Source organism: Furipterus horrens, unplaced genomic scaffold (assembly GCF_987537825.1).
Source record: "Furipterus horrens unplaced genomic scaffold, mFurHor1.1.pri manual_scaffold_10, whole genome shotgun sequence".
Lineage (NCBI taxonomy): Eukaryota > Metazoa > Chordata > Mammalia > Chiroptera > Furipteridae > Furipterus > Furipterus horrens.
This window is the reverse complement of record NW_028327180.1, coordinates 46254593-46325659: the sequence shown is the minus strand read 5'-3', so window position 1 is coordinate 46325659 and position 71067 is coordinate 46254593. Positions and strand designations below refer to the sequence as shown.

Below are 71067 nucleotides of genomic sequence, written 5' to 3'. Positions count from 1 at the left end.
GGAGTTGTACCTCTCCTGGCCAGTGGAAGGGACTGTGGACAAAAGAAGGGCCACATACTAAACCTGACAAGCTCAGGGGAGGCCTGTATGGCAGCCTTACAAACTCATAGACTGAAAGTAAACACAGAGGATGGTCTGCACATAAAATTCCTAACTAAAAGCAGGTCATGGTTTGTAGTCATGTCCTAGGCCTGCAGCTTCATTGTCAAAGGTCCAGCTTTACCTTAACTGAGCCTGTCTATTGTCTTTTTACATCTACGATAACATACCTTTGGGATGTCAGAGTGATCTCCTTTTTCAGGCTCCTCTGGGCACAACAACCCACCAAAGTGGGAGACCACAGAGCCCCGCGTTGTTAGCTTGTTCCCGAATACCATCTCTACTTACTGTCCGTGTTCATTATTAACTACGCCACACCTACCAATGTGAAAAATGTATGCATCTCTCTGTTTTACTTTTTATCCAGTCCTAGAGATTTCCTGGCTTTGCTTTCTCTTGCCCCCTTATTCTACCACCATTGGATTTCATGTGACCCTCCTTACACCTCCTTTGACTGTAATGCAGAAAATAAGCTGTCTCAATCCATTGAGACTTTGCTTCCCAGCAATTGTCATCATCATAAAAATTTTCCACAGGTTTGTACATTTCTTTTTTTTTTTAAGTATATATTATTGATTATGTTGTTACAGTAGTCCCAATGGTTTTCCCTTTTATCCCCCCAACCCAGTACCCCGCTTCCCTCCAGCAATCCCACCCCCCTTAGTTCATGTCCATGGGTCGTGCATATAAGTTCTTTGGCTTCATCCTTTCCTATATTATTCTTAACTTCCCCCTGTCTATTTTGTACCAACCGATTATGCTTCTTAATTCTTGTACCATTTCCCCATTTCTCTCCCTTCCCCCTCCCAGCTGATAATCCTCCAGATGATCCCCATACTATGATTCTATTTCTGTACTGGTTTGCTTAGTTGTTTTTTTATTTTATTTTTTCAGATTCTGTTGCTGATAGTTCTGAGTTTGTTGTCATTTTAGTGTTCATAGTTTTGATCTTTTTCTTAAATAAGTCCCTTAACATTTCTTATAATAATGGCTTAGTGATGATGAACTCCTTTAGTTTTACCTTGTCTGGGGAGCACTTTAACTGTCCTTCCATTCTAAATGATAGCTTTGCTGGATAGAGTAATCTTGGTTGTAAGTCCTTGCTTATCATCACATTGAATACTTCTTGCCAGTCCCTTCTTGCCTGCAAAGTTTCTTTTGAGAAATCAGCTGATAGGCACCCCTTTGTAGGCAACTCTCTGCTTTCCTCTTGCTGCTTTTAAGATTCTCTCTTTATCTTGAACTTTTGGCATTTTAATCATGATGTGTCTTGGTGTGGTCCTTTTTGGGTCTAGCTTGTTTGGTACTCTCTGTGCTTCCTGGACTTGTATGTCTATTTCCTTCACCAAATTTGGGAAGTTTTCCTTCATTACTTTTTCACATACTTTCTCAATTTCTTTCTCTTCCTCTCTCCTTCTGGCACCCCTTTGATTCGGATGCTGGCACATTTAAAGTTGTCCTAGAGGTTCCTAAGCCTCTTCTCATTTTTTTCAATTCTTGTTTCCTCATTCTGTACTGGTTGACTTTTTTTCTTCCTTATGTTCCAAATAATTGATTTGAACCCTGGTTTCCTTCCCTTCACCACTGGTTTTGTGTGAATTTTTCTTCGTTTCATTTAGCAGAACCTTCATTTCTTCCCTTATGTGTTTGCTGTACTTATGCATATCTGTCAAGTCTGTGTGTATCTTTATCACCAGTGTTTTGAACTCTATGTCTGTAAGGTTGGCTATCTCCTCGTCACTTAGTTCTCCCACTAGAACCTTAAGCTTTTCCCTCTTTTGGGCCTTACTCCTCTGTCTTCTCATCCTGACAGGCTCCTGTGTTTGTTTGCCTCTGTGTTTTAGGTAGAGCTGTCACACCTGTTACGTTGTAAGGAGCGGAGCCTTAGGTATTTGTCAGTACGGATGACCAATTTCACCACGTTGCAGCACTGTATGTGGGGGAGAGGTCCAAGAGGGAACAATGCCACTTGCTCAGCACTCATCCCTTTTCCAGGCACTTCTGCCACTTCTGTGTGGGACTGGCATCCTTCTAGCTGCTGCCCTGGCCGTCGTGCTCTGCCGCTTGTTGTCCTCTCTGAACTTGTCCTCTCTGAGCCTCATGTCCTACTTGGTAAAATAAAGAGGTGAATGTACATCTCCCAGGCTGTCCATACCTCAACAACAAAGTGTACTTGAGCACCTACTCTATACCAGAGGCAGTGCTTGGACCTGAGACCTGGGAGGAATGAGATGGATGTGGCCTCTAGATTGCAGTGCTCATGTCTGATGGGGGAAGCCAGTAGGAAATAAGACCAAGTCAGATGGGGGCAGTAATAAAGAAAATGAACAAACTGAAAAGTGCTAGAAAGTGACCAAGGCGGCTGCTCTGGATGTGGCAATCTAGGAGGCCCTCTCAAAGAGGTAATCTTTTAAAAGAAACCTGAATGACCTGGAGGAGTGAGCAGTGAACAAACATCCTCCCCCACCCCCCACCCAGCCCCACAGCCACACCAGGACTGTAAAGACCCAGCATAGGGTGTGGCAATCGAATGTCCTAAAAAGTGTGTCATTTTTGCTTCCTTCCTCAGACACGCTGAGATAAACAGTTCAGCAGAGACAGTGAGGCAATTTTGGTCAATGGCTGAGGGAAGCAGGAACCAGCTCTTTCAGAGACCCAGGTGGGTGACAAAATCTGACCGGGCCCGGAAATGGTTGCTGTGTTTCACTTACCATGAAAAAGATTGGGCAAAGCCAGCAGCCCCTGAGGGCGTGTCCAGTGAGAGCCAGGTCTGTACACTGGGCTGTGGCTTCCTGGCAGTGGTGCCACGTGGTCAAAGGAACTGCTTTTGGGGAAAATATAATGCAAGGAAAACTTCAGCCAACTCCTGAGAACCCACAATCAGGGGTTCCTCTGGATTGGATTTTTGTGGTGAAATGTAGCCTGACCACCCCACCACTCAGAAGGAGGACCTCAGGAGGGTCAACAGAGACCATCCTCATGGAGGGGGAAAGAGTGTTTCTCCTCCAAAAACCAACAAAGTGGACCCCAATGTAGGGAACTGTTCTGTGTGGTTTCGAGAATTGTAGCCCAAACTGCAAGCCAGGCTCTGGAGAGCCTTGTCAGACTTGACCGGAACATCAGGAAGGTAGAGACAGACATAATTCAAGAGGTTCCCATGGGAATTGGACTTTAAAAATGCATATTATGCTTTAGAGCTTGCTCTGCTTTTCTTATCTCTTAGTTAACTATTAACACTGTGTAGAAAAAATGTATGAAGCCTTGCACCTGATGTCAGTGTGGCATCAAGATGTTTAACTGACCCTGACACAGAATACAGTATGAATACTGTAATCAGTGTTCATAAGTCTTGACCTTTTATCTCCTGAATCCCCTCTGCAATAAAAGGATTCAGGAGAAAGTGTTCAGAGAAAGCGTTCAACACTCTTCTCCACTAGAGAGATTTGCCACCTCTCCTCTCCAGACAAAATACAGTGTCCTGGGTAAATTTGCTCTCTCATCTGTGATCCTGAAACCTCTGCTGGACAGGGAGTTTCCACCGAGCCAGGTCTTGGAGGCGGACAGCCTTACCCCAAGGCTGTTGCTCAAAAGGAGCAAAGGAGACCACAGAAGGAGAGACAGAGTTTTGCTCCCCATTTGGGTATCTGCTTAGCCAGCTTGCAAGGGGACCTCCCCAATACAGAGGGCTGAGTGAATGCCCATCTGGCAGCACATATGCAACTGACATTGACCCAGGTCGAGCTGATGGGCAACATCAGGTGTGCTTGGCCACCTACCTGCAGCTTCTCTGAGTCAGTAAGTGTTTGGTAAGTGGAAGGCCACTGCAGGCAATCAGAGGGGACTAGGGGAATGACATTTGTCCTCTGCCAAAGTCTACCTCCATGTTCATCTACAGCTACTCCCTATGGATTCCAGGAACAGCTTGCTTCTGGGTCCCATCAGCCTGGGGCTAGTGGCAACTCTAAGCTGATGCCACCTCTAGATGCTACACCTTTGTAAATAACCCCTTCTTAAAGCCTCTTTATCCCATCTGAGCTAGCTGCCAAGACCTGACCATTACATTCCCCAAAAGGATGAAAATTCTGAGTGTTAGGGCAGCCCTGCTCTGAGAAATCACCCAGAGACCACTGTGGGATTGGGTAATGGGTTTATTGAGGGAAAAGGGGGATGAGGGGGTGGAAGGGAGAGGCAACTCCCAGACCAACTCGAGAGCCCATAAGAGCAAGGGGAATGGGGAGAAAGGGAACAGGGAATGGGGACTCCCAGTCCTCCTCGTGGGCCCATAGGAGTCCCTCCCGCACTTCGGCAGGTGTGCTTTTTAAACTTGCCAACTGAACGTTTCAGTGAGGGTGAATTTGCTTATTAACATATTCAGTAGGTCGTTTACATGTCATTGCTCCTCTCCCTCCTAGCCCTCCCCACCCCACTCCTGCCTGCCATGTTAGTTAATGTATCCTGCCTGTCTGGACTAAGTCCATTAACATATCCTGTGGGAGCAGACTAGGTTCACTAATATATCCTGTTGCATTTCTGACCAAACTCCAGGTGTACATTCTAGCTGCCTCCGGGTTCTGACACTGAGCAAAGTACTTATGCAGGTATTCCTTGATGTCTATCTAGGCACAGAAATATATCTGAAAGAGTACATCTAGTCCCTGGAATGGGAGGGGGAGAGAAAGGAACAATTTTTTTTTTTCTTTTAACTGTCTACACTTATTGTTTCCTGTAGGTGTAGTCTTGTGGATGTACTCAAGCGACACTGAGGTAATTCCGGCGGACAGAATTATTGGACGAATGGGGGGCTGCCGCACACTCAGGCAGATCAGCCAAGAGCAGCGCAGAAGTCCATCCTTTTATTGAGTTTAACATGATACTAAAAGCAGATTAATGAAAACAGGCTCAAAGTAGAGAATTTTAAAAATTTTACAGAGCATAATCATTATCTAAAAGTTTAGCAAAATAACATATGTTGAGGCTTTAACTTTCTAAAGATTTATAGCTTTGTCTTTAGGTCTGGTTTCAGACAAGAGTTATCTATAAGGCAAGGAGATGGAGTACTCAGCAAGGTCTCTTTGCACGCAGGATACCACGGCTCAGCGGCCTGATACAGCTTTGCAGCTGCAGGCATCAGCAAGGCCAGCTCGCTTATCTGAGACACAGGACACCTGGGCTGAAGGACATGGGAACATATCTTTCCTCAGAGGCCTGATTTCCTCTAACAGTTAACCTTTCTTATAAAAAGCCTGCATAGCATTTTAAATTAATAATTACTAACACGTGCAATTATAAATTATATTTTTGAAAAGAAAAATGTTTAGCACCATGTCTGGCATGTAGTAGAACTGAACATATAAGGCTCGTGAACTCTGGCTGCTGTGGCTCAGTAGACTGAGCACTAGCCTGCAAATCAAAGGGTTGCTGGTTCATTCCTAGTCAGGGCACATGGCTGGGTTGCAGACCAGGCCTCCAGCTGGGGGCGGGGGGGTGGTGCAAAAGGCAACCACACATCGATGTTTCTCCCATTTCTTTCTTCCTTTCTTCCCCTCTCTCTAAAAATAAATAAATAAAATCTTATTTATTGTTTTTCTATTACAGTAGTCCCACTTTTTCCCCCATTGCTCCCCCATCCAGCCCACCTTTCCTCCCACAGTCAATCCCCACCCTGTCGTCCATGTCCATGGGTCATTTATACTAGTTCCTTGACTAGACCCTTCCCCTTCTCCCCCACCCCACCCCAGTCACTGTCAGTCTGTTCCTTCTTTACATGCCTCTGGTATTATTTTGCTCATTTGTTTGTGTTGTTCATTAGTTTCCTGTATTAGGTGATATCATATGGTATTTTTCTTTCTTTGCCTGGCTTATTTCACTAAGCACGATTCTCTCTAGTTCCATCCATGTTGTCGCAAATGGCAGGAGTTCCTTCCTTCCTTCTGTTGCATAATACTCCATTGTGTAAATGTACCACAGTTTTTTGATCCACTCATCTACAGATGGGCACTTAGGCTGTTAAACATCTTTCAATGCATAAGACAGCCCCACAGCAAAAAATTATTTGGTCAAAATGTCAATAGTACCAAGAAACTTCACAAACCACTTTTGACACATTCAATCAGTCACAGCACCTCCATACACTGCATAAATCTTCTTTGTTTCAGTTGTGTTTTTACCTTTCTTGAAATAATAAATCATAACATGCCAAAAATGTTGCATATTTTATTCCATCTTCAATATTAAAATGGCTGCAAAAAATTCACCAATTTTGATAAATTTTATTAAATGCACACTGATATGACAGCTGTCACAATACACTCTAACAAAATTGTTACTAATGAAGTAAAAGACAACTAAGGGCTACTACAGCCTCTGTACAGAAAAAATATAATGGACTTTTTGGCCAACCCAATATAATCCTTTATAAATAGAAAACAATTCTTAGCTTAAAACAGGCCAGACTTAGTTCATAGATCATAGCTGACTGACCCCTGGAATATAGGCATATAATTAATTTTGTATATTGATGGTGTATCCTGAACTCTATAGGCTTATGTCCACTGGAATAAACTTCAGCTGTTATGTCCTCATTCTTAAAAACTCTTCCTTTGACCCCACTTTTCCACCATCTAAGGCACATTTTTTTCCTCCATTATGCAGCAAACCCCTTCATAGAGTGACAACTTGGGATGACAGTTGTCTCCTCTCCCACTACATACAGGCCTTGAGTTCCCACTAAGGGTCTTCATGGTGGATGAATGAGGGGAGAGGGGGACTCACTACACCTGTGTGTGTGATTCTTAAGACACATTTGGGCCTGGGCCTGGGCCTGTCGCTTGCAGCTGTGGGGCCTTCTTCCTCTTCTGAGCAGCATGTCTGAGGCGCCCACTGCTGGAAGGTTCAGAGACAACAGTCTGTAAGGGTCTGGTCTCCATTAGTTCAGTGTGTATGAGTGTGTGACTGAGTGTAAGTATATTTGTGACTGTGTGTGCATTTGTACAACAGTGCACACACGTGTGAGTTTTCATGTGTGTACATGTAATTGTATGCGTGTGTATGAATATGTGTGTGTGTGCACATTTGCGTGCATGTAAGCCTTGTGTGGTTGTATGCACACACATGAGTGTGGCTATATGTGTATGTGACTGTGTGCACCTGTGTGCATGTGTGTGTGCAAAAGGGTGTGAGTGTGTGTGTCTTGAAGTCAATGGATCACTGTAAGTGTCTGTACCAGGCTGTGCTCCTGCTCACCACAGCAGCGGCTGTCAGAGGTCCCCACCCCTGGCCCCAGACCTCAGCCTTGCAGCAGGTAGGACATTCTGGAGAAATAATTTCCCTGCCAGGAGCCTTTACTAGTGACCATGGGTGCTTGTTCTCTGCTCTCTCTCAGAGGTCCCCAGAGGGACTGAGCCCCAGGTGCCCACAGTGGGAACTTCCTTCCTAAAGCTCATTTCTCCTGCTGTCCCCCCTTCCCCATCTCCCCTCCCTACTGCCCTACAGGCATCTCCTGGGATCACCTCCCAAAGAAGCAACTTGCAGTTGAATTCTTGGCTCAGGGTCACCTCTAAATAAAGTATTTGCATTTAAGTCTTTGCATTAGTTTGCTTCTGGGTAACCCAAATTAAGGCACACATGCAGGCTTGCTCTTCCAATCTCCACAGGCCTTTTATTATTTCCTTTTTACTGAAAAGGAACAGGAGTCTTAGAAAGGGCAAATCACTTGCCCAGGGTCACATAACTGAAGAATGGCAAAGATGGGCTTTGACCCTGGGCCATCTGACCCCAAGCCCAGTGCTGGTTCCCCTCCTGGATCCTCCTCATTGCTAAGGGGCAAGGGCACAGGAGAGACGTTCACAGGCAGTTATAAATTTAACGAAATATGTGTAGGATCTCTATGATGAAAACTTCAAGACATGGATGAGAGAAATCCAAGAAGACCTAAATTAATGAAGAAATATACATTAATGGATTAGAAGACTCATTGCTGTTAAGATGTTAAGTCTTGATAAAAAAAAAAAACTGTGGTACATTTACATAATGGAGTACTATGTAGCAGAAAGAAAGAAGGAACTTCTACCATTTGCAACAACATGGATGGAACTAGAGAGAATTATGCTTAGCGAAATAAGCCAGGCAACGAAAGAAAAATACCTTATGCTGTCACCTATTACAGGAAGCTAATAAACAACACAAAAAAATGAGCAAAATTGAACCAGAGGTATGTAAACAAGGAATAGACTAACAGTAACAAGGGGGGAGGCAGGAGGGAAAGAAGGGGGTAAGAAGGGGAAGGGTCTAGTTAAAGAACATGTATAAATGACCCATGGACATGGACAACTGAGTGGGGACTGAATGTGGGGGAAGGGAGGGACAGGGTGCAGGGAAGCAAGAGGGGGAAAAAAGTGGGACAACTGTAACGGAAGAACAAACAAAAAAATTTTTAGTGGGGGAAAAATGAAAATATGTAGAATGGAAATGCCAGATCAGTGAATATTAGAAGGACAAGGATTTTCCTTCACACTGTATATTTTTCTCCCTATCTGATCCCTCCAGAGTTTGGCATTCTAAAGAAGTAAGTAATGACATAAGTTTCTTTGCATAAAACTAACAAGACCAGTTGTTAATAGAGGGTTTTTTTGACCAAGTCTTTGACTGGAATGTCATGCCTAAAGGAGACATGATTGAGCTCTGGTTGTTATCAAAAAGCCCTGAGGAACTGGGAATGACTTTTGAAGGTAATAAAAGCCCACAAGATAAAAGGCCTAGTACCGCGGTTGGTTGTGCGGTCCACAGCAATCTTTCCAGGGAAGGAATGAAGGTTGTTTTCCTGAAAGATGGCTAGAAGAAACCTTAAGGCACAATGGAAAACCAGAAGGACTTGGAAAAGACAGGTGTATACAGGCAAGGCTGAATGCCAGGTATGTGGCTTAGCTTCTGTGCCCTGAAGACCAGCCTGAAGGTCACCCTAAGGTCATCCTTGTGTAAGTTCCAGCAAAGCAGAACTAAAGATCATAAGTGATCTTTTGCTGGTCTTGTTGTGTTTATGCAAATAAACAGGATAAATTAAAAATGAACTTAATGCAGTCCCTTTAATGACAAGGAGGGTTATCTTAGGAAGAAAAATCATTCGTCGTCGACAGCCGTCCGTCTCGAGAGACGATGGTGTAGCTTCTTAAGAGTCTATCTGCACCGCCGAGAATGGCTGTGCAGTCCGACTCGGGAGTGACACGGTATCTGTCTCCTCCCGTGTTGAATCGACATCTTACGATGATGCTGGAGTGTCCTCTCCAGTGAAGCTGAAACTACAGAGCCTGGGCAGGGTGATATGGAGGGTCTGCTGTTGCCCATGCAGCAGACCCCCCCTCTCTTCACAGCTGAAGGGTCCAAGGGAAAGACAGAGTCAATACAGCTTGGTTTCAGGTGCGCCGCAGGAGTTGCCGGTGTTGACTACAACGTCAAACCACCTTAGGGACTCCGGCTCCGGATTTTCTGTCGGGGTTTACTCCCTTAGCCTTTCCCCCGAAGAGGTATGCCACAAGGCAGCGGAGGTTTTTTGAAGGAAGAAAAATCATTATTCAAGGAAAATCACAATGATCAGTGGTAGACTATAAAGTAGTGCAGCTAACTGTCTTTAAAGTTTCTTATCATTTAAAATATGTTTTCACTTGAAAGTTAAACTATGTCTGTGGTATCATCAAAGATATTTAATTTACAGGCAAGAAGAATGTCAAATGCCTTACAACTGGATGTCTTTCCAATAAGACAGTCTTACAGATTTAGAGACTTGTTTGTGGGTTATGTTACATAAATTAATATGTGTTTTCTGTTTTCAAAGGGCATAAGCCTATGATCTCATTACCTGAGTGATTGTCTGTACGTATAGGCCTCACTTAATCCTGTCTGCATCACTGCCTCCTGAGACTCAACTGTTTGGCTGAACTTAGTGGCTGGGTTGGTGAAGAATGGGGTGGTCTGTGGACTTCACTTTAAAACTGGTTTCTCTTTTCTATCCTAATGGCTTGGACCGAAAGGCCGCAGAGGTCTGAGAGGGGGGAAACCTAAAATATTTCCCTCAGCCCAAACTAAGTATAGTGGGCAAAAGGGTTTTGGAAAGGTGAGATGTGCCTGGGACACCTTCCTCCAAAGAAGTCCTTTTTTTTTTCCTTAATGTGGGACATTGAAAAATTAATTCCTGCCTTTTGTCATCTAGTAGTTATGTATTGAATGATGTCTTTTAACCCTTTCGCCAAATCCGTTGCCCCCAGAATACAAGGATGACAGCCTGTTAAACCAAGCACGCCGCTGTCTGGGGACAGCCAACTGACCTGGAGTCTGCACGATCCTTCCCCATGTGGGAAGGCCACCCTCCCCTCCACACCCCCACTCTTATTAGGGATTTCTGGACCCAAGGGTAGGTAGGACGACGATCATGTCCAGCTTGAAGCAGCTAGAGGAGCTTGAGACCTTCACCCATTGTCCTCTATAAGATTATAAAGGGTCTTAATATCTGAGAGGGAGGGATTGTTATTTTTTATTATTAAAATAATTAATTAATCATTTATTTATTTTAAAAAAAGAAGAAGAATATATGAAAGGTTGAAGCGAGAGAGCTTGTATGTACGAACCATGGGCATGGATTTTGGGGGGGATTGCTGGGGTGGTGCTGGGTGGAGGGTAGCAAAGGGGGAAAAATTGGAACTATTGTAACAATATAATCAATAAAATATACTTTAAAAAAAAAAAAGGATGTTAAGTCTCCTGGCTGCTGTGGCTCAGTGGATTGAGCATCGGCCTGCGAGCCAAGTGTCGCTGGTTCGGTTCCCAGTCAGGGCACATGATGAGGTTGCACGTCAGGTCCCCAGTTGGGGGTGCAAGTGAGAGACAACCACACAGTGATGTTTCTCTCCCTCTCTTTCTCCTTTCCCCTCTCCCTGAAAATAAATAAATAAATTTTTTAAAAAAAGATGTTACGTCTCTTCAAATTGATCTATAGGTTTGAGCAAATTATGATCACAATCCTATGAATAGATAAACTAATTATAAAATTTACATGAAAATACAATAGACTTAGAATAGCCAAAAATTTTGAAAAGAACAAAATGTCATTGAAGGAGTCACATGACCCTTTCAAGTCATACTGAGACAAACTTTTCCTAAAAATATGCTTTATTGTTTATGCTATTACAGTTGTCCCAATTTCTTTTCCCTTTGTTCCCCTCTACCCAGTGACCCCTCTGCCTCAAGTTGTTCCCCCCCCCCTTAGTCCTTGTCTATTGGTTGTGTATATAGTTCCTCTCAACATCTTCCTGTCTATGCCACTCCCTCCTACTATGCTTCTTAATTCCTGTACCATCTCCCTCCCTTTCCCTCTTCCACCTCCCCACTGACCTCCCCGCCAAATGTTCCCCATACCTATAATTCTTTTCCCACTCTCGTTGCCTACTTAGTCTGCCTTTGTTTCGATTCCGTGGCTTCTGTTGTGGATTGTTGTGATACAGCTTTCATTTTAATGTTCATAGTTTTGATCCTCCTCCTAAACAAGTCCCTTTAACATTTCATAGAACAGCAGTTTGGAGCTGATGAACTCCTTCAGTTTTACTTTGTCCTGGAAGCACTTTCTCTGCCCTTCTATTCTGAATGGCAGCTTCGCTGGATAGGGTAATTGTGGTTGTAGGTTTTTGCTTTTCATTACTTTGACTGTTTCTTGCCAGTCCCTTCTTGCCTGCAGAGTTTCTCTTGAGAAATCAGCTGAGAGTCTTATTGGGATCCCTTTGTTCGTAATTCTCTTCTTCTCTCTTGCTGCTTTTAAGATTCTCTCTTTATCCTTAATTTTTGACATTTTGATTATAATGTGTCTTGGTGTGACTCTCCCTGGGTCCAGTTTTTTTGGAACTCTCTGTGCTTCCTGGACCTGTAAGTCTATTTCCTTCCCCAAGTTAGGGAAGGTCTGCTTCATTATTTTTTCACATAATTTTTTCATTTCTAGTTCTTCTTCTTCACCTTCTGGCAGCCCTATGATTCAGATGTTGGCCCGCTTATAGCTGTCCAATACGTTTTTGAGCCTCTCCTCATTTTCCTCACTTCTCGTTTCCTCTTTCTACACTGGTTGACTGTTTGTTCCTTCCCTATGTTCCGATTTGTTGATTTGATCCCTGGTTTTCTTGCCCTCACCACTAGTTTTGTATGTGTTTTTGTTCATTTCAGCAGGACTAGCCTTCATTCCTTCCCCATCTTGTTTAAGATCTGCTGTTAGGTCTGTAAGTATTCGTATAACCAAAGCTCTGAACTATGCCTCAGAAAGATTTCCTATCTGCTGCTTCGTTAGATTAGATATTTGCTGTCTGATCAGCTGCGTCACCCGGATCTCTATCATGATCTGTGCCATCCTGACAGTTTTGTGTTTACCTTTGCTTCCTGGGCAGGGTTGTCACACCTCCTATGCTATAGGGGGCAGAGCCCCATGCACTCGTCACAGCTGGGCGACCCATCTCACCACACTGTGGCGTTTTCTGCGGGGGTGGGGGTCCAAGATGGTTTCCTGCCATTCACTCTCCGCTGACAGACCGGGAGCCTTCTCCTCCGTCTCCACTCTCTCCGGGCCTGACAGTCCAAGGCAATGGAGGTCTGCCTTCCCCGGCTTTGGAATCGCAAGCTGATGGGTCTGGTCTGCAACCAGGGGTGCTACCCAGGTGCTTCTCACCTCCCCCTAAATATGGGTGTCTGTGCTTACTGCTGTCTTGCCTCCATCACTGCTGCTGCCATGGACAGCTCAACTTGAACTCTTCTCCCCCGCTTCGCCCCTCCTACCTGTCTGGATGAGTATTTCTTCTTTATATCTTTGTTTGCTGAACTTCCATGCAGTTTGATGTCCTGGAACTTCTGGTTGTTTCTAGTTTTGAGGTAGTTGTATTCCTTCTTAGTTGTGGATGGAAATGGAGCATGTCGGTCTAGGCCTCCATCTTGGCCGGAAGTCCTGAGACAAACTTTTTAATTATTTTCTAACAGTAGTCATGACAGTGTGATATTGGACAAAGATTAGATATATAAATCAATGGAGCAGAAGAGTCCTGAAATAGACCCACTCAAATTTGGTCAATTGATTTTTTAAAAAAACATGCAAGGCAAGTCAATGCACAAAGTATAGTCCTTTCAATGCATGGGACTGGAACAATTGGACAACCATATGCCAGAAAAGAGTCAACTTATAACTCAAGTTGTTTCTTAGGTGGTGATCCCAAATTTAATTCAATATGGATCATAAAACTAAATAATGTAAAATCTGAAACTAAAAACTTTTAGAAGAAAAATTAGGGGAGAACCTTTGTGATTTTGGGTTGAAAAAACAGTTCTTATATTCAACACCATAAGCATAATCCATAAAAATAAAATATTTATAAACTGTATTTTATGTATTTTTAAAAATTTAATCTGTGAAAGATTTAAGATAATATAAAGATCAGCCATGGACTAGGAAATAAAGACTTCAAATCACACATCTGACAAGCAGTTTGTATTAAAAAATATAAAGAACTCTCTAAATCCTATGATAAGAAGACAAGCAATGCAAGAAAATTAATGTGCAAAGATTTGAACAGGCATTTCACTGAAGAAGACACATAGATGGCAAATAGAAACATGAATAAATGGCCAACATCTTTCATCATTTGTGACACAAAATACAATTGCAGTGGTATATCATTGCACACTCACAAGAATGGCGTATTAGTTGTAGTTGTGGAGCATTACTGATTGGAATTCAAAATGGCACAAATACTTTGATAACAGTTTGGTCATTGCTTCTTCTTCTTCTTCTTCTTCTTTTTTTTTTTTTTTTTGTATGTTTTGATTATGCTGCTACAAGTGTCCCAATTTTGTTTCCCTTTGCTCCCCTCTGCCCAGCACTCCATCTACCTCCAGTAGTCTCACCCCCCTTAGTTCACATCCATGAGTTGTACATATATGTTCTTTGGCTTCACCCTTTTCTGGGCTCTTCTTAATATCCCCCTGTATATTCTGCACCTTCCTACTATGTTTCTTAACCCCTGCACCATTTCCCTCCTTCTCTCCTCTTCCCCCTCCCAGCTGACACCCCTCCACAAGCTCCCCATACCTATGATTCTGTTCCCACTCTGGTTGTCTGATGAACTTTGGTTTTGTTTTTATTTTTTAGATTCTGTCGTTGATAGTTGTGTTTGTTGTCATTTTAATGTTCATAGTTTTGATCTTTTTCTTAAATAAGTCCCTTTAACATTTAACATTTCATATAATAATGGCTTGATGATGATGTACTCCTTCAGGTTTACCCTGTCTGGGCAGCGCTTTATCTGCCCTTCCATTCTAAATGATAGCTTTATTGGATACAGTAATCATGGTTGTAAGTCCTTGCTTTTCATCACATTGAATACTTCTTGCTAATCCCTTCTTACCTGCAAAGTTTCTTTTGAGAAGTCAGCTGACAGTCTTATAGGTACCCCTTTGTAGGTAATTCTCTTCTTTTCTCTTACTGCTTTTAAGATTCTCTCTTTATCCTTAACCTTTAGGATTTTAATTATGATGTGTCTTGGCGTGGTCTTCCTTGGGCCTAGTTTGTTTGGTACTCTGTGATCCCTGGACTTATACGTCTATTTCTTTTATCAAATTTGGGATGTTTTTCTTCATTATTTTTTCACATAATTTTTCAATTTCTTGCTCTTCCTCTTCTCCTTCTGGCACCCTTATGACTCAGATGTTGGCACATTTAAAGTTATCTCTGAGGTTCCTAAGCCTCTCCTCATTTTTTTCAATTCTTGTTCCCTCCTTCTGTACTGGTTGACTGTTTATTTCTTCCCTACATTCCAATTTGTTGATCTGAACCCTGGTTTCCTTTCCTTTATGACTAGTTTTGTGTGAATTTTCCTTCAGTTCACTTAGTATAGCCTTTATTTCTTCCCTGTCATGCTTAATCTTTTCTGTCAAGTCTATGAACATCACTATCACCAGTGCTTTGAACTCTGTGTCTGTTAGGTTGGCTATCTCCTTGTCATTTAGTTCTCCCACTGGAACCTTAATCCTCCCCCCTTTCGGGCTATACTTCTCTGTCTCCTCCTATTGACAGCTTTCTGTGTTTGCCTCTCTGTCTTAGGTAGAGCTGTCTCACCTGTTATGTAGTAAAGGGCCAAGCCTTAGGTATCTGTCAGTGCTGGTGACCTGTTTCACCACGTTGTGGTGCTTTGTGTGGGGGAGGGGTCTGAAAGGAAACAGTGCCGCTTGTCCCACACTCACCCCTTTTCCAGGCACTTTTCCTCCTTCCGGTACTAAACAAGCTGCCTCAGTTGAGAGACCGACAGTTTCTTCCACCACCGCAGTCCCCCATTGGTTTTCACAGTCAGAAGCAATATGGCCCTATTTTCCCCAGTGCTGGAACCGTGAGCTACACAGTCTGGCCTAGGGTTGGGATCACTTTCCAGGTTTAAAATGCGTGACTTCACTTTTCACCATGGCTACAGCCCCTGTGCCACTGCCGCTGCTGCCAGCTGCTGCTGTCACTAGCCCTGCCACCAAGCGCTTCCCCTGCAGCTGCTGCCACAACACCACACCTCATTCTCTTCATCCTGGTTCCGCCCCTCTTACCTGTCTGGCTGAATATTTCTTCTTTATTTCTTTGTTTGTTGAACCTCCATGTAGTTAGATTTTCTGGATCTTCTGGGATTTTTTAGTTTCGAAGTGGCTGTAAATTCCTTCTTAGTTGTGAGGAAGATATAGTATATCTACCTATGCCTCCATCTTGGCTGGAAATCTGGTCATTGCTTCTAATGTTAAACATACACATACAATATAATCCAGCTCTCCCACTCCAAGAACAATGAACACTTGTACACAATCATTCAGAGCAATTTGGTTTTGTTTTTTGTTGTTGTTTTTTTTCATGATAACCCCAAACTGAAAAAAATCCTCATGTCCTCCAACTGGTGAAAAATTAATGTCTCATTCATGTGCTGGAATATTACTTAGCAATAAAAAGAAACAAAGTATTGAGACATACAACATAGATGAATCTCAAATGCATTGTTTTAAGTGAAAGGAAGACAGACTATAGGATGAAGAATAGATCAGTGCTTACCAGGGGTTGAGGGTGACTACAGTAATGGGGGTTGCACAACTCTAAGCACTTGTCAAAACTCAGAATTATACACCCAAAAGAGCAAATTTTACTTTTTGTAAATTATATATGATTTTAAGATGAGGCAAAGGGTAGCAGAACACATTATTTGCATACATATACTACAAAATGATATACAAAAAAAGGACAGGTATCTACTTAAGGAAGAAGAAACTGGGCAAACAAAGGACATCTAGAATACCAATAATTTTCACTGTGCATTTTACATTTTTCATGACTGCATGTATACCCTGTCAAAAATATTACATTTTAAAACATAAGCATTACTTGACTATCTTAGGTAGTGAGCCTGGAGTTGTTCCTCAGGTGAGCTAATGTGCCTAGGACTGAAACATGCCTTGAAAATCACATCCTTTGTAGGTTAAGATATACAACATCTCTGAAGCCAAGCTGTCCAAACTCACCCCACTCTACCAATCACTAACTGAATCATCTTGAGCAAGTGAGTTAATCTCTCAGGTCCATATGATTGGTGTGAGGATAAAATCAGTGTTTATGTCCTGATCAGTGTGGCTCAGTTGGTTGGGCATTGTCCTGCAAAGCAAAAGGTTGCCAGTTCGATTCCCAGTCAGGGTACATGCCTGTGTTACAGGTTCGGTCTCAGGTCAGGGTTTTCAGGAGTTGCCAGGCCATTTGTGTTCTATGAAAGGTTTGTAACTACATCCATATCTTACATGAATGTATGTGTATCTATTGCTGTAAAAATGTTACTTCATTAAGAATAACTCAATGTATCTGGAGAGAATTCTTGCAAAGTGAGACAAACTTTTAAATTATTTTCTAACATAATACCATTTTGGGGGGGGGGATGAAGAGTGGCTTGAATACTTAACACTTAAGAATTGAGAATTTTATGTCATGGAAAGATGATTTAATGTTATAGAAAGATATTCACAATATATTACTATATGAAGAGCCCAGATTAACAAAGATGCAGGGTACAACAGCTTTTTTTGTTTGAGGTAAAATGCACATAACATAAAATTTACCATTTTAACTATTATAAAATGTACAATTTTGTACATTTAGTGCATTCACAATGTTGTGCAATTACCCCCGCTATCTAGTACTGAGACATTTCCATCCCTGGGAAAGGAAACCCCGTCTCTGTTAGCTCTCACTTCCCATTACCCTGCCTGGCCCCTGATGGCCGAGAACCTACTTTCCGTCTCTCTGGATTTGCCTGTTCTGAACATTTCATGTACGTAGAATCACACAATATGTAACCTTTTGTGTCTGGCCTCTTTCATTTAATGTTTTCAAAGTTCATTCACGTTATGTAAAGTGTGTCAGTGCCTCATTCCTTTTTATGAACTAGTCATATTTTATGAACCAGTTCTGGATTGGCCACCTTCTGTTTATCCATTTGTGTGTTCATGGATATTTGGATTGTTTCCCAAATATCCAGTTTCTGGTGAATGTGAGTGGTGTCACTATGAACATTCGTGTATAAGTTTTTGTCTCAAGACCCATTTTGAATTCTTTTGTGTATAAACCTGGGGATGGGATTGGTGGGTCATATGGTAATTTTTAGTTTCATTTATTTAGAAGCCACCAAACTGCTTTCTACAGTGACTGCATACATTTCTGCTGGCAATATATGAGGGTTTTAATTACTCCACATCCTCACCAACACTTACTATTTTCCTTTTTTTAGACTCTTGCCCTCCTAGTGGGTGTAAAATGGTATCACATTGTGGTTTTGATTTGCATTTCCTTATGACAAATGATGTTGAGCATCTTTTGTGTTTTTGTTAGCCAGTGAAGTAGAATTTTAAAACAGAAGGTTACATGTAAATGTAATGCATTTAGATGTAAGTTAAAGTTTTTTTCTTGTGAAAGGATTACATATGTGTATATGTAATAAGTATATGTCAGAGAATGTTAACAGTGATTATTTTGACATGTTTGGATTATTGCTATCGATGTAATTTTTATTTCTTACTTTTTCTATTTGTATTTTCTTCTATGAAGATGTATCATTATGGGAATAAGAACTCTAAAGGCAAAGAAAAATGTGATTTTTCAGCTTTGGCTATATCAAATATTTGCTCATTCCATGTTGCAGTGCTTTTTAAATTTTTTTTCTGTAGCCAGTAAGCCTGCCAGCTTGCAATCTGTAGGTCCCTGAAATGCTCTGACACTTGTACCCCAGAACAGTCCAGTGTCCCCCTGCCCCATGCCAGAGAGGAGCAAATCCTGGGGCGGCCGCTGTCCCAGGTGCTGAAGGAAGCGCAACCCCGCTCCCCTTCCGTTTTTGTCTCTACTATTGCAGACTCACGGGACCTCCATTTCCGGGAACATCTAGGCAAAACAAAAGTCCAGGTCATGCATTTCTAGGGGAAAAAAAGAAGAGTGTCTTTTTCCCGGTTTCTAGTTTCAGGTCAGCATCGCAGCAAAGACCCTTGTAATTTCTCAGATGTAAACATGGATATTTTAAATTTACTAAATCTTCTAAAGATAGTTTTTATTTTTTAGCATTTGTTCTTTTTTTCTTAAGCTTTTATTTTTGATAGTTTTCTTTAACATCAGGTTACCACATTTCCCAAAACTTAACATTAACTTTTATGATTTTTTAAAAATTCAAAATTTGGAATGTCATGCAAAAAAGAAGGGAAAAGGGAGGAAATTAATCCTCACTAAGGGCTGAAGCCTACCAGATAATGGCTCTGTACTGTCATCTGTGCTTACTTATTCCGTCTCCACAACAGGATGATGTGGTGGCTACTATTGAACAGTAAAGGAACTAAGGCTGAGAGAGAGAAACGACGTCCCGCAAGCCAAACAACTAGTAAGTAGCAGACTGGGGTTGTGATCTTGGGAGCAGGACACCAGGGTGTGGTAGATTCGGCTCATCTGACCCCCAGCCGTTCCACCTTAAAGTAGTCTTATCCTCATGACTCAAGGTGGATCATGAGGCTTGTTATCTTTAAGGAGACATTGTAACATAGTAACCATGGAAACATTGTGAAGGATTCTGAGGTGAGAAAAGACTGGGTATATTAGGAGATCAGAAATGATGTCAGGGTGGCCAGACTGTAGTGTCACTGTGGGTTCTCCTGTGTGACTCACAGCCTCAAATGTTCCCTTTAAGCCAGTCCTTAAATCTGCTTCCTCTCCCGCTCAAACACTTGCCAAGGTTCCCCATCACCCGCACTATAAAGTCCTTACTTGGGTCCTAGAAGAACCCGTGATTAGTGTGGGGCCCTGTGGTGGGCTGGATAGGCAGTCAGGGTCAAGGGCTCAGAGACACCCGGGTCCCCTCCACCCACTCACGCCCACGCCCTGGGACCCCAAAGGGAAGCTGGGGCAGAAGTGACAGCACAGTTTTTTCCTGGGACCCTGCACGGAGAGGCATGTAGGGTCAGCGTGGACCCAGGCCAGGCCGTGGAGGGTCACGGACTGCCCGCGTTCAGTGGCTGTACTTGCAGCCAAAGGCCGCCCTCTGTTCGCAGGATCAGCTCGGGCTTCCTGCGCGGCTCCACCTTGTCTAGCAGGACGCGGAAGCGCAGCAGCGTGAGCGCCAGCACCACCTTCATCTCGGCCATGGCGAAGGCCTGCCCGATGCAGTTCCTGGGGTTGGGAGAGAGTTGGGGCTCAGACTTCGCGGGGGCCCCAGTCTCAGCCTTCGGGCTAACCGTGCCTGGGAACCCCATGGGGGCTGGCAATACCCCTGAGCCCCACCACCCACACTCCATCCCCAACTCAGACACCTGCGGGCCTCACCTGGGCCCCACTGAGAAGGGAATAAATGCCAGAGGTGACCTCTTCTGGGGTGTTTCTGGGTCGAAGCGGAAGGGGTTGTATACCTGGGGGCGAAGAGAGACAGGCCTGCTGAATGGGGTTTCTCAAAACACACAGACACCCCCAGGAAAGACATGTGGATACAATGGAGGGGGAGAACCCAATTTCCTGGGTCCCGCCGCATCATCGGGTCCCAGAATGGAAAGGGGAGAGGGGCGGCACCTCAGGGTCCGGCCAGACTGATGGGTTGTGATGAACCCCAAAGATGCTGATGACACAGATGTTTCCTATGGGGGAGGAAGGGGCAGTCAGGATGAGGTTCCAGCTGATGGGACTACCATGCTCCTCCCCCTGCCATCATGGGCACCTTTGGGGATGACCCGGCCATTGGGGAGCATAATGTCCTGGGTACAGCAGCGGGAGATGACGGTGACTGGGGGGTGCAAGCGCAGACTCTCCTTGATGCACATGGTCAGGAAGGGCAACTGGGCCAGGTCATCCCTAAGGAACACCCCCAACAGTTATCCAGGGAGCAAAAGCAGAGACACACACAGACACTCAGTCCTCTTGCCCCAGGAGATCCTCTTTCTGCCTTGTTCTGACCTTCACTCCTATAACAAAATAAATTCTCGATGAACCAAAAACTCAAGCCTTAGAAGGTCAAGATTGCAGAAGTTGCTAGAAGAAAATGTAGGCTGGTATTTTTAGAACCATTTTTGAGCAAAACACAACAGTAACAGGGCAATCTTAAAAGCATTAATACCATTGCATAAAAAGCTTTTTAAACTTTATAATTACATATATATATATATATATCGTCGGCGGCAGCCGTTCGTCTCGAGAGACGATGGTGTAGCTTCTTAAGAGTCTATCTGCACCGCTGAGAATGGCTGTGCAGTCCAACTCGGGAGTGACACGGTATCTGTCTCCTCCCGTGTTGAATCGACATCTTGCGATGACGCTGGAGTGTCCTCTCCAGTGAAGCTGAAGCTACAGAGCCTGGGCAGGGTGATATGGAGGGTCTGCTGTTGCCCATGCAGCAGACCCCCCCTCTCTTCGCAGCTGAAGGGTCCAAGGGAAAGACGGAGTCAATACAGCTTGGCTTCAGGTGCGCCGCAGGAGTTGCCGGTGTTGACTACAACGTCAAACCGCCTTAGGGACTCCGGCTCCGGATTTTCTGTCGGGGTTTACTCCCTTAGCCTTTCCCCTGAAGAGGTATGCCGCAAGGCAGCGGAGGTTTTTTGGAATCAGAGTTTTCCTTCTCTGATGTGCCCTGACTGGAAGATCGAACCAGTGACACTTAGCTCGCAGGCCGACGCTCAATCCACTGAGCCAAACCAGCCAGGGTAGCAACCTCCATGGTAGAGATATATATCTTTATAAATATATATCTATATATATATAAAGATATATATCTTTATAATGAACTTAGAAGGTTACTTGAATAAATAAGATCCACTCCATACTCTAAGTTGGGATGACCTAATGTAAAAGTGCCAATTCTGTCTAAATTAGTCAATATATTTACACAATCTAATAAAAATCTGTGTGTGTGTGTGTGTGTGTGTGTGTGTGTGTTTGAAACTTGGTTATGTTATCCAATCTGAAAGAATTAAAAGTTCATTAAGAGCTAGGTCAATTTAAAAATAAAAGATCAAAGAAAGAGAACTCAATCTACCAAATATTAAGATCCATCACAAAAGAGCAGTAATTAAAAAAAAAAAACAAAACAGTTTGGTATTGTTGCAAGAACAGGAAAACAGACACATGGAACAGAATAGAGAGTTTGGAGACCCCATGCAAATAAGTGAAATTTGAGCTTCTGGTAAAGGAAGCCCAACAACCCCTGGGCGATGGAGAGATAGTCTGGTAGAAGGTGCTCAGACAACTGATGGTCTGGAAACGAGAAGAACTAGACCCCCATCTACTCCCTGTGCAAGGCGATGAGCGTGTTAACTAACTTCATTGTACTCATTGCACAATATACGCGTATATCAAATCATCACAACGTGCACCTTAAACCTACACAGTATTATATGTCCATTATAGTTCAGTAAAACTGGGAGAGAAAAAAAACAATGAAGGCTTATAGTCATTGTAAACCATTTTGCATTGTACTACTTGAATTTTTACCAAATGCATAATTTTTTGAAGTTGGGAGAAAAACATTTCTCCACCACACAGGATGGCTGTGCTGAGCAAAGCCTTCAGGTGGAGGACACTAACTACCTGTAAAGTGTTTGTCCAGTTCAACACCTCCTTCCCATTCTTCAGAACTTAGCCCAGCATCTGGCCCCCGCACCCCAGCTCACCCCCTCTACTTTGCCCATGTAGTTGCAGGGAGATATTTATAACTCCCATATCTGACCTGTCTCTCCCCTGCTCAAACATCTCCCATGGCTCCCCATTGCCCTATGGTACTTGTGGCTCTCTCTTCAAGGAAGAGTCTGCTCCACAGCTGCAAGGAGAAAAATTGGCTGAGAGCCTCCAGCTATAGGGCCTGTGGACGCTGCTGCAGCATTTATGCCAGGGCCACACTTACCTGGGCAGCCCCCGGCCAATGACTGAGCACATGGCCACCTCTGCCTGATTATTTCTGCTCAATGTGAGACCCTACTGGCAGCATCCCTGCCCACTTTTACATTTTATCCAACATCAACTTCCCAAAGGAATTGAAGTGACACCCTTAGAAACTCCTAACATGGTTTCCAAAGCATTCAGGGTGGGGGGGACTTCCATTACCAAAGCATTTGGGTGGGGGGGACTCCATTACCAGTTCAGCCTCATTGGGAGTCCCTCTGGTTCTTCACATTGTAAATGTCACAAGGATCTAGACACCTTTACTTCCTCCCGAACATGCCAGGCTCTCTCCTGCATGCTTCTATCCTGGCCATTGCACAAGCTACCCCTTGGTCAGGAGCACTGTTCACTCAATGCGGCGAATCATATTTGCTGTTTCACTACCCAGTCTCACCTCCTTGCCTCTCACCCCCAGCTTTGCCCAGCTAGGACTCAGATGTGACTGGATGCTGAGTTGGGAAAGGGCAGGCAGCATGGCCGTGTTTGCTGAACAAAAAGATGGGTGGTATTTGACCCCCCCCCCACGATTCTTGGGAATCCCTATAATAGACTATTTAGGTGGGAGTTAGAGAAAAGAGTAAAAATTAAGAGGAGTGGGGGTCTTTGGGGAAAAATTGCAACATCAGGCAGAAATGCAAGGAAGGGGAGGAGAAGTTACTGAACACAGGCCAGGTAGTCTCTGTTCTATACACATCACAATTTTCCAGGCAGCCCTGTGGGCATGAGATTCATACACACACACACACACACACACACACACACACACACAGAGTTTACAGAGGGTAAAAGTGGCATTTAGAAAAGGAAATTTATTTTATTAAAGTCACATAGTTAGTAGGGCAATAAAATGGGGACACTCAAATCTTTCTGTCCCCAAAGCTGGCAGACTTTCCCCTGCTATCCAGGCTGGATGCCAGACCCTGCTTCTGGGCTCTGCTTCTATTCCCACTAAGTGGGATGACAGAACGATAGAGTCAACAACAACTCTTCCCCACTTCCAGAGCAGAGCCAATGAGGGGGGCTCAGGAAGAGCCATGAGAACCTGCACTCACCACTCAATCTCTTTAGGCTCCCGGTCCCCCAAGAGCTGTTGCACCTCCTGACGGCAGCGCTCCTGGTACTCTGGGTGCCTTGCGAGGTTGTACAGGGCCCAGGAGAGGCCGCTGGCTGTGGTGTCGTGGCCTGAGAGGCAGTCAGACAGGCTCGGGTCTCTGGGCTGCTTCAGCACCAGAGGGTGGGCAGTACCCTTCTGTTAAGGCTCTCAAGGAAGGTGGGGAGGACAGAGCAGAATAGGGTGGTCCAGGGACACCTGCCAAGTCCCTGGGATGGAGAGACCCTCCCCCTCTGTGGTCCCACACTGGGAACTCTTACCCTCAAACATGAAGGTATCAGCCTCTGCTCGGATGTCCTCATCTGATAATTTCTTCCCATCTTCATCCTGGAGAAAGGACAAGATGCCTCAGATCATATCGGTTCTGAGAGTGTCTGTGTCTAACCTGAGACAGTCCCTAAAGCTTCATCATCCAAGCAGGCTTCTTCCCGCCTCAGTTCCAGAGCTCACCCCACACACTTCCTCCCTGGTCTCCTGCTGCCTGTTTACTCCTTCCAGACAACCTTCTACACAGGCATGTCTGTGGCTTATCTCAGACCCATTCCTCCCTTTCTCAAGCACCCTCCATGGCTCCTCGGTGCCCTCTTCTTCAAGTCCTAGTTCTTCAATCCAACATTTGAGATCAATGTCCATTCTACCTTTTGATTTCAGATCTCGGAGAAGCCCACCTTGGTCAGCAGGAGCACATCAATGAAGTCCAAAGTCTTGGTCTTAGCCTTGGCTTTGAGGAATTCATGGAAACCCTTACTGATGAGGGTGCGACGCCGCTCCTGGATGATGGCGTCTGTGAAGCTGTGCACCAGGTCACAAGCCCTGCGGAAGCGCCTCCCATCCGGGGTGAGGTAGTACAGGAAGTCCATGTGTAAAAATATCTGCTGGGCCCGTTTTGTCACAAGAGCACTGAGCTCCAAGATGGCAGCAATATATTCACTGGGATTCCTGCAGGAAAGGCCAGAAAAAGCAGCTCCTTAACACACATGAAATCCTGGGAGGCCCTCCCAGCCAGAGCCCAATCCAGACCACTTTCAATCCAGAGGAGGATGCTCTCCAAATATGCTTCCATCTCTCTGAGCTGCCTCATGTCCTAGGGCCTAGGACAAAGCTTAGGGATCATGCTCATCTCCTCTCTCCCCTATGCAATACCTGGTCCTGCCCATTCTTCCTTGTTTTCTCTCAAATATGCCCGATTTTCTCCACCAAGCTCAACCCTCCTCTTCACAGTCTCCTTGCATCCTGCGTCTACACAACAGCCAATCATCTCTAGACTGTAGACTCTAGACTCTAAGCTCAACTTTGGCCACAGCCCTCATCTGCCATGGCTCCCTGAAAACCTCAGGATAAATTTTATACCCCTTTGCCTGACTTTTAAATGTCAGTAAGATCCAGCTCTGCCAAGTCCTCCAACCTCATTTCCAAGATGCCTCCTCATGGGTACACATACTCTGCTTATCCTAGCCTCCTGGCCCTTATCAAACATTTCTGCCTACCTGAAAGGATCACTCTTCTCTTGCCTCGTCCTCATCCTTCAATGTCCAGCTCTGACCCATCTCTTCCAGGAAAGCCCTTATGATTGCCCTGGTCAGTCCTCCCTCCACCTACTCCCTTAGACCTATGGCTCATGTTTCCAGGCTCTGGGCAGAGACTCACTCTTGGCAATTGCTGTCAAAACTGAAGACACATTTCTGCAGACTGTCCAGCGTCATGAGGCTGATGTGTTCAAACATGTCCAGACGGGTGCTGCCCTCTGAGGCCAGACGCTGCCACTTGGCCTGGTCAGAGAGGGGACAGAGCTGGGGCTTCCCTGAGCCCTTTCCCCAGCCCAACCACTTGGATGATGGACTCCCCCAGATCCTGCCTCTTGGTCCTGTGCCCCCGGACCCATCACCAGGGAGGACCAGGCTTGAGTGGGAGGGGAATCTGTTACTCTTAGGACATGAAGACTCCATGGCTGGGAGTCAGGAGACCTGGGTTCAAGGACACAGCCCTCCTCTGGCCTCCACTTGTCAAGCTTTCAGTAAAATTAAGATAGCCAGTTTAGGTGTCAGACAAACCAGGTTAAAATTCCTGATCCACCACTCATAGCTCACTTACTAGTTATGTGAACTGAGGCAAACTCCCTAACATGACCTTCTGTTCCTTCATCTGTAAAGTGGCAATAATAATCACCTCTACCTTGTAGGTTGTTAAAATTAAATTACACAACATATGCCATAGAATTGGCACATCATTTTTTAGTATACAGTAAGTGCTAAGTAACTCTTAGCTATCATCATCATCTTCATCACTATCATCGTGGTAGATAACTGCAAAGAAGTTTCCTCTTTTTTTGCCCTTCCATATATCCTCATCCTTTGCAATGAGACACTGCAGTTCTTCCATTAGGACTTAGAGCCTCTTTATCCATCTCTTGAATCTGAGCTGGATGTGGGACGTGCTTCAGCCAATAGAAGATGAAAATGATGGTGTGCTAATTCTGAAACTGGGCTTCAAGAGGTACTCTGTTTCTGCTCGCTCTCTTGGAATGTAGTCTGCACCATGCAAGAGAGCCCAGGCTAGCCTACTAGAAAACGAAAGGCAAATGCAGGTGTCCAGTTGTATGACCAAGGCCATCCTAGACAAGCCAACAGCTGGTCAAGGCTCAAACATGTGACAGAGCTGAACCTGGATCAGCAGAGCTGTCTACCAAACCCCAACATGACGCCAGACATTGTGTGATCCCAGCCAAGACGAGAACTACTCTTCTAACGCATCATCTCATGAGCAATAACAAATACTAATTTTTTCAAGTCCATGAGCTTTAAGGTGGTATGTTATGCAGAAAAGGCTACTATTCAATATTTATCATTATCATCTTGAATTCAGAGGGCTTCAGAGAGCAGACTAGAAACAAGACTTCTGAGCACTAGTACCAGGAACATGATTCCATTCCATCATCTTGACTACCCTTTAAAAGGATTATTATCTCGGTTTTATAGATGAGGAAGCCGAGGCTTAGAAAGGAAACACAATAGCCCCAAAGCCATCCAACAGAGCCAGGGCTCTAGACCATATGTGTCTGAGGCCACTCCCCCTTTCCCAAGGCTCCAGCTGGGACCCTGAGTTCAAGATACTTACGTGCATAATGTCTGCACTCTTGTTGAAAATCTTCATGTAAGGCTTCAAGATTTCAAAGTGGAAGGCGGGTGTCAGCATTCGACGATGGCTGCTCCACTTGTCACCAGCACTCAGCAGAAGCCCATCCCCTAGTAGAGGCAGCCACAGGGAGTAGGCAAGGGCAGCGCCTTCCCTTGGACCCCCAAAGGTGTCCTAATCCCCTTCACCCCCAGTTACTCACCCAGCCAAGGCTTCATGAAGTTGTAGAAAAACATATCCTTGGGCGCAATGGTGGCTGCCATGAATGAGGACCATCAGAGACGATGCAGAGGGTGAGGAGAGGGACTTTTGGAGGGGGAAGGAGGAGCCCCACCAGGGGTCTGCATTTCCCCTCCAAGCCCAGCATGGCAGAATGGGACAAGGGCAAAGGAAACAGTGAGGAAGGGGGAGGCAAGGGAAGAACAGACCAGGCCACAACACAGAGCAGAGCAAAGGCAGAGCCCAAAGACATACCCCTATAGGCTTATATGCACTCCAACATGGCATGACATGCCCAGTGTGCCTTGACATGGCTCCTACATGATCCAACATGTTCTACACATCTAAACACAGCCCAGTGCTCTACAAAATGCCTTTACAGGGACCTCAGACACCCCATCTGCCCCAGCACTCTCTGTCATCTCCTGGGACATTAAACATGCCCCAAGAGGTGTTAGCATGCCATGACATGGCTCCAACATGCATGCCATGCCCTGACATAACAAAGCATGCTCTGACACGGACCCAAAGACAATCTGACATGACCTCAGTGTGTCCCACAAAAAGGACTTAAATATAATCCCATTAATGTCCCAGACATGACTCAAGTTTGACCCAGACTTTCTCAATATTCTCCTCCACAGTATTCTCACTCAGCATTAAGTGCTTAGCTCAGGGGCTCCTCTGTCCTTAAGGAGACCCGGGGATGCTGCCCCTCCCAGATACTGAGCTTCACTCACTATGAAGAGCTGCCACTGTTCCTTCTAGACCAGCCCCTCAAGGCCAGCCAGACACGTTAACCAACCTGGGGTTTGGTGCATCTTCCCCCACAAGGGTTTGGCCATCCATCTTCCCATCCCACCTGATCTTTTAGGGTAGGGTACCTCGCAACAGGGGCAGCTAGGAGGGCAGTTGAGATCAGACAGAGCTAAGAGAGAAGCCTCTGCATGCTCTGTGGCCTTGAGAAGTCACTATGCCTGAGCCTATTTTCTCACCCAGGAAATGTCCACCTAGCAAGGGTGCTGGTGGGTGGACACCTGGGATCGGCCTGTGCAGCACCCATCCCCTTCTCCTGGAACAGCACCCCACCCCTCCTCTACTCTCAGTCCAAGTTAGGCCATGCCAACCATCCTCTACTCCAGAGCTCAGCCATCAAGTCATAATGACTAGGTGAGGAACTGGTCCCTATAACCTTGGCCAGGCCAATTTAAGGAATCCTGCCATTTTTCCTGGGTCTGTGGGGAATGAGCTCCCTTTTCCAGGGCAATTGAGCTCTGAGACTCACTTCCACCAGCGTGAGAGTGAAGCTGGCACAGAGGAACACAGAGCTCTGCGATGAAGACCCATTTCCAATGGCATTCTTTGAAGACCTGGATCCAGGCTCGCCTGTGGACAGTCCTGCCTGAACTTTTCAGTCAATAGATCCCCTTTCGGTACTTAGACCAACAGTGCTGAGGCTCTGCCACTTACAACTGAAAGAGACTGTGGCAACTGGGGAGAGCCAGGGACTTTCTCAGAGTCACCCAGCAGGTTAAAGTCCCAGCTGTGGTCTCTGTCAGGTTGCCCATACCCCTGCTCAACCTGGTATGTCTAGTTGGGGGAAGCGCTGGGAGCAGAAGCAAGGGAGAGTCTTGGGTGGGGATACCTGGGAGAGATACCTGGGGCCTGGAGCAGAGGGGCAACGAACTTAGGGTGGACGAGCCGCAGGATGGGGTAGAAGGGCCCCATCCACCAGAGGTGGACGTCGCGGAAGTGGTGGCCCAGTTCCTGTATCAGCTGCAAGCCCTCCTCATTGGTCTTCACCTGGGAATGTGTGGGGATGAGGCAAGCCCTGGCAGGGGCCTGCAGCTGCCCGCTGTGCCTCCTGCCCACCGCACCCCACTGCCTCCTTAACTCTTTCTGTCTGGATTATGGGTCTCCACCTGTCTCCACCTCACTATGTCAGCTCCTCTCTGTTGGTCTCTGTTTTTCTTTTCTTGTGTCTGTCCGTGTGCCTCTCTGTCCACGCACTCTTTTTATCTCTCTGTTTCTTTAGGAGACAGGTAGATAATGGACAGATAGATGGAGAGATTACTCACAGGCCTGGAGGTGAGAGATCCAGCACCTGAATGTGAGCAGCAGGACGTTCAGTGCAGCTGGAGGGAAAAGGGTGAGCAGCAGAGAAAGGCGGAGAGGAGAGCAGATCACGCAGGGAAGCAATAGTGGGCAGAGCCACGGAGGGTACAAAGATGAAGAGACACAGATTGGGGAGATGGAGAGATGGACAGAGAAATGAGGGCAGGGAAAGAGAGAAACAGAGAAATAGTGAGGGAGAGACAGAGGAGAACACCCAGAGAGACAAGTAAACAGAGAGAATAAAGGGAATAAGTACATACCCAGGGCACATTCATCTGTCTCTTGCTTGTATGTATGTATGTATCTATCTATCATCTACTTATCTATCATTACCAATCTATCAACCATCCATATATATCATCTCTCTATATCTATAAATCCATCAATTAGTCTATTCATCTGTCATCTATCATCTCTCCATCCATCACCTATCTATCCATAATCTGTCTGTTTATCTATTCATCCACCTGTCATTTATCCATCCACCATCTAGTCATCTATATATCTTCTATCATCATCTTTTTTCTATTATGTATCTATATATCATTTATCCATCCATCATCTCTCATAATACATCCTGTCTATCTCTCCTGAAGCTATGGACATGCTCATTAATTGTTCCATTTACAAAGAAACTGAAGCCATGTCCCCAAAAAGGGGAAGGAGGATGAATCACCTCCCAGTGAGGTGTCCTCTCCAGTCCCTCAGGATGCCCCGTCAGAGCCTGACAAATACTCCTGGTGCTCTAGGCAGGTGAACATAAGTTGTTTTCACTTTGTGACCTGCTCCCTGCTCTCCAAGGACCCTGAGGCACTTGATGAGGTCGGTCCAGAGAGGAACAGTGACTCAACTGAGGTCACACAGCAAGAGGGACTGGAGGAGGGAAAGATGCCCAAGGCCATGGTCTACATCCAAGCCCTTTGAGGGAGAGTTAGAGAACTTCAGTCACTTTCTAACACTCCCTCTGCCTCCAGGGCTAGCTGAGATCATTCCAAGACCCAGAATCTCAACCAGCCTTCAGGATGAGCCTGGAACCTACTGTTCTGTGATAAACTGGCCAGGGGCCGGGGCTGGGGAGAAGGAAGGAGCTGGTCGCTCATCACTTTGGACTTGGAAGACCAAGTGAGGGGATTACAAGTTCTCCCAGACCTAGAAAATGGTCGCCACCATGACAACATCAAACATTTATTAAGTGCCTATTGTATATTAGCTCTTGGCATGGACACTATAGATATTGTGTCTACACCCCAGTGTCACCATCTAATGGGAGAGATGAATAATAAACAAACAGTTGGACAATCAACTGTTTAAGTTTGAGCAAGGCCAAGTCAGAGATCAAGGTCTAGGAGTCAAGAACAATTTCTAGAAAGAAGTTATATTTGAGCTGAAAATGGGAGGATAAGGAGGAACCCACTAGGAATTGACAGGAAGAAAAGTGCTCCAGTTAAAAGAGCAGTATGAGCAAAGGCCCTGGGGTAGGGAGGGCTTGGCTCATTGAGGAGCTAAGGTAGGAGCTTGAAGTCTCCAGGGTGTAGATGGGGTTGATGAGAGCAGGCAACATTTAGTCTTTATCTTCAGAGTGATGGGTAGTCATCAAACAGTTTTTAACCAAGAAGAGGCATGATCTCAACTAAATTTCAGAAAAATCTCTCCGAAGCTAAAGAGAGAGGGGATAATAGGAAACAAGAGCCGAAATGAGGAGACCAGAGAGGGAGCTGGGAGAAGCTTCCAGTGAAAGATGATGGTGGATGGGGCCAGGGATGGCAGGAGGATGCAGAGAGGGAATAGATTGAGGAGATTGTGGAGGCTGCACAGCCAGATGTGATGAAGGACCAGATGTGCAAGTGAGGGGCCAGAAGACCCCTAAAGTATGGGATGTGAGCAACTGGAAGAATGAGCTAGACCGAGGGCAGAAGCAAGACTGGGACTGGAGCCATGGTTTCATATTTCTTCTTGGTGAATGAGGTATTTATGAGATTCCTCGTGAAAGGAGGGGAGACAGGGGCTGGACACACAGCCTCAGGCCCAAGGGAAATGTGCACTTGTCATTCATTTATGCAGGGAACTGATGGCCTACTCGGGAGTTGGAGCACTGGGTAAGGAGGTGGCCTTGGGAGAGAGAGAGATGGGGTCAGGACTCTGGGGGATCCCCACATGGAAAGGTGGGGTAACGGAGGAGCCAGGACTGGAGACTGAGAAGTCAGTCACAGGGCAGTAGAGAGAGACTAGGGCAGGGACTTGTACTGGAACCAAGGAAACAAGGAGTTTCCGAGACAGAAGAGCGGTCAGCAAGGTCAGAGTTGCTTGGAGGTGGGCGAGATGGGATTCCGGGCCCTGGAATTCACATTCTTCTCACAGGGGCAGGACGGGGGTGGGACATGAGTGCAGGCGAGGATCAAGCGGGGAAATGGAGGCAACGAGGGAAGACAAGTCTATGTCCACGAGGAGAGAGCAGAGCAGGCAGACGGGGGTTCTGTGCAGTCTGGGGTGCACTGGAGGTGGGCGGGAAGTGGTAGCTGTCACCTTCTCTAGCATCATCATGGAGAACAGATCAGAAGATGTGGTGATCGAGTTCAGACAGGCAAAGGTTTTCCAAAGGGCCTTGAAGGAAAGCCCGAGTGGCAAGAGACTTCACCCCACGTGCAAAGAATGGAATCCAAGCTAAATGTATCCAAGGAAGCGGGGTCAGAAGGAAGCTGTTGGGTTGGGACGGGGAAGGGACCAGACACTCTGGCAGGGTCAAAGATGGGAGAAGACGAAGAAAGAAGCTGGAAGGAAGAGGGGCTTCTGGTCAGAGGATGCACCACTCAGATCAATGGCTTTGGAGGTAGTGCCTTCACAGGTGACCACAAAGTCCAAAGTGTGATTGTGGCAATAGGGAGAGGATGCAGAATGGACAAAGGGCTTCTGGGGATAAGGCCAGGAATGCGGGGGGGGGGGGGCAGGCAGGAGCTCCCCCCCGCCCCGCCCCAGGAAATTTGGCCATGAGGGCAGAGGCCAGAGTGATTCCTTCTGAAAGGCGAAGTGGTCAACTTCAATCTAAGCTGGACAATGGGGTCCACTGATAAATCCAGGGGGTGGAAGGCAAGAGAAAAGAAGTGGCTGAGGAAGGGGAGGAGTAGAGACTGCCCACACCTCAGCCGGCCCAGCTGTGCCCCCACAGGAGAAGGGATGGCAGAGGTCACAGCTAATTATTCTAGGGAAGCAGAGGCCCAGACAGGGACAGATACTGGCCTGAGGCTAACAGAGATGGGCCAGGCAGAGAGCGGACCTCAAGGAGGCCTCCAGGCCAGCGGTGGGGACTACGGGGACACCAGGGGGCCTGGCTCTGTGCAGCCCACCCTGAGAGCCCCTCAGAGATGCACTGATGAGGAAAGACAGGCAGGAATAGTGGTCAGCACAGGCTTGGGGTGAGGAAAGGTAAAAACAAGAAAGGTCTGGAGGCATGGGGTGCCCTAGACTCTGGCCCAAACCCTGGGCCCATTCCAAACCCCCCAGGGAGGCCATCCACCCTGACACCTAAAATTCATTTTGCTGCCCACACTCACCAGGCCCAGGTGACCCCAAAACCAGTTCCGCCTTGGGGGCTGCGGAAAGCATCGGAGGCGGCGAGAGTTGTCATAGAAGGTGTAGGTCCAGGCCAGGACGCGGGCCAGGAGCCAGGAAGCCCCCAGCAGCAGCAGGAGTAGCCACGGAGAGGCCACCAGTGGCCCCAGTCCCAGCCAGGACAGGCTCAGCTGCAGCATCCTGCAGGGCAGACAGAGGGGGAGCTCCTCAGGCCAAGGGCAGGGGCTCACACACGGGGAGAGTCAAGGGTGTGAGGGCCATGGACACACGGAGGGTCAGGCAGGTGCTGGGGACAGGGCAGGGAGGGCTCAGAGATGGGCGCATGGGGCTCAGGAAGGAAGGGAGACCCAGGGAAGTACAGAGGGAGGAGAGGAAGAGAGACAGACAGAGACACAGAGAGGGAAGGAAAAGGGAGAAAGAAATAGACTACTGAAGAACCTCGGAAATGAATGAGCCAGTGGAAGATGGCCAGGGGCTCCTGTTACAAGGAAAGCACCTTCCCCAGGGCCAGCTTGCTCCCTGGAGCCACCACTGCCTCATCAACTCCCCTCCCCACCCTGGCCCAAGGACCTTATGCTGGCAGCCCTGGCACCTTCTGCCTGGAGCACCTCTTCCTACACAATCTCCTTGCCTTCCTCCTAGGAAGTCTTTGTCCCTGGTTGACCTCTGAGCTCTCAGGGAGGCTGGGCTTGGCTGAGTCAGCCAATCCCTGCACTCCAGGCTGCTTCCTCCCAGATGGCAGTCACCCAAAACTTGAAGCCAGAGCCAGCTGGGTCCAGAGAAGAGCCAGCTCAGTGTCACAGGGTGTGGGTGCTGGATCCTCAGGACTCAGCGACTCCCACGTGCAGTGGAGGAGCAGGTTGGGGGGTAGGCAAAGGTGCCTCTGGGCACCGGGTTTAGTACCCCTCCCCTTCCAAGGCTAGGGTTCAGCAGTCAAAAGCTTGAATTTGATCATAGAGTTTTGTCCCAAAGATCTCTCCGAAACATCCAAGGCACACGGTCCTGCCTCCGGGCAGTTCAAGGCCTGAGCTAATACCTGCCCGCTGCGAACAGGAATAAAGAAACCAACCTAGTCAGGGACTTGTCCATCAGATTGAGGGGTGGAAGGGCCCAGTGGGAAGAGGGCACCTGGAGGCGAGTGGGGTGGGCCTGTGGGACATGAGAAAAGGGTGCGTGCGGGGGCAGGGAGGGCAGAGCAGGGAGACCCTGAGTGAGTTCTGCCTGGCCCTCACTCTGACTGCCGGCTGTGTGCACCCCTTCTGAGCTTAGTCTTCCCATCTGGGATGAGACCCCCAGCGGTGTCCCCTGTTGTCCAGGAAGTCTCAGCCCCTATGAGGTCTTCTCAGGCTCTAAAATGAGCATGAATTTGAAGAATGAAGCTAAGTGGAAAAATTGGGGCAGACTTTCCTCCTACAACTGATAGAATATTAGGGACACATGGAAACTCGTCCCTCACCACCTCATTCTTTCTAGTCCCATGTGATCCAGTTGCAGGTGGCCATTCCTGGAGCCCTTAGCAGGTCGGGGCACACTGCCTTAGATCCTCCTCCTCCTCTGCTGCACTGGGTCCACCAGGGCAGGGGCAGGATGAATGAGAGGCAACAGGGGTGGCCAAGGAGGCCTGGGAAAGCAGCAGGAGGAAAGAAGAAACCGAGGTCCAAAGAGGTGCAGGAGCTTGTGCCAGCCACACAGCAGTCATTCAACATGACAGCACAGGAGAAAGTGAATCCTGGCACATAGTAGGGGTTCATTAACCATTTAGGGAAGAAAGGCACTTAGAAGCCATGAGCTGAAGAACTGTCCACTCTAAATGTGTCCCTCAGACCAGCAGCCTGAATAACACATGCAGCATCTCAGAAATGCAGAATCTCGGGCTCTGGCCCAGACCCATCAAGGTGATAATTGCAGAATTTTTGCTATTTTCCCCAATAAGAGGAGTTTATTTTCCTTCTCCTTGAATTGGGACTGGCTTGGGATGCTTCATCAATAGTATGTGGTGCCAATGATGGCCTCGAAGACAGCTGGCAGCTTACACTTACACTTGTTCACAGGACACAGCCCATGCTGTAAGGAAGCCCAGGCCACGTGGGAAGTCTTCACATGTGTAAAACTCTGAGCCTCAGCCCCTGCTGATCTCCCTGCTAACAGCCAGTTATCAACTGCCAGCCATGTGAAAGAGCCATTTGGACAGTCCAGCCCAGTTGAGCCTCCAAACGATCAGTTGATGTGCAGAACCATGAGAGAAAATAAAATGGTCATTGTTTTAAGCCACTGTTTCGGGGGCTCTTTGTTATGCAAGGATAACTCATTGATACACCTACTGCATCTCTCTCTCAACCTCTCTCTCTCTGTTTACTGGGTGATGGCTGTTCACAAAAACTAGCCTGAGCACCACCAAGTCCACAGAGGGGAGACTTGGGAAGTTTGGTGTGTCATAAAAAGAAGTCATTTGTCCATCTCCTTCCCAAGTAGTATATTATATATATATATATATATATATATATTTATATATATATACACACACACACAATCTTGAGAAAAATATATACCTTAAGGTAAGAATATATAAATCTTAAAATATAAATGTATATATAAAATTTATTTCACATATAAATCTTAAGATAAATATTTGTATATATAGATGACTGATAAATGATAGATATAGATAAATGATAGTTAGACAGATAATATAGATAATAGGTAGGTGATGAATACGTAATGGATGAATGGACAGATAAAGAGATGATTGATAGATAGATGCTATTAGTTTTGTTTCTCTGGAGAACACTGACTGATTCAGAGGTGAATCTAATTCCTCTCTTCTTAAACCTGAGCTGTCCTCAGTGTCTTCCAGGACTTGGAGTCTGGATCGTGAGAAGACTTGCAGCTTCCTTCCAAGCCCCTTGAAATACACCCTCTTGTTCACAGCTGCCATGCGAAGAAGCCCAAGCAACCCCACAGAGGCCCTGCGTTGGCAGGAACTGAGGACCTCGGCCAACCGCCAGAACCAAATTGCCAGCCACAAGAGTGAGTTCTTTTGGGAGTGGATCCTCCAGCTTCAGACAATCTTCCCAGCTGATGCCATGTAGAGTAGAGAAAGAAAGCCGACCCCACTGAGCCCTGCCAAACTGCAAATTGATGAACAAACTAAAGTTTGTCAATTGAAGCTACTAAACTTGCTGACAGTTCATTGTACAGTAATTTATAACTGGAACAGATTATATTTTTCTATAAGTTTGGAATCCTCAAAAAAATGTTTGTGTGTGGGAGTATTTGAGATCTTGCTCACTGGCATATGTCGCCAGTTTGGCTCAAATAAATTCTTATAAAAAATTCTCTTGCCCTGACTAGTGTGGCTCAGTTTGTTGGGCATCATCCCACAAAGCAAAGGGTCACCAATTCCATTCCCAGTCAAGGCACATGCCTGGGTTCTGGGTTCAGTCCCCGGACAGGTTGTGTATGAGAAGCAACTGATCAATATTTCTCTCCCTCTCTTTCTCCTACCTTCCCCTTGCTCTAAAAATAAGTAAAATCTTTAAAAATTCTCTTTAAAAAGTGGTTATGTGTCATAATTGTATGTATATATGAAAGTGTTCATATATGCAATTTTCAAAAACTGAAAAAAAAAAATCAAACCAAACTGCTGAGCTGGGGGTGGAGAGCAGAAATAGAATTTCCCTTTAAAAATTTTACATTTGCAAATTTTTAACATCAAGCCCATGCAATACTTGGAGAGAGGAGATAAATGAATAAAGTGCTTGTAACAACTTCCCCTTGACACACAGTCAGCACCAAGCATGTGTTTGCCATTATTTCTCTTATTGCATGACAGAATGAAGACACAGAAACCAGCCATAAATGACTCTTAGGTCCTCTGGTACACACATCATGGACGTTACTAAATATGAAGGACCCCATTCCCTCGGCCCTTTGCAAGGAAGAGGCTTCCAGGAGAGGAGCAAGCAGTGACTTGGAGTCAGATGGCCCAGAGTCAAAGCACAGCTTTGCCACTCTCCAGCTTGTCCTCTCTGATCCTCACATTCCTCCTCAATAAAAAAGGCATAATAACAGGCCCATGGGGATTGGTGATAGGGCATAACAGTCCTACGTGTGTATGTCAGTTTGGGTTCCGTGAAAGTAGACTGTGATACAAGGATTTAAGAGCAAATACTTTATTCTGAAGCAAAAATCCAACTGCAAGTTGTTCCTTTGGGAGGTGATCCCAGTAGGGCAGTGGGGAAGTGAGACGGGGAAGGGAAGGCAGCAGGGAAAAAGGGCTTTAGAAAGGAAGTTCTCACTGTGGCACCTGGGGCTCACTCCCTCTGGGGACCTCTGGGAGACAGCAGAGAACATGCACCCAACTGTCATTTAGTCAGGGCTGCTTGTAAGCACATTATTGCTCCTGCATGTCCTGCTTACTGCAAAGCAGGGGGTGGGGGGGATGGGGGGGTTCTGAACAGGGGCTCCTGCCTTAAGCAGGAGCACAGCCTGATGTGGACGGTTACAGTAGTTCAATGAGTGGGGTTCTCCCTCCTCTCTCCCCAAAACACCCATTCTCTCGCTCGGTCGCGCTCGCTCTCGCTCTCTCTCACGCAACACACGCTAAATGGAGACCGGACTCCTTAGAGCCTGTCGCCCCACAACCGTCCAGCAGAGGGAACCTCCGACACGCTCTGGAGGGAAACGGGGCCCCACAGCCGTCTAAGAATCACGCGCAGATGGAGCCGAGCCCTGGGCCCCAGGGACCCCAAGCTTCATCTCCTGCCTCATTCATTTACCAAGACCCTAAGCAGAAAGTCAACGTGCATTACAAACATGATGATCCTGTAAAATACACAGGAGAACCGAGGTGCAGAGAGAGGCAGCCACTTGCCGAGGCCATCACAAGGAAGAGCAGAGCCTGGGTTTGAATTCATATATGTTGCCTTCCATCAAGATATTTTTGCGGGTGGATGACGGGTTTGCACCGAGGTGTTGGTCAGGGGCAGGGGGTGGGGTTGAGGGAGACTGGTGCAATGTTTGGGGAAAGATGAGCACTTGGAGAACCTCAGTTGGGACGGGACTGTTTGAGAGGCAGCGTCAGCAAGAGCAGGTGGTTCCTGCAGGGCCTGGGACCGCATGTCTTCCACTCAGTCTTAGCAGTAGACTCAAACAGGGCATTCCTACCGACGATCCCAGCACACGCCACCCTAGGGCGCCCAGGATGACAGCCCAGCTTTGACTCATCTTCAAGTTCCCCAGCCCACGCCATATCTGCTGATGCTCCTTCTAAGCAAAGAGGGTCTAGGGACCCAAAGCAGGACCAGGAAGCCCAAGAGATGGGGTAGAAAAGGACTCAGGGACCCCTCTGAAATCACAGTGATATCGTTGGGTGTTGGGTAAGTCATTTCACACTGGGGGATTCAATTTCCACCAGTTAAATGAGATAATAGCAGTACCTGTGAGAATTAAATGAGAATATTAAATGGGAAGGACACATGGGAAGCACTCAATTTTAAATCTCTTTATTGTATATTAACTTTACAGACCCCAGGACTTGATTCTTAAATCCCTCCTTCATGAAAACACACACACACACACACACACACACACACACACCCTGGTATCTCACCTGGTCTTCGGGCTTTGAATACCATCCAAATGATGAGACTTCCCAAACGCATATCCTAGCCCAGAACTCTTCCAAATTTGAGACCAATCTATCCAAATGCCAGATTGACGGTCCAACTCCTCCTGGCCCAAACTGACATGCTAATCTCAACCGCCAAAACAACTTACTTCATTAAGCATTCTCCATCTCGGTTGACAGCACTTCCATCTTTCCAGGTGCTCAAACCTGGGATCATACCCTTTTCATGAATCCCACATTCCATCCATTGGCAAACCTGCCACGACTATCTTCATAAAACAATCATTCCTCATCAGCATCCAATCACCCCTCTTCACCTTTATAGCCCCTAGTTTGGTTGGAGCCACTGTCATCTCTCACCTGGACTAACGTAGTCACCCCACCCCATCTTCCTAGTCCTATCCTTGCCTTCCACAGTCTCTATTCGACACAGCAGTCAAAGAATATATGATAAATCTTGTCCCTCCTCTGCTGAGGACGCTTCATGGCTCCCTATTTCTCTTACAACAAAACCAGTGATTTCTAAGGCCCTGTGTAAATTTACTTATTTGTTCATTAATCATTTGTTATCTACTCCCCTTTCTAGAATGTCAATCGTGCAAGAGCTCAAACACTGCCTGATTCATGGCTGATGTTCAGTTTGATGCATTAATATGATTACTGTAGACACTGTCATTGCCCCACCTTCTATGTCACCATGTGCTCTGCCATCTAGTTCCTTCAGCCAAAGACATGGGAATCTCCCTAACCTCTTCTCTCCCCTCAGCCCCCACGCTTCCTGCCCCACCTGAACCTCAGCCTCCTTTCCTAGGTTTCCAGCCTCCCATGCTCCCTTCCAAGCCACCTCCCTGTCAGCCCAGATTTGATCATTACATGCCCTGTCCCTACTCACACACCACCTATAGCTCCCTATTGCCCTCACCATAAGACCTGAACTGTGACATGGCCCACAGTTCTATATGCTTGGGCCCTGCCCACCCTTCCTCCATTCTGCCCCGTTCTCCAGATTCAGCCACCTTGGCCCCTTGTGAGCTCTTCGAGCTCCTCCTCATCTCAAGACATTTGCAGATGCTGTTCCTTCTGCCAGGAATGCTCTTCTCTCCCTTGTCACCAAATTCTACTCCCACTTTTGTATCAGAGAAGTTCTCTCTGAGCCACTCCCACCAACTGCTAAGCGCAGGCAGTACCAATGACCTCTCTCTTGAAGCACTTGTCACAGGTTTAAGTAAATATTTACATGTAGAATTATTTGCTCAACATTTGTTTCCCCTATCCTCTTGAGGGCAGGAATCAAACCCAGTGCCAGGAGACAATTAATATGCAGTCTGTTGATAAAATAAATGAATACACAAACTATCCCAAAAAGTCTGAGTTTATGTCCGAAGACAAATGGCTTTCCAGCCTCCTAGCTCACAGCTTCCCCCAACTGTTCAAGGCCCCTCATTTCCTTGCTGGGCTCTGAGTGTCAGGGTCTGGTCAGGCTTGGACAGTGGTGGATGTCTGTGTCACTTGCTTTTATTCTACAAAAATCAGAACACTTAGCAAAGGGCCTTTGAGTTAGGGGGGAAGAAAGGGGCTGGGAGGGAGGCAGGGTCTGAATTTTAAAAACAACAAAAGCAAACAGCCATGGGATGTAGCCTGATGCCTGAGAGGTTCACCCATCTAAGTTGGGAGCCTCAGGAAGGTGATGTCCAAGTTCAAGGCTCTGACCTCGGGCTCCAGCTCCCAAGTCCTCCATTTAGAAGCCTTCCAGAATCCACTTGGGGCCGGGCTTGAACCCAGGATGCCTTAGAAGGCTCGGTGCGCCTGGCATGAAGACCTAAATCCGCGGAATGCTGGGGCGGGGTCTAGGCCCGAGGGGTGTGGCCTAGCCTGGTCCTCAAACAATAGGACAGGAACCAGCACTCAGGGGGTGGGACCTGGACCTCAGTGAGCGTGGCCTGCACGTGCAGGCTGCTCAAAGGAGAACCCTAACCCTCCAGAAGCGGAGCCTGAACTTTGAGGGGCATGGCCTATGCCCACAGGGTTTTGGGGGCGGGTCCTGGCCCCCTCAAGGGCGGGGCTTCAACCTCTGGGCGGGGCTTGGGTCTAGGCTCCTCAGGGGCGCACTGCACTCAGGCCCGCGGAGGTAGAGGCTCCACGTTGAGCCAGATGCCACTCTCCGTGCGCAGTATGAGCTCCGGCTTCCGCCGCACCTTGTGCGTTCGGTCCACGCTCAGACGGAAGCGCAGCAACGTCAACGCCACGACCACACGCATCTCGGCCATGGCGAAGCTCTGTCCGATGCAGTTCCTGGAGGAAGGACGACTGTGTGAGCGGAGTCTCTCAGACTGGGTAAGTGACCTCCCCATCTGAGCCTCAGTCCCCTCATCTGCAAAATGGGATGATGCAAGAGCCTTTGGGAGCCTATGAGCCCAGAACTCAGGGCCCAGCAGACAGTAGGTGCACTTAATACTCAGGGGGTGCGGCCCTGGCTGCACTGGCTCAGTGGATAGAGCGTATGTCTTTGAGCCAAGTGTTGCTGGTTGGATTCCCAGTCTGAGCACATGACTTGGTTGCATGTCAGGTCCCCAGTTGGGGGCGCAAGTGAAAGGCAACCACACAGTGATGTTTCTCTCCCTCTCTTTCTCCTTTCCACTCTCTCTAAAAATAAATAAATAAACAAAACAAGCAAATAAATTATTTTTAAAAAAATACCCAGGGGTGCTATCGCAGGTCTAATTTGGGGGTTGATGGGTGCATTGAGGATAGGAAGAGGGTGCCAGGTTAGTGGAAAGGACACCTGGTTGGGATGTGGTCTCTGTCCCTGATAGGAACATCCCTGACTTTCCACGTCCAAGTGTTCCTGCTACACTTGGGTTGGACTGGGGAAAACAGACAAGTTACCTGGGTCCTGCAGAGAAGGGCACGAAGGCCAGTGGCGAGCGCTGCTGTGGGTTTTCCGGGTCAAAGCGATAGGGGTTGTACACCTAAGCGGGAGCAGCCTGGGTGAGTCTGAGGACTGGCGCGCCCTTATCAGCTTGGCCCCCTCCCTCAGCCTCTGGGGAGCAGCCCAGCTAGACAGAGAGAACCACGCTACAATTCAGCCACACCATCTCCTTTTGCTGTTCAGGCATGCCAGGCTCATTCCCACCCCAGGACCTTTGCCCTGCTGTTAATGCTGCCTGGAACATGCTTCTCCATCCTCTTCACACTTTTCAGATCTCAGCTCAAATATCTCTTCTTCCATAAGATCTTTCCTCACCGTGTAAGCTAAAGTGCTCCCCTATTCCCCACCCCACTCCTTTGTACATTTACCAATATCCAAAATCATCTTATTTTTGCTCTTCTTTCTTTGCACTTCACTGTTGAGCTCCGTGAGGGTAAAGGCAATATCTCTCTCTGTCCTCAGTGCTCAGCACAGGGTCTGGCACACAGTAGGAGCTCAAAAAATATTTGTGGACCTAATGAATTCACAATGGTTGAATAAACAGAGGGAAGGGATCTCAAATCCTGCATCCAGCCCTGATGTCTGGCTCCCTAGGAAGCAGGGCAGGGGAGGCCCCTCTGCCCCAGGACTGCCCCTTCTGAGGAGGAAGCTGGGGAAGAGAAGGAGCTCACCTTGGAATCAGGCCACACTGTAGGGTTGTAGTGGATTCCGTAGATACTCACTAGGCAGATGATTCCTGTAGGGAGGGGTGGGGTCAGCTGGGCAGAGGGAAATCAGGGCCTCCTCTGGAGACCTACCCCGCCCCCCCCACCACCACCCGCTTCCTCTGGAGCATGGTGTTCCATGAGCCATCTGCCATCTGCCACCTTTCCTGCCCATCCTTTCCTGAAAAATTCTGCTGCATGCCTTCTTAAGAGTTCCCCATCACATTTCTGGCTGCTCTGCTGGCCATACAGGGATCTTTCTCACTTAGATGTCTGGCATTTCTCCTTCTCAGCTCAAACACCTCCCAAGGATCCCTGCTACCCTGGGGATCAAGTTCAAATGCCTCAATCTGGCATTGAAAGCTTTTTACTATCTATACTCTGAGGTTCTCACTCTTTTACTTCCAACGTCAAGGCTCACCTCCCACATTTCCTCTTCCAGGCAGCTCTCCCTGCATTCTTCCCCAGGTAGCCATAGCTCCTTCTCTGGGGCTGTGCCAGCCCCTGTTCCCCACTTTGGTCCATCTCTGACCCCATGTGGCTAGGAATGTCTGTGCCCTGCCTTATTCCCAAGCCTGGTCCTGAGGATGAGGCCTCTCTAGATCCTTAGCATCAACCAGGACAGGGCTGGGTCTCCAGGGGGATATCTTTCAACTAAATGAAACTAACCCTCCCCTACCTGTACCTACACAGGGCCCACCCTGCCACACCTGCTGCTTCCTTTCCACCTGGACTCAGGCACCTCTATCTCCCCTCTACACAACAGCCACGCACAGAGCTGCCCTGTCTACAGGAGTGGTGCACCTGGGGCAAGCATGACCAGGTCCCCACAAACAACAGAGCAGCCAGGCAGCAGAGCGCACACATCACGCACCTTTGGGGATGATGCGCCCATCTGGGAGCTTGATGTCCTCTGTGCAGCGGCGGGAGACCAGGGTCACAGGTGGAAACTGGCGTAGGCTCTCCTTGATGCACATAGTGGTGAAGGGCAGCTGGGTCAGGTCATCCCTGGGGAGTATGGAACAGGGGTGGGGGTGACTGGAGGCCAGGCCACACACACACATACTCAGCAGCTGGGTCAGGTCATCCCTGGGGAGTATGGAACAGGGGCAGGGGTGACTGAAGGCCAGGCCACACACACACATACTCAGAGCAACCACACAGGAAATTAGTCCAGGATCTCAGACTTGGCCCAACTTCTGGTATTTGCAGTTGTGCCCTGCACACACCACTGACTGTCAGCATCTGACTCCCAGCAAATCAGACCAATGCTAGCTGGCTCCTGAGGGCCCGGCACTAACTTTTTCACTGATGAATTATGTGGAAGTCAGGGGCACTGGAGGAGGTGCCAGGAAAGCCAAGGGGTCTGGGAAGCAGCAATTTGTCAGCTTGCATGGATCGCTTTCAGTGTTTAAAAAACCATATATCCTCTCCCTCAAAGCCCAGAATTGGATTAATTATAACTCTCGGTTCATGATGTAGGTCATTTTCTTTACACAAACAGGTTTTCTTTCTTTTTTAAAGATTTTATTTATTTATTTTTAGAGAGGGTGGAAGGGAGAGAGAAAGAGAGGTAGAGAAACATCAATGTGCAAGAGAAACATTGATGAAACGTCAATGGTTTGCCTCTCGCACACTCCCAACCAGGTACCCCCACAAGGGATCCTCCGAACCAGGAACCCAGTCCACAACCCAGGTATGTACCCTGACTGGGAATCAAACCAGCAACCTTTTGGTTCACAGGCCTGCACTCAATCCACTGAGCCACCCCAGCCAGGGCAACAGGTTCTCTTTCAAAGAAAACATTATGCTGCTACTTTAAAGGGCAAATGGCATGCCTAGCATAAAAGTGCCATAAACATAAGCCCCACTGGGAAACCAGGAGAGAGTTATTAAGTTCTGGCTAGATACCAGCTCCTGTGCAGTTCTCAGAATCTCGGGCATTTTCTGCCTTTGTTAAAAAGGCAGTTAGCATGCTGGCTGGTGTGGCTTAGTAGACTGAGTGTTGACCTGCAAACTAAAAGGTCGCTGGTTCCATTCTAGTCCGGGTACATGCCTGGGTTGTGGGCTGGGTCCCCGGTTGGGGTCCCTGGTTGGGGTTACCAGTTGGGGGCTTGCAAGAAGCAACCAACTGATGTTTCTCACCCTATTTCTCCCTCCCTGACCCTCTCTCTGAAAATAAAAAAAATATTTTTTAAACGCATTTAGCAAGGTGTTGAAGACTCAGTAGCACTCAGCTGACAGTTACTCCCTGAAGTTCATAATCTGATAGGTTGACATTGAACCACTTTCTCACCGTTCAATGCTATTTAATGGTGTGTTTTCTTTGCATCACCCAGAAGCAGCTCTATAGGACACACATCCAAAGTCAATTGGATTATTGTTCCTGATTCTTCACTTCCTCTTGTATTCGGATTATACACCTGTGCCCTGTGATTCTGCAGTGTGTTCCACTTAGGTGGGCAGAGTATATGTCCCACCCCATTCATGTTGACCTTGCCACATGACTTGCTTTAAGTAGTGGAATCTTATCATGTAAGCAGAGGTTTTAAGTTTTGTGGGTCTCAGTGGTGATGGAAGGAGACTTGGCTTGGTGTGGGGAACACACAATACAGTATACAGATCATGTATTATAGAGTGGTACCCCTAAAACCTATATAATTTTATTAACCAATGTCACCCCAATATTTTTTTTTAATTTGCATGGCTCTTTGTGCTTCTGGAGTCTACCTTAGGTGAACATGCCCAGACTAGTTGTTGGTTCAAGGAGAATGAAGAGATATCTGGAGCCAACCTTACCCCAAACCTCAGTTTGAAAGCAACCTTGGTCAACTCAGTATCGCCCAGCAGTAACAAGAGTAATATGTAGACAAGAACAAGAAATATGTGCAGACAAGCGCAAGAAACAAAATAAATTCTTACCGTAAACCCTGAGTTTAGAGGCTGTTTGTTACACAGCATTATTGTAAGCATTGCTAACTAAAACACTCCTAAGAATGCCTGCATTATGACGTAGGCAGATGCATTATTGTCATCCTGTTTTACAGTTAAAGAAATTGAAATTCAGGAATCTTAAGTGATTTGTTTGAGGTCAGAAAGTCAATAAGTGGTAGAGCAGAGAGATTCACACCCAAGGCACAACCTGCCCCACCAGCCCATGACCACAGACTGACCACTCCAGCTCCTCCAGCTCTCGGCCTTTCATGACTTCCTGGATCTCTTCCCGGCACTTCTCCTGGTACTCTGGGTACTTGGCCAAGTTAAAAAGCACCCATGAGAGCCCACTGGATGTTGTGTCATGACCTGCAGGCAGATGAGGAGCTAGAATGGAAGCTTCCTGGAGATAGCACAGATGCTATCTTCAGAGAATGGGTGCCCTCCACCCCCCACCCAGCCCTGCCTCATATCTTCACCTTCAAACATGAAGGTGTCCGCCTCAGCTCGGATGTCCTCGTCTGTCAGTTCCTTTCCATCTTCATCCTGGAATGGGCAGTAGACAATGCTCAGCCCACTTCATTCCACCCTCCACATGCTAGAGGCTCCTCCAAAGTCAAAGATGGCCCCCCTTAAACCAAGCTGCACAAGATTTCTAGGAAGATGGCAGTATGCAACTTATCTAAGATGGAAAGAGAATCGAAGAGGAGGGGAAGAGAGGAGTTGATGTCCTTTGAGCAGCTAGCTCCTAGAACCAAAAATTGTGTGATCAGGTCATATGATCATCATGTTGTAAATAGGGAAACTGAGGCTCAGAGGGAAAAGTCAGGTGACTGAGGTCAAGCATCCATGAAGCATCAAAGTATCAGAACTGGAGTCTAGGACTGTTGGAATCCAGAACCCAGGTGCTGCTCAGAAATCCCACATAAGTACCACAAATGGGTGACCATCTTTCTCTGTAAATGTCACCTGTCTTCAGGGTCATATATTTCATCTTTGTAAGTATTATGGGCAAAATTGTGTCTCTCTTCTAATTCTAGAACTCATATGTTGAAGTCCTAATCTCCAGGACCTCAGAATGTGAGTGTATTTGGAGACAGGGCCTTTGCAGAAGTAATTAATTTATAATGGGGTCATTAAAGTAGGCTGTAATCTATATTACAGGAGTCCTTATAAGAAGAGGAGGTTAGGACACATACATGCAGAGGGAGGACCATGTGAACATATGGGAGAAGACGGCCATCTGTAAGCCCAGGAGAGAGACCTCAGAAGAAACTAAACCTCCTGACACCTTGATCTCAGACTTCGAACCTCCAAAACTGAAAAGATGAATTCCTGTTTAAGCTACCTAATGCACGGCACTTGGTTACAGCAGCCTTAAGTCTTGTTTGTTTTGCCTCTGCCTACATCCTATGTCTAAGCTGGTTTGGATGTTTATGATTTTAGGCAGTTCGTGCAACTCATGAGGAGGCCATCCTAGGTGGGGCCAACCCTCCAGCCCAGCCTCACCCTGGCCAGGAGCAGCACATCAATGAAGTCCAAGGTCTTGCCCTGCTTGGACTTAAGCCAGGCCTCAGCCCCCTGCTGGCGGAGCGCCCACCGCCGCTGCTGGATGACCTCCGTGGTGAAGCGGTGCACGGTGTCACAGGCCTGACGGAAGCGCTGCCCATCTGCTGTGCGGTAGTAGATGAAGTTGATGTAGTGATGCAGGCGGTACTGGCGTCGGACCACCAGCGCACTCAGCTCAATGATGGCCGAGATGTAATCGCTCATCTTCCTGCCAGGGAGAAGGGCCATGAGTGTAGACCCATCCCCTGAGACAATCTTCTTATCCCAGTGGGTAGGTAACAAAGAGAGGCCCTGGGTCAACTCTATTTTATTTTCTTATGTTCTGGATGCTCTACCATCGGGACTTCGCTGACACTGCTCCTCCCAGGACTAGCCTATTTCTAGAGACTCACTCAGGAGTATGTCTTTCTTCTGCAAACTAAACAATCCATAGCCCCTGCTCCAAACTTTGTCCAGCTAAGTCCCTAACCCCCTGCCTTAATCACCCCAGAGCCAGGTACTGGATACCAGCGGCACCCCTGTGCCCCAGAGCTTGCTGAAATTATCTGAACTAGCCAATCCTGTATACCCTGCATTTCCCATTTCTTCCTAGAACCACCCCCCCGAAAAGGATTTTCCCATGCTTTCTCCTGGCGCTTCCCCACATGGCCTGTGTGGTGGGGCATTCCCCCTCCTCTGGGGAATGGTGAGTAGTGAACTGCCTTTTCAGTGGGAATCATCTTCGATCTGGTGGCCTCACCATTACTTAAATAACACCAAAACTTGGGTGCATTTTAACACAGGCCCAAAGCGGCATGAGGACTTCCAAACTGAGGTAACATCACTGAAACTAAATTGCTACAACCCACAGACTGTGAGAAATATTTGCAGATCATGTATCTGATGAGGAACTTGTATCTAAACTATATAAAGACCTCTTGCCCTGGCCAGGTGGCACAGTTGGTTGAAGCATCAACCAAAAGGTTGTGGGTTCAATCCCCAATCAGGAGGCAATCAATCAATGTTTCACTCTCACATCAATGTCTGTCTGTCTATCTCTTTCTCTCTCCCTTCTTGTCTATCTAAAACCAATAAAAACATATCTTTGGGTGAGGATTTTAAAGAAAAAAATCTTAAAACTCAATAATAAAAGACAAATACCCCAACTGTAAAATGGGCAAAGGATATGAATAGACATTTCTTCAGAGAGGGTATAAAAATGGCAACAAGCACATGAAAAAATTATCAACATCATTAGCCATTAAGGAAATGCAAATCAAAATCACAATGAGATACCACTTCACCCTGACTAGGATGGCTATAATAAAAGACAGATAATTACAAATATTGGTGAGGGTGTGGAGAAATTGGAGCCCTTACATACTACTGGTGGGATCATAAAATGGTATAACCACTTTAAGAAAAAGTCTGGCACTTCCTCATATAGTAAACATAAGAGAATTATCGCATAACCAGCAAATCCACCCCTAGGTATATACCCAAGAAAATTAAAAATGTATATTCAAAAACTTGTGCCCAAAAGGAGCAGCATTACTCCTAATAGCCACAAAGTGGATGCCACCCAAATGTCCATCAACAGACAACAGAATAAACAAAATATGGGATTATGCAGTTAATAGAATATTATTCAGCAATTTAAAAATGAATTATTGATACATACTATGACATGGATAAATCTGAAAAGATTATGGTAAGTAAAAGAAACCAGACACAAAAGTCTGTATAATCCCATCTATGAAATTTCCCTAATAGACTAATCTATAGATACAGAAACCAGATTAGTAATTGCCTAGACCTGGAGGAGAAGTGGGTACTGGGGCGGGGGAGGGGGGTTGCTAAAATGTACAGGGGCAGTTTGAATCACAGTGTGACCATGGAGGCAGTGGATCTCACTGGGTGTCTGACTAGTTCTTTCTCTGCCTTGATTGTTTGAGCTTCAGGAGAATTTGAAATGACTGGTGGTAAGACTGGGAAGGACTCCGGAAAGGCCAAGACAAAGGCAGTTTATTGCTCGCAGAGAAATGAATTATAGTTTCTGGTGGGCCCTGAAATCTAGGGTGTATAACGGATGTATGGGCATGACTGCTGCCTGTGTGCAGTGCAGTCAGCCTGGAGCACCTCACTGCAGAAGTACCTGAACTGGCAGGAAATGCCTCAAAAGACTTAAAGGTAAAACATAATCACTCCTCCTCATTTGCAACTTGCTATTCATGGGGATGAAGAATTGGACTCTCTCATCAAGGCTACAATTGCTGCTGGTGGTCTCTTTCCACCCATCCACAAATCTCTGGTTGGCAAGAAAGGACTGCAGAAGACTGTCTAAAGGATGCTTGGATTTCTCATCTCAAGACTCTTAACAGCTGCCCAGTGTTGGTGATTCCAGTGGACTATACCTCTATGAAAAACACAATTTTGCCTTTCTGTAATTCTATTTGAGCAAGTTGGAAGTTTAGTTAGCTTTCCAACCAACAAAATTTCTGCATTTGCATCTTAACCACATTTAACTGTTACTGGCTTCAAAAAAGCTATTAATTCTGACATAATGAGTTTTGATTGACTGTTTTCAAAAAAACTAGATTTTAATTATGATGCAAAAGTTATAATAACAAACATTTGGTTTTGTTCAGACATTTTTTGTAGTCTGTTGGGTAAGCTCAGTAAATGTCATATCCCTAAAAAGAAAAGAAAAGAATATAAAATAAAATGTAAGGGTTTCTTTTCAGTGAAAATATTCTAAAATTAATTATGGTGGTTGAACAACTCTATAAATATACTAGAAATGATTGGATTGTATACTTTCAATGGATGAATTGTATGGTATGTGAATTACATCTCAGTAAAACTATTATTAAAGTTATAACAATTAAGTCCCTGAACAAGGGTTTCAAGGATCTGTCCTTGGTCCTGAAGTGCGATTGTTGTTTTCATGCACTTATCATTGTCTGTCAATTCTTTATTTGTTCATGGTTACTACCTTTCTTCCCACCAACATATAGTTCTAGGAGAGCAACACACTGTCTGTTTTATTGACCACTGTATTCACGGTGCCTAGTCCAGAACTAGCACATAGTAGGCACTCAGCAAATATTTCTTGAATTGATTAATTAATTAATTACTAAGACCATCTCCACCTTACCCAACTGAAACATACCCCTACAAGGCTCAGAGCAACAAAGTCAGAAGCTTGTTATTGAGAACCCATTATGTACTACAAACTTAATATTCATTATGTCCCTTATTCCTTATATCCCCACCTAGACTATAAGCTCCAAGAAACTGAAATTTCATCTATTTCCCTACCATAGTCCAGGGCAATGGTTATGTTACTAATTCATTCAGCACATACCCACTGAGTACCTACTGTGTACCAGAGCAGTGCTATATCATTTTATCCTTAAGACATCTCTCAGACAGTCAACGATTGTCATCAAACAACAAAACAGAGGCTCAGAAAGTGGGCAGCTGCTTTCCAGACCACATAGTCTTCATTGAGAAATGAGAGAAACTAGCATTTACTGAACAGGCTCAGAGAGATGATGTGAGTTTCCTGGAACCACACAGCCTGTCTGGCAGAGCGCCAGCAGCCCCAAGGTGCCTAACACTGCCTTTCTCCTCCCACCACCTTGTCCCTAAAGCTGGTTCTGTCTTCCCCAGGTAGATCACACTCACTCCTGGCAGTTGCTATTGTAGCTGAAGACACACTTCTGAAGACTGTCCAGGGTCATGAGGCTGACATGCTCAAACATGTCAAGGGAAACCACTGGACCCTCCGCCAAGCGCCGCCATTTAGCCTGGAAGAGAGAGACAGCAAATGGGCACAGAGACTGCAGACTTAAAGCCTGGCTGACAATGACATAGTTGCATGCTCACCACAAGCCCAATATAGATAAAGGAAGTGAGGCTTTGTGACATCACATGGGTCACCCACGAGTTGGAGCCTGGACCAGTCTCACTACCAGGACATCCTCTTCCCATGAAACCTTGGGACTCACATGCATGATGTTGCTGCACTGGTTGAATATCTTCATGTAGGGCTTCAGGATGTCAAAGTGGAAGGCAGGTGTCAGCAGGCGGCGGTGTCGGCTCCACTTGTCACCTTTGCTAAGCAGCAGCCCATCCCCTGGGCCCAAAAACTGAGGTTAGGGGTGTCTCCTATTACTCTGAAACACTCTAATAAACCTCATGCTCTGTCCCCTCTTCCCTGAAACCCCCACCTACCCAGTCCTGCACTCACCCAGCCAAGGTTTCAGGAAGCCATAGAAAAGGTCATCCTTGGGGGCAACGGCAGCTGTGGGGACAGATGAGGTGATGTGGACTCAAAACAGAATTCTGACTCTTGACCTTTGCTTCTGATCTCTTTGGGGCTCCTCTCTGGGCTCCAACCTCCCACCTCATCCCTCCAATCCATCCTAACACCTACCCCAGAAAGATCCTTATAACATGCTGACTTGAACATGAGGCTCCCCTGCTCAAACACCTTCCATGGCTCCCTATCACCCTGGTAGCATCAAAATCCATGTCCCACCTTGACCCTGTGTGCCTTTCCCACTTCATCCTTCAACATACACTCAGTGACCCCACATGCTCTCTCACTTCCAAACCTGGCCTTCTGTAACTTAACACATCCCAACTTTTCTGCCAGCTTGGGCTCCCAGCCTGCACCCTTGCCCTTGCCAGTCTATCCTGAACCCTGGCCCCATGGGGATCTTGTCTGATTCTTGATCTAACCATGTCCCTTCCTGCACCAGTAGCTCAGCCCATTTTCAAAGCCCTGAATGATCTACCCCAGTCCAGACCTCTCTCAAACACCTCTATCCCCACCCCACCCCAAACACACACTCAATGTTATAACATCACAAAACTGTTCTCAGCTCTGTTCTCAGTGCTCTAAGTCTTTCCACCAGATGCCCTCTGCTTCAAACACTCTTTTCTCATCTTTCTAGCCTCTCCTTGCATGCCGTACCCCTCCCCCACCAATCACTCTGGATTGTGTCTGTCCACATACAAGCCCCTTAAGGAGAGAGACCATGTCGATCGCTGATATATTGGTGCTAAATAAATTTTTATTGTATGAATGAATGAACCAATCAAAGAATGAGTGAATGAATTAATGAATGGATGGATGGGTGAGTGAGTAAGTGAGCAAATTTCCTTTCTTTTTTTATTTTAAAGATTTTGTTTATTTTTAGAGAGAGGGGAAGGGAGGGAGAAAGCAAGGGAGAGAAACGTTGATGCTCAAGAGGAATACTGATTGGTTACCTTTTGCACGCCCCCAACTGGGGACTTGGCCTGCAACCCAGGCATGTGCCCTGACTGGGAATCAAACTGGCAACCTTTTGGTTTGTGGAATGATGCGCAACCCACTGAGCCACACCAGTTGGGGCAGTTTCCTTTATATGCACTAAACAAATTTGGGACAGAATGAGCAGGGGCCCAGGAAGGAAGTACCTGAAACTCAAGTGATGTCATTTTCTGCCTGAGCTGTGACTCAGCCACTTACACAAACGCTCCCCAGGAATTGGCCAATCATGCACACAGTCATCTGTCCACTCATTCTCCCATTTAACATACACCTCTTCTGCTGCCTTCCTGTGCCCAACCCATGCTGGCTAACGCTGGAGACCCAGAGATGACTCGGCTCCACACCCTGCCTGGAGGAGCTCAGGGTGGGGTGGGAAAGGGAAGCAGAGGCGTGCTGTGCAATTATCAAGAAGGTAGGAAGTGTGCCAGGAGAGAAGAGAGACACAGAGAAAAGGCTGCTGGAAGTCAAGGCAAGCTTCCCGGAAGAAGAAATATTGGAGAGAAAAGCAAGAGTCTAGTTGTTCCTCTCCTCTCTGGACTTGACTGCAGGCTAGGCCCCGAGAAGTCTTTCTGACTCCCAGACCTGTACAATGGTTGTCCTTCTCAAACACCTCCCATGGCTCCCTATCACCTCCAGGGTAAAACACAAGCTCATTCACTTTGCACAGAGGTACTCTGAGTCCAGTTCCTGTCTCATTTTTAACTTCTCCACCTACATCACCTTCACTCCAGACACACAAGTCACCTGAATTCCCCTGGCACTTCCATACATGTGCACCTTTGCACTGGTAGGATCCCCCGCCCGAAATTACTCACCTGGCAAACTCTTATGCATCCTTCAATGCCCAGCTTCACTAATGCCTCCAGCAGAAAGCCTTCTCCAAACCCTCTCCCCTACTGAACCCTTGCTTTCCTATCCTTGGGTCCCTCTTCCACTCCAACCCTAACCACTCAATGCCAGAAGTTTGTGTCCAGGCTGCCTTTTCTACAAATTTTCCCACTGGTAAAAAAAGGAATGGTAAAGTCTACCCTGGAGGAGGTCATAGAAGAAAGGCCCCCACACAGTGCCCAGTAGGAAGTAGTTTATCACTGTGGTTGAGAGCTTGACCTCTGGGCTGGCAAAGTCTGGGTTCAAATCCCAGCCCTACCACTAACTAGCGTAAACTTAGCCATGTTGCTACTGTGTCCCTCCATGTCCTCACCTGTTAAAGGGGAAATAGAAGAACCCTGCCTGCCTCATGGTGCCCCTACAAAAACTCAGTGAATGGGCTAATATGTTCCTGGCATACAATAGTTGCTCATTAAATATTTGTGCATGTGGATGAATAACAAACCAACTGTTGGCAATTTTTATTACTACGATTATAATTCTTGGTCATTGGTGTCAAGAACTCATGAGATGAATATCTGGGCCCCCAGCTCACAGCAGGCCTCTATCAGTAAAAAGTGGGTGCATAGCTGCTGTGGAAATAGTTTGGAGGTTCCTTAAATATTAAACATAGAATTATCATATGACCTCACAATTTTTTTTTTTTTGGTCGATGCCCCTAGGTATCTACCCAAGAGAAATAAAAATATATGTCCACACCAAACCTTGTGCACACGTGTTATTATCAGCATTATTTATAACAGCCAAAATGTAGAAACAACACAAATGTTCATTAACAGATGAATAGGTAAACAAATTGTGGTATAGCCACAATCTGGACTATTACTCAGCCTTAAGAAGGGCATGAAGTTCTGATAATTCTTACAGCATGGATGAACCCCAGAAACATTATGCTGAGTGAAAGAATTCAGTCGCAAAAAACCACATCTTGTATTTTCTTTCCTATGCTATATCCAGAATAGGAAAAGCCATAGGGACAGAAAGTAGATCAGTATTTACCAGGAGATGAGAAGAGGGAATGACAAGTGATTACTTAATGGGTGTAGGGTGTTTTACGGGGCCATGAAAAAGTTTAAAACTAGAGAGAGCCGATGGTTGCACGACACTGAGCATGTTAATTATCTTACACTCTAAAATTGTACACTTTAAAATGGTTAATTATGTTATATGAATTTTATCTCTATAAAAAATGAATGTATAAAACAAAGCTATAATTATTTGCCTATATATCATGTCTGTCCTCTGTAAAGCACCTTCACCTATTTTTTCCCACTAATGTTGTCTATCCCAAATGCCCACTAGGAGGTTTATAAAAAACGAACCAGAGGTTCCAAGCAAGAGCCCATGTTTTTCTCTGGGCTTATTAGCTGTGCTGGTTTAAGCTCAGAGCAGCAAGACCCCCAAAGGATGGTTTCCCAAGAAGACCCCAGGGGGAGATGAAGTCTGAGGTGTAGGCCAGGCCTGTCCCATCTCAGGTGGGCAGACATGGAGGGGTAGGAGCACCCTGACTCACAGCCCCACCCTCCCCAACCTGAAGTCCCCCATTCTATCCTTCTAGTGGGGGAGGCAGTGGGTATCCTGTCTGTCCTCATGGAGGGGAGGGAAGAAGAAGAGGCTTGGGCATCTGCTAAGTGCCAAGCCCATGCCAGGGGCTCTACTTCCTGATCTACTTGGAGTCTTAAATTGTGTAGGATGATACTCAGGAAATTGATGCTCTGGGAGTGGGGGAGGGGAGTGAGAAGGAGAAAAGGAAGAGCCAAGGAGAGAAAGAAAAGAGCATCTTAAGAAGGCAGAAGAGAAAAAACCTTTATTAGCACCTACCTACATTATATTTTTGAGTCTTCACAAGGGCCCCATTTTACAGATCAGAAACTGAGGCCCTGAGAGGCTGGATGAATTTCTGGGTCACAAGGCAGGTATGTGCTCGAGTCAGGATTCTAGCCCAGCCCACCCAAGTCCTGGCCCCACGGCTCTCCCCAAACTCAGTGCTCATCCCTTCGAAGAGTCACCTCTCCCAAAATCTGTTCCCCCTTTTATGCAATGGGGGTGGTCACCCCCTCACAAATGCAATAGTGAGGATGTAGCAGCAAGAGGGGACATCACTGGGGGAGGGAAGGATGGCAGCCCCTAACTCTTCCATGGCCCCCCTTGGCAGCTTTGAAGGTGGTCTGCAGATGTGTGTTTGTAGAGGCCCAAGCTGAGGCAAGAGATCCTGAAATTCCTGGGGTTCTTTCTTTCCCATCCCTGCTCTCTCAAATGACCACTGATGTTTCTGGAGGTGACCACTAGCTACATGCAAGGTTACACTGAGGATCCAGAGCCTCACTTATGAAAAAGATAGAGCCAGACACAGACACTATGAGCCCTAAACTGTCAGGACTGAGAATGAATGGGAAAGTCCAGGGAGAGGGCTATGGTCCACTGAGGGACTGGGGAAGCCTTCCTGGAGAAGGATGTCATTGGAGCTGGGTGTTGAAGGCTGAGCAAGACCTTGCCAAGCACACTTGGGAGTCCTACACCATGGGGTAGGTATGGGTTGAGGAAGGAAAAAACAATCCTACATCTCTCTCTGTCAGTCAAGGTCCGCCCAGGTGAAGAGAGCAGGGTATAGTTTGGGATAGTTAGAGTGGGAGTATCAGAACCCAGCTGATGGGAGTGTCATTACAATTAAGCAATTAATTGTGACAATTAACAATTACAACAACCAGTTAACAAAAATCTTGGGCAAACAACTACTTATCCGAACACGTTTCGTTCTGACCTCCCAGTAGGTGAGCATCCTCTCAAAGTTCCTGGGACTCTTTTCGTCACACCTTTCCTCGTGCTGTTCCCACTCTCTGTATTGTCATTTCTGCTTTGGTGAACTCCTATTCATTCTTCAAAGCCTTCCTAAAATAACTCTTCTTCTGGATAGCCCACCTGCCTAGAAGCCCTGGTGGGCTCTGGGAGCTGAGGATTTACCCATCACTCAGAGGCCCTCCCCACCTACCTGAGGCGCCCACCACAGGTTTGATGTAGTCAGGGTGCACCAGAACCAACAGTGGCAGGACAGGTCCAATCCACACCAGGACCACATGGTGCATGTTGTCCAGCACCTTCTTCTCATCCTGGAGGCCGGTCTCATTCGGGAGATACTGCGGGGGATGATAGGGAATGATAGTGATGAGGTGCCCAGCCCTGGCTTCCCCCGTCCTTCCCTCCTGCCACCTCTCCTGCCCTCAAAACAAGCCAAGAAGGGCTATGTGGCTGCGGCAGTTGGCTGTACCTCACTGAGCCTCCACTTCCTCATCTGAAGAGTGGGAAAAAAATCAGCTCTCTGTCTGAGGACAGTTGAGAGGATTCATGAAATAACAAAACATGAGAACCCCAACACTGGGCCTGACACCCAGCTGATGTTCAAGAAATGAAAACAGGAACAGTAAACACAACAGAGATAATGGTTGGTATTTATTGAGTTCTTGCTCTGTCAGTAACAAAATACTACTAATATGGTCATATTTAACATATACGTGTACTTGCAATGCTGCATGCAGCTTAGGGCATTTTCATAGATTTATATGTTCAACCCACACAAGAACTCCATGACAGAGTTGCTACTATTTCCTTATTTTACTTCATCTGAAGTTACAGGTAAGTGACTGTCCTGGTTTGGTCTCCCCAGAAACAAGGGTTCTGGGTCCTGAGACAAGGGTCCTAGGGCAGGTAGCTTTTGTGATCTCAGAAAACATGGGTAAGGAAGTGGGAAGGTGACAGAGTGAGGGAAGGCACACATCAAAGAGTGAGTTGTCAAGAAATTACTACTTGTCCTGGCTGATGCGGCTCCAGATTGAGCGCCAGCCTGTGAACCAAAGGGTCGCCAGTTCAATTCTCAGTCAGGGAACATGCCTGGATTGTGGGCCAGGTCCCTGGTTGGGGGCACACAAGAGGCAACCACACATTGATGTTTCTCTCCCTCTCTTTCTCTCTCTCTTTTCCTCTCTCTAAATAAATATATTTTAAAAAAATTTTTAAAGTTACCACCATGGGCAACCCAGGGGACCCCTGGGGGACATGTATCTCAGAGTCAACCCGCCCAAAGGTGGAGGGGGCTGGCGTGTTTATACACCAACTCACATAGTCCCATAGTCACTGGCTGAGGGCCACTCTCAAGCTCACAGTACACACAGCAGAGTGGAAACCAGCTGCTAGAAAAAGCCCTAGAACACAGGTGCTGGCAGCCAGAAGTCAGGCCATTGCACCCAGAAATAGGCCCAGAGGATATGGACAGGCACTAGCACCATCTGTCACTGTGGCAGAGCCAGGCTTTGAACACAGGCCACCCAGCTCCAAATGCATGCTCTTAACCAACATGCTCTATGAAGCAGAAGCACTTCAGGCTCCATGTCAGATGGATCTGAACTAAAATCCACCCTCAGCCACTGAGTGACCTTGGGCAAGTCACTTAACTTCTCTTAGCCCCAAAGATCAAATCCATAATATAGGGCAAATCCATCCCTAACTCACAGGCTATAGGGCCCAGCAGTTATCGAATGAATAAATGAACAAATGACTCCTCTTTGGCTCCTATGTCTTCTCTATCAGGAGCAGCCTTGAGACTGTTCACATCCAAGGGACATCATGACCTCACCCAGGTCTTGCGGCCCGGGGAGGTGGACTGGGTCCATGAGGTCAAAGCTGGACTTCAGAACAAGTTCTGGTCAATTGCCTGGGGATGCCAGGGCCTAGCTATTACCTCTAGGACCACCATCCAAACCAGAGGGCTTCCTGGAGGAAGGGCACTGGAGATATTGCATGAAAGATGAGTAGATGCTCATCAAACAGAGAAGAACATTCGGGGCAGAGGGTATAATTTTCAGCGAAGACCATGAAGGGGGGAAGTGGGAGTCTTGTTATAGGAACAGGAAGTCATTTGTTTGGGGGGACAGAGGAGCATGGTGGAACAGGTGAGGAAGGTAGGGGTCAGAGTCGAAAGGGTCTTGAACACTAGCTGAGGAGCTAGGACTTTCCCTGGAAGGCAGTGGGGAGCCATGGAGGGTTATATGAGCAGGAGAGGGACATGGCCAGATTAAAAATCCTTCTAGGAGCAGGATGGGGTATGGACTGAAAAGGTGAGACTGGAGGCAGGAGCCCAGGGAGGAGGCTGGACCATGGTCCACCAGGGGAGGATAAGGCCTGAGCAGGGGTGGGAAGATGGAAGACAGGAATGAGATTCAGGCATAAACAGGCAAAACTTGGTGAGTGATGGCTCCAGGGGAATAATTCAAAAGATGAAATAAAATAAATGTTCTTTGCACTATTAAGTGGAAATGGACCCCTGTTTCCTTCTTCTGAGACACTCCCTCTAAGCAGCAGCTAAAATGTCTAGAATCAGTTGAAATTTCCTGTTCCTGAAGGACCCAAGAGTTGAACATATACATCCACCACTGAGTAGCAGGCTCCATGCCAAGCCTGCTACTCAGACTTGACTGCAGGAATCATCAAAACAGTCCCTTGAGGTTATCAGGAATGAAGACAGACCCGGCACCACAGATGAGGAAACTGAGGCAGGGGTGTGTGAAGGAGCCTGCTCATGCTCACACAGGCAGTGGATAGGAAGTAAGGGCATCCAGTCTACACTGATGACAGGTGCCCAGAACGGCCTCTCCAACGTCCACTTCCACACTCAGCATGGGGCTTCAGCACCCTCAGGAGTTAGCTTTCCCCTCACCTGACCTCTGAAGCCCTTCTAGAAAAGTCCAGCCGTGCTTATTCAGAAACTAGAGGTATCAGAGGGAAGAGGGCTGAGAGCAGAGGCAATGGAGCCAGACAGCTATGTTCGAACCCCAGCTCTGCCACTCACAAGTTATGTGACCTAGAGCCAGCTACATAATCTCTCTGAGCCTCAGTCTTCTCAGGTGCAAAATGAGGCCAGTCATAGGACCTACCTCCTAAGATTGTCAAGAGGACTAAACAGTTTAACATCTATAAATTGCCTGGAATAATACTTGGTACATACATGTGCGATGAGAAATGAAATGCAAGGAAAGGGTTGGGGTCCTGACCTGGGACCACAGCATTAAAGAGGGAGAGAGAGTAAGAAACCATGTTGGGGATGGGGATGGAGCAATAAAATCTACAGGAGTGTGCCCCCAGCCAGAGTCCTAGAACCTGATGGACTTTACAGGCATTGGTACCTCTATTCTGAATATATCATGCCTTATTATATCATAGGATATAACATACATCCTATAAAAAGTACAGCAATAGCCTGGAATTAAACAGAAAACTTTGAAGTAAGCTCTGCCTCATCCCAGCTGTGTGACGTTGGGCAAACTGCTTGCCCTCTCTGAGCCTCAGTCTCACATCCAGTAAGATGGGTCCAACCAGAATTTTGTTGGGTGTAGGGGCAGTGGGAAGCCAGCAGTCCACGGGACTCTCTGAATACCTGGGATATGCCCAGCCCTGCCCCTCCCAGTCCACACACACCATGCCCAGGTGGCCAAGCAGCCAGTTGCGTCGGGGCGGCTGAGGGAAGCAGCGCAGCCGGCGGCAGGTGATGTAGAATTGCCAGCAGAGCCTCAGGAACCGCAGCAGCAGGCGGAAGAGGAAGAAGAGAAGGGAGAGCAGGAGCACAGACACGGCATACAAGCGGAAGGTGGTCTTCTCCAGTCCCAGGAGGTGCAGCAGACGTTCTGTGATGGGCAGCATCCTGGGGGAATACATCGGGTGGGGGTCAGCACAGGTGGGAACTGCCGTCCAGCCACCTGCATGCCATACTCACGGTGACCTGTGGAGTCAAGCACAGTGTGCCTGGCACACAGTAGGTGCTCAATATATGTGAGTCCCACATGCCAAGGGTACATATCTCTCCTGCCCCCAGCAGTGACCTCCAGCCAGCTGGCCAGATGGAGGCACAGTGCCCCACCATGTGCCCTCAGCCTTGACTTTGCAGGACATCCCTCCTGACTTCTCTGCCCACACAGCTGGCCAGAGTGATGGAAAATTAAGACATGCTCCACCCCAGCTCTCATCAATGACTGATGAGCACAGCTGGATAACTATTCTAGCACCTTCTCTTCTTGGGTGCATTGGCCCTAAGATGTGGGTTCCACATGCTCTGCCAATGGGATTAAACTCCAGCTGCCTACAAGAGAAAGTTTCTCTATTAAATACCTCACTTCCCTCTTTCTCCTCCTCCTCCTTCTCCTCCACTTACTTCTTTAAATTGAGGTGAGAGTCACACAACATAGAATGAACCATTTTAAAGTGCACAATTCAGTAGCACCTAGTACATTCACGCTGTTGTGCAACCATCGCCTCTTTCTAGTCCTGAAACGTTTTCATCACCCCAAAAAGAGACCCCGTCCCCATGAACGTCACTCCCCATCCCCATCCCCCAGCCCCTGGCCACCACTGATCTGCTTTCTGTCTCTATGGGTTTGCCTATTCTGGATATTTTATATAAATGGGATCATACACTCTGTGGTTTTTAGTGTCTGGCTTCTCTCCCTCAGCAGGATGTTTTCAAGGTTCATCCACGTTGTAGCCTGTGGCAGAGCTTCAGTCCTCCTGCTGAGTGATACGCCATTGTAAGGATATATCACAATTTGTTTTATTCATTCGTCTGTTGATGGACATCTCAGATGTTTCCACCTTTTGCCTGTTGGGACATGTGTCACTATGAACCTGCATGGACATGTATCAATATTTGCTCAAGTCCCTGTTTTCAAGCCTTTCAGGTTCACTTTCTTCTTCCTTAACTGTCTTTTTCTGTGATCACTTCCCAGATAAACTACTTGCACTCAAGTCCTTGATCTAGAGTCAGCTCCTGAAGGAACCAAAACAAAGTGGGCAGGTAACAATAATATAAATCACACAGTGACCAGGTGTGGAGCCCTGACCACGTGCCGCGCACCACATGCAGCGACGTGCAGGCCCTGTCTCATGGAACCTTAAAGCAATCTTTGGAGGGAGGTCCCGTCATTCTCTCCATTTTCCAGACAACTCAAAGTCAGTGCCCCCAGCTCAAGGGAGACAGGAGCTGGCAGAGGCCCCCAGAGACCCCATCAGAGATCAATCTCAATCACCCTCACACTGAGAACCCATGTATCTCAGACAATGCCAAGGAGATTCCTGAAAATGGTGGGTCCTGTCCTCACCTCTTCTTTCCACTCAGTCTTACTAGCCAAGAGTTCCCTCTATGCTCCTACCTCCTCTAGCAACACAGATGAAGAAACCCTGCATCCAGCCCTGGCCAGGTGGTTCAGTTGGTTGGAGTGTCATCCTGTACACCAGAAGGTTGAGGGTTCAATTCCCAGTCAGGGTACATACCTAGGTTATAGGTTCAGTCGATATTTCCCTCTCTCCCTCTCCCTTCCTCTCTCTCTAAGATCAAAAAAAGCATATCCTTAGACGAGGGTTAAAAAAGAAAGAAAAAACACTGCAATCCAGGTCATCACTGAGCCTTGACCCCCACCTGCCCCAGTCACTGGTGCCCTGACTAGGGACTCAGACTCACAGGCTCACCACCAGCTGACATCCAGCGTCATCAACCATGCAGAAGATGTGAAGTTTCTATTGCTTGCAGTAGCCTATGAAAAAGATCTGGGTGGGTCGTCACTAAATTTGGAGAGGCCCACTGGGAAGGTGTGACTTAAAATGAAGATGACATGACCACTCATTAGGATGGCTACTATAAAAAATAAACAAGTGTTGGCAAGGATGTGGAGAAATGGATATCCATATGCATTGCTGGTGGGAATGTAAAATGGTACAGCCATGTTATGGAAAACAGTATGGAAGTTCCTCAGAAGAAATTAACTAGAAGTACCATATATTTCAGCAATCCTATTTCTGGATAGATCTCCAAAAGAAGGAAAAATAGGGGCTCAGATATTTCTACATCCACATCCATAGCAGCGTTATTCATAAGGGCCAAAAGGTGGAAACAACCCAAGGGTCCATGGATGGATGAACAGATAAGCAAAATGGGGTATGTCCATGCAGTGGAATATTATTCAGCTTTGAACAGAACATAGTGACACATACTACAACATGAATGAACCTCGAGAACATTGTGTTAAATGAAATAAGCCAGTCAAGAAAAAAACAAATATTGTGTGGTCCCACTTACATGAGGTTCCGAGAGGAATCAGATTCCTAGAGACAGGAAGTAGATGGTGAAAGCCAGGGGCTGGGGGGAGAAGGGATGGGGAGTTAGTGTTTAGTGGGGACAGAGTTTCAGTTTGTGATGATGAAAAAGTACTGGAGATGGGTGGTGGTGATGGTTGCATAACATTATGAATGTACTTAATGTCACTGAACTGTACCCTTAAAATGGTTAAGATAGTGCCCTGGCTGATGTGGCTCAGTGGATTGAGAGCCAGTCTATGAACCAGGGGGTTGCTCGTTCAATTACTAGTCAGGGCACATGCCTGGGTTGCAGGCCAGGTCCCCAGTTGGGGGCACATGAGAAGCAACCACACATTCATGTTTCTCTCCCTCTCTATATAAATAAATAAATAGTCTTTTTTTTTTTTTTAATCATTTAAAATGGTTAAGATAGTAAATGTTACACGTATTTTACCTCAATTTAAAATCTTTTTTTTAATACAGACTGCCTGGTATAGGTGATCTGCCCCCTAAAATGTCCAGGTAGAGGCGGGGGCAGGGAGTAGGCAACCTCCCAAAATGAAGCACAGAGAGCTCCAAGTCACAGGTCACAGGCAGATGCTCTGAACTGGGAACGCTGACGTGCAATTGGTCTGCCCCTTGCATGGGCAGTGCCAGGTGACAGGCTCAGCAGGAATTAGCCATGGGTATTTATCTCTTTACCTATTTAATGGTGGATAATGATTTTTGTAAACGATGCCGGGAAGCCAGCTAGCGATCACTGCTAAGAGTTGTGACCTTCTTCTGATTGCTTCCAGGGGCCAGACCCTTCACCAACTGTTCTACATGTGTTTCTCCAGCATCCAGCAAGTCATTTTTGAGCCCCTGTATGTGTATGACTCTTTTCTGGGCACTGAGAATATTACAATGAGCAGGACAGACATGGCCCTGATCCTCAGGGGAGGTGACCACTCACAGACATGATAAAACACCATACAGCTCTGGCTGGGTGGCTCAGTTGGTTGGAGCATTGTTCCATACACCAAAATGTTGCAGGTTTGATCCACAGTAGGGGCACATACCTAGGGTGCAGGCTCAATTCCTGGTCAGGGAGCGAGCGTACAGGAGGCAACTGATTGATGTTTCTCTCTCACATCGATGTCTCTCTTTCCCTTCCTCTCTCTCTAAAAAATCAATAAGTATGTCATCAGGTGAGGATTAAAAAAAAACCAAAACACCATATAAAGGCTACGAATCATGAAGGAGGTAAAGTGGGGGTGGGGGTTGACGACTGCCCTCGCAAAGGCACTGCATCCTCATCCCTGGAACCTGGGAATGTGATCTTATGTGGAAAGTCTTTGCAGATGGGATTAAGGAGATGGGGAGATTATCATGGATTATCCAGGGGGTCCTAACTGAAGTCACAGGTGCCCCTTGAAGACAGAGGCAGAGGGAAATTTGACACACAGAGGAGAAGGCCATGTGAAGACAGAGTGATATGGCCACAAAGCCAAGGGACACCTGGGGCCACCAGGAGCTGGAAGAGTCAGGAAGGATCCTGCCCTAGAGGCTTCAGTGGGAGTGGGGCCTGCTGACACCTGGATTTCAGACTTTTGACCTCCAGGCTGTGAGAGAAGAAAGCTTGTCCTGGAGGGAGGCAATATTCATTGGTCATTTGTTACAACAGCCCCAGGATACTAATACACAGAGTAAGAGGATAGAGAGTAATTCTTTTAGATGAGGTGGTCCAGGAGGGCCTCTCTGGGGAGGGATATTTGGGCAGAACCCTGAGTGAAGTGAAGAACGTAAATCAAGGGGACTTCCTTATTAAATGCACACACACACGCACAACATAAACTGGGTTCTAATCCTGACTCCTCCACTGACTGGCTGTCCCCATCTGAAACTGGGCTGGCTGTGAAGATGATCTCCAGGCCCAAACCCCCGTGAGCTTTCCTGCATGTGACAGGAGCAGGGGCGGGGTGAGTGACCATCTTGGCAGGGGCAAGACTCTTGGGCAGGGGGAGTTCAACATATTCAGCCAACAGGGGGCCACATGGATCACCTCTAACCCCTGGCAACCTGGCTGCAGTCTGGTCCCATCTCAGTCACCGTAGTCACCTTTCTGCAGGTCTGCCACTCCCCTGCTCTAACGCCCTCCATCGCTCCCCAATGCTCTCAGCCTGGCATCCAAAGCCCTTCAAAGGTTAACCCTGCCCATCCTCCACATCAGCCACAAGGATCCCCCTTCCCAATTTGCTTTGGACCCTTCTTCACCCAATTTGTAAATGTTGGGGTTCCTTGGGCTTGGCCCTGGGTCATCTCCTCCTTTCCCTCTGTATGCACCTCCTGAGGACCTCATCCCCTCCCGTGGTTTCTGTGACCTCATCTCAGAAGCACCTCCCATGTCTTGGTGGATAGATCCAACCACCTCTTGGATACCCTCAGGGGCATCCCCAGACCCTCAGATTCATCTCATTTCTCTCTTTCCCCTCACATCCAATCTGTTGTCTGCCCTAAACATCTTTCACATCCGTTCATATCTCTCCATCACCCCAGCCCACGTCAGGCCACCACTGCAGGATGCTCCCACTGGTCTTCTCAGTTCTATCCAGCCCCCTTCCCCAGCAGTCCATTCTCCACACAGCAGCCAGAGGGATCTTCCTAAAATTAAACCAGATCATGGCCTTCCCCAGCTCAGAATCCTCCTGTGGCTCCACATTACACTTGGAACACATCCAGAGTCCTTTCTATGCACCATAACGCCCTGTGAGGCCTGGCCCCTGGAGGCAGCCCTGTCTCCCATCGCTCTCTCCTTTGCTCACTCAACTCCAGCCCCTGCAGCCACAGGCCAAGTTCATCCCTACCTTGGAGCCTCTGCACATCCTGTTCCCTCCACCTGTCAAGCCTTTCCCTCAGCTCAGCCCAAGGCAGCTCCTCCGCACCCTCCAGACCCAGCTCTGCCTCAACAGCCCACTTTCCACCACCATCAGCCAGCTGCTTTCCCTCACTCTCTAAAGAATTACTGAGCACGTGCCGATGTGGTGGTGTCTTTCGTGTCATTCCCTTCATCGTCCCAGCAGCCCTCAGAGGGAGTTGAAGGACTTCTGAGTGGAGTCACAGCAAGAGCCCCTCCCTGACTCAGGAAAGTCCCAGCTGATATCCCAGCAAAGAAAATGTCTTCCTGAAGGTCTGAAATGGGAAGAAATTGGAACAAGAGAAAGCACCAGGCCCAGAAAAGGGGTCCCTGCTCTGGGCTGGTGGGTCCATGGAGAGGTCAGAGAAAAGACTGAGTGAAGCCTTGTGACCACCTCACAGGTGGGTGGGTACACAGGGAGGCGGGTGCATGAGGAGAGCTAGGGAGGGCAGTTCTGAAGCCCTGTGCCCACCTCACCACCCCTCTAAGCCAGGCGTGGGCTGCAGCCTTTCCCAGGACAGACACCAGCTCTGCTCCTAGCAGAAAGAGCGCATGCTGTGTGGGTCCCCAACTGGATCTCACCCTGGGAGCCCCTATCTTCTCATCTACAAAATGGGAATAATAGCAAGAGGCCCAACTGATGCTCAGGGGAAGAGCTCAATAAATGAGGAAGTTGTCTACTTTTTGCAGCTGGATTGCCCCTGTCCCCCAAACACAGCACTCCTGCCCAACCCCCCAGAAGAAGGTGCTACAAAAAGCTATGAGATGGTGCAGCCTCTGTGGGAAACATTTTGGTGGTCCTTCAAAAAGTTAAATATCAAATTATCACATGACCCAGCAATTTCCCTCTAGGTATGCAAGGTCTCTCCAGAATAAGTCCAGCCACTTTTAATACAACGAGAATGGTTGGCAGCCAAGGAGAGTGGACTGGAATGCACATGCATGAACAATGACGACTTCACTGAACTAGTCAGTGGGGGCAGTAGAAGCTGTTGAGTAAGTATGTGTACTGACTATGTGGCTGTCGCATTCAAAATGAGTGAGTAGAGCAATGGATCTGCATCAAGTTTTGCATTAAGCTTGAATATTCCTCCACAGAAACTATTCGGATGATTCAGAAGGCCGCAGCTATGGGCAACTGGTGTTTGGCAGCTTCATCACGACAACGCACCCACTCATGTATCACGTCTCGTGCAGTTTTTTTGCGAAACATCAAATCACCCAGGTGACTCAGCCCCTCTACAGCCCAGATTTGATGCCCTGGGACCTCTGGCTTTTCCCAAAAACAAAATTACCTTTGAAAGGGAAGAGATTTCAGACCATTGATGAGATTCAGGAAAATATGACGGGACAGCTGATGGCAATTGGGAGAACTGTGTGAGGTCCCAAAGGTGCCTACTTTGAAGGGGACTGAAGTGTCATTGTCTTAAGTACAATGTTTCTTGTATCTTGTATCTTCTTCAATAAATGTCTCTATTTTTCATACTCCATGACTGGAAACTTTTTGTGTACACAAAAGAATAAAAAACAGAGACTCAAACAAATACTGTGTAAAAATATCCATAGTAGCACTATTCACAATTGCCAAAAGGCGGAAATGACCCAAATGGCCTTCAACTCATTAATGGATAAATACTATGTGGTCTATTCATACAATGAAATATTATTCAGCCATGAAATGGATGAACCTGGTATATGGTGCAGCATGAATGAACCTGAAAACATCATGCTGAGTGAAAGAAGCCAGACACAAAAGGTCACATAGTGTAGGATTCCATTTATATGAAATGTTCAGAACAGGAAAATCCATAGGCAGAAAGCAGACTGGTGGTTGCCAGGGGCTGGGGGATGGGAATGGAGTGACTGCTAATGGGGATGGGGTCTCCTTTTGGGGTGATAGAAATGTTTTCAAATAAAATAGAGGTGGTGGTTGCACAACATGTGAATGTACTAAATACCACTGCATTGTTCACTTTTAAAAAGTTATTTTACATTAGGTGAATTGTGCCTCAAATTTTTTAAGACAAAAAGTGTTTTGAGGATTCATGTGTCCTCACGGTGCTACTTCTAGAAGTGACCTGGAAGGACTGGGGGCAGGGGTGGAAAGGAGACTTAACTTTCCCACTTCATTTTGGGGGAGTTTTTGATTTTTTATACCATGAGCACATACTGCCCATTCAAAACGGTTTTTTGTTTTTGTTTAAATAAAATTAATGGGTTGACTGTACAACCCAGAGAGTGAACTCTAACGTAAACTATGGACTTTAGTTAATAATCATGTGTCTATATTGGTTCATCAACTGTAACAGTTACACCACACTAATGCAAGACATTAGTTAATAATGTAAAATTGTAGGTTGAAATGGTGTGTTGGAATTCTGTACTTCTGGCATGTTGTCTTTTTTTTCTTTCTTTCTTTCTATAAATCTAAAACTGCTCTACAAAATAAAGTCTATTTAAAAATTAATTCGTTGAAATTAATGAAAAATGAGTTAAGATGCGTTAATTAGTGGTGAGGGGCATGTTCTGGGGTACAGGCAGTTTTCCTGCAATAACTCCTGAACTGTCCAGTTCTAAAATGTGCATTTTCCTCTACATATACTACACTTCAACTTAAATAAATAAAAATAAAATGAAAAGTTGTTTGGAGATGGTATCATCCTTCACAATGTGCGATTTTGGCTCAAACAAGCCTGAGTTCAAATCCTGACTCTGCTCCTCCCCAATAAAACAGCCTTGAGTGAGTTGAGTCCCCACTCTCAGCTTCCACTTACCAATCTGGAAAATGGATTACTGATAGCAGGACCTATCTGTTAAGGTTGTTTGGGACACTTCAGCGAGATGAGGCATAGCTGGTAGCACGCAAAATTTTAGCCATTATTCCTATTTCCTGTTGCTTACTATTTTATAGAAGTGAGAGAAACTCAAAACTGACACTCCAGATGCTGTGGGAGGCCAGCCCGCCCACTCCTCTCTGCACCAGCCCCCAGTCACATCCCAGACACCAGGCAGGGCACCCAGCAGCCCTGCCCTGGCAGAGGTAGCTTAGCAGGCAGCCCTGCTAAGGCCCCAAATTATCTGGAGATGGAGGTGCCAGTGGCTCTGAGGCCCACGCCCATGGAGCGCTGGTTTGTCAGGTTAGCCCAGCCTCCAGCCGCCAGTCGAGGACTAGTCATACAAGGTGTGTGGGCTCCTAAGAAGGAATGCAGGACAGAGACCCTGACCTGCTGGATACCACTTATCTTCCTCTCCTTGAACCACAGGTGCTGGGACTCACCAGCAGCCTGACAGCCAAGCGCATGACATTGGCCCCATGGCCTCACATCCAAGTCTGCTCTCTACTCCCTCCTGAAGCCTGTGGTCAAGACAGCCTGCCCCATCCTGGCTCATGGCACCTCCTTGACCCCTCTATGCCAAAGTGCTGCCCCACCAAAGACTCATACTCTCCTAATGTGCCAGGACCCAGAAGGCCTGAGAAAGAACTTGGGTGGGCAGTTCTGAGGGCAAGTCCAAGTTGACAAATTGGCGTGGGAAGGGGAGAGTCTCACTGCAGCTTTGGGCATATTGTAGGAGATCCTGACAGAAAAAGAAGTTTAAAAACTACCAATAGTAATCTACATTATTCCAGGGCTGCTGTTGTCTCTGCGCACCATCCGGAGCAAGTGTTGCCACACTTAAATGTGAGACTTAGAGAAGATTCTATAAAGCTCCACTGTGTGACCTCAGGGTAGTGCTGTACCTCTCTGAGCCTCAATTTCCTCCTCAGTAAGACAGGGACCATATTACGTACTTCATGAAGCTGTGATGACAACACAGAATTTTTAATGTGCTCAGCTCTGTGCTTGGCACACAGTAAGCCCTGATTAAAGATCTCTCTCATTGTTGTTAGTGCCACCATCATATTCAGTATTGTTACCCAGCCACCTAGGATTTGTAGAATTGGGCCCAAATCTTGTCAGAGAGGAGAGGAAGGGTCCCATTTTGTGAATGACTCCTGAGTCATCCAAGCCCCTCTGCAGAAATCAACCCAGGTCACCGCCGGCCACCAGCCCAGAGCTAATGTTACCACTTAGAAACCCAACCTGGGCTATACAGAGAGGCCGGGGCCATTAGAAAGTGCCCAGGATGTTGGGGTTACACAAGGCTGGTTTGTTCAAATCCCAGCTCACCCACTGTCCCCCTGTCTTCCTCCCACCTCCAGCCTGATATTCCCCAGTTGGTGGGCCTCAGCCCCCTTGCACAGTCCAAGGGGTGAGAGCCTGGTCCCTGGGACACCAGAGAGCTTCGTGTCACCGGTATCCAACAAACATCAGCTAGGATCAACTGCAGGGCCTCACACCACTCACTCTGGGGGCTGTGGAGGACACTCTGTTTTCACAGAGGGGCATTCAGTGGTCCTGTGCCTGTCATGGCAGGAGGGGGGAGCGGGGGGGCGGGGTGCAGAGGTTGTGGAGAGACCTGAAGGCAGCCAGAGCAGAGCATGAAGTCGCTCGTGTGGTACGAACATCCCCACTTTTAAGACAGTGAAATCCCACCGACCCCAATCAGCCCTAAGGAGGCATCACACGGCAGGGCTTGGACCCGTCTGAGATGTCCCGATGGGGAGAGAAGGTCTTCTCAAGGACCCTACCAACCAGGGACACCCAGGAAGGATATACCTAGGACTCCTCGGCGCGAACGGAAAAATCCGCGCTCAAACGTAGCGACCGTCGGGACTACAGCATATCCCCCTAACCTGAGGGTCCTGGACAAGCAGCCGCATCCTGGGTCCTGGGGACCCACGAGGCGGCCGCGCATACACTTGCTCTTGTCCTAGTAAGCCAGGGAGCCCGTGCGCCTCGGGTTCCAGAGAAGGGCGCGCTCAGGTTACCCCCACCTTGACCCCCCACAACATACGCACACACACATTACCGGATGCACTCACCCCTCGAGTATCGGCCTCAGGCCTTCAGTCCGGATCCACCCCACCGCCACCTCCTTTCTGACCGCGCCGTCCCGCGGCGCGGCCCTTTAACCCCGCCCGGCCGCGTCGCGAGGCCCGCCCCCGGCCCGCCCCCGGCCTCTGGGCGGAGACCTAGGCGCGGCTCCTAGGAACTGAGCTAGACAAAGTTAGGGAAGCACGAGGAAAGTGACAGAAAAGACGCAAGGATTGAGTTGGGAAGAATGACAGATGGAGAGGTGGAGAGAAAGACTCAGAGAGCGAAAGAGACATACTGACATGCAAAGACCGGGACACCCAGAAACGGCAAACGCCCCGACTCCTTCCTTGCCCTCCTTCTCCTGCCTGGCTCCCATTAGCACCCAGATCCTCCTCTTGCCTCCTCCCTGAACACCCTCCTACCATACCAGCACTCCTCATGGCCCCCATTCAGGGCCTGCTCCCAGGCTTGGACAGGGGTCCCTAAGCCAGCAGTCCTGACTCCCAGGGCCCCCCAGGAGCCTCCTCTGGGTCCACCAATAATCCCCAGACTCCGCCAGCTGTTGGGAACCAGCCCTTCTGCTCCCTCTGGATCCTGTGTCCACCCCACCCCCTGGGGCTCTTCAGGTCTTCCCTCCAGGAAGACCTCTGGCCTCCACAAGCAGCACCAGACTCTGCGTCTGCTCCTCCCACCCACCCACCCACCCACCCAATGCCTGCCACATTGACCCTCCCTTGATCCTACTGTTGTCGTTGGCCAGCCCATCTGCTCCAGATGTGTCCAGACAGGGTCAGCCCCACCTCCGGATGTGATACAGAGATACCATTCTTGGATTGGTGGGTGGGTGGCTGGCTGGCTGACCTGGGCAAGTGGGCAGGCAGATGGGAGAACTCACAGCTGGCCTCTGGCTCCCCATTATCTCCTCAGGGCCGAGCAAACCATATGCCCAGGAAATAATCTGTCAAAGGGGATAAAAAAAACACAGGGGACTAGAGAGAGCAAAGGCTCCAACTATTATTGCAGGCCCATCTGGGGAAACTGAAGCACAGGATCAAGGAGAGGTGTGACTGTCTGGGTCTAGGCAGGGGCCAGGTCAAACACTGAGAATCCTGAAGCTATGAGAAAACAATGAGTTGTGGGATCAATCCCAGGTCAGGGCACCTACAAGAATCAGCCAATGACTACACGAATAAGTGGAAAAACAAATCGATGTCTCCCTTCCTCCCCTCCACTCTCTCTCTAAAATCAATTTTAAAAACTTTTAAATACTTTTAAAAAAGAGAAGAAAACTACAGTAAATAAACCATAAATAAACTGAAGAAAAGAAGTGCAGATATTTTTTCCCAGGATGGCTATTCCAAAGTCTTTTGATTTATCAAAAATAAATTCTGGATGCTGTTATAGACTTGGTGCCTGCTTGGCAGGTGAGCCAACCAGATGGGACGTCTGCCCTCAGGGCTGGTCAGGTC

At 47.2% G+C, this 71067-nt stretch overlaps 2 protein-coding genes and 1 pseudogene across 7 annotated transcripts; 1 reads left to right on the top strand and 2 right to left on the bottom strand.

Moving 5' to 3' along the window:
- Window positions 1-19232: 19232 nt before the first annotated feature.
- LOC150000030 (cytochrome P450 4F3-like) lies at window positions 19233-33364 on the bottom strand. The gene is made up of 13 exons (XM_090289849.1): window positions 33288-33364; window positions 32699-32897; window positions 28694-28838; window positions 27019-27072; window positions 26799-26926; window positions 25332-25453; window positions 24353-24623; window positions 23945-24011; window positions 23626-23755; window positions 20361-20494; window positions 20216-20280; window positions 19976-20058; window positions 19233-19822 (listed from the first exon to the last, which is right to left on the bottom strand). Exons 2-13 carry the CDS (start codon window positions 32894-32896, stop codon window positions 19645-19647), a joined length of 1575 nt encoding a protein of 524 aa, XP_090145975.1. The 5' UTR covers window position 32897; window positions 33288-33364; the 3' UTR covers window positions 19233-19644.
- A 6959-nt stretch (window positions 33365-40323) lies between these two features.
- CYP4F22 (cytochrome P450 family 4 subfamily F member 22) lies at window positions 40324-69681 on the bottom strand. 6 transcript variants are annotated; one of them, XM_090289844.1, is made up of 15 exons: window positions 69604-69681; window positions 62845-62946; window positions 61785-61844; window positions 59138-59360; window positions 55662-55806; window positions 50717-50770; window positions 50475-50602; window positions 50152-50273; window positions 46423-46690; window positions 45393-45459; window positions 45153-45282; window positions 42854-42987; window positions 41947-42011; window positions 41233-41315; window positions 40324-40638 (listed from the first exon to the last, which is right to left on the bottom strand). In XM_090289844.1, coding segments are annotated over exons 3-15 (1599 nt in total). In that variant the 5' UTR covers window positions 61787-61844; window positions 62845-62946; window positions 69604-69681; the 3' UTR covers window positions 40324-40460. The 6 variants fall into 6 exon arrangements, with proteins under 6 accessions (XP_090145970.1, XP_090145971.1, XP_090145973.1 ...); XM_090289845.1 differs by lacking the exon at window positions 61785-61844; XM_090289847.1 differs by lacking the exons at window positions 61785-61844; window positions 62845-62946.
- LOC150000029 (histone H2A.Z-like) lies at window positions 48434-48805 on the top strand (annotated as a pseudogene).
- Window positions 69682-71067: the final 1386 nt, after the last annotated feature.

What these genes read in the sequence shown, in the direction of transcription:
- LOC150000030 (XM_090289849.1), bottom strand. Translation starts at nt 32,896, where the DNA reads ATGCTGCAGCTGAGCCTGTCCTGGCTGGGACTGGGGCCACTGGTGGCC. An exon ending in TTTGACAGCAATTGCCAAGA is followed by an intron (nt 24,624 to 25,331) that starts GTGAGTCTCTGC and finishes CCTTTCCTGCAG; the next exon opens with GAATCCCAGTGAATATATTG. An exon ending in CAGTCTGGCCGGACCCTGAG is followed by an intron (nt 20,059 to 20,215) that starts GTGCCGCCCCTC and finishes CTTCGCCCCCAG; the next exon opens with GTATACAACCCCTTCCGCTT.
- CYP4F22 (XM_090289844.1), bottom strand. An exon ending in TACAATAGCAACTGCCAGGA is followed by an intron (nt 46,691 to 50,151) that starts GTGAGTGTGATC and finishes TCTCCCTGGCAG; the next exon opens with GAAGATGAGCGATTACATCT. An exon ending in CAGTGTGGCCTGATTCCAAG is followed by an intron (nt 41,316 to 41,946) that starts GTGAGCTCCTTC and finishes GCTCCCGCTTAG; the next exon opens with GTGTACAACCCCTATCGCTT.